The following is a 72089-nucleotide window of genomic DNA, read 5'->3' on the forward strand; positions in this document are numbered from 1 at the left end:
ACTACCATCTCACTACAGTTAGCAGATAGGTCTATTAAATTTCCAATTGGGGTAATTGAGAATGTTCCTCTGAAAGTTGGAAAATTTTTCATACCAAAGTGGATTTTGTGGAATTGGAGATGGAGGAGGATGTACACATTCCTATTATTCTTAGTAGACCTTTCCTTGCTACTGCTGGAGCTGTGATTGATGTAAAAAATGGGAGGCTTACATTAGAAGTTGGGGAAGAGAAAGTTGAATTTAATTTGTTTCAAGCAATGAAAAAGAAAGATGATTCAAATTCATGCTTGAGAATTGATGTGATAGATGAAGAGGTCAGAGAAGTGCTTAAAAAGCAACATCCTAAAGATCCCTTAGAAGCTTGTTTGGTTCATAACATCAAAAAAGGGGATGAGATCGAAGAAGCTGCAAAATATGCTACAATTTTGGAAGGAAATCCACCTTTGCCTATGGCTGATATTGAAAAGATTGGGGACTTGAAGCAAGATACAACTTCATCATCAAAGCTTGAAAAAAGTGGAGCACCTAAGGTAGAGTTGAAACCTCTTCCAACAAATCTCAGGTATGCTTTTCTAGGTCAAAATTCTACATATCCTGTGATTGTTAGTGCTAAATTGACTGATTGTGAGGTTGAAAAATTATTAAGAGTTCTTAGAACGCATAGAAGGATAATTGGTTATACCATTGATGATATTAAAGGAATACATCCTTCTGTGTGCATGCATAGAATTTTGTTGGAAAATAATCATAAAGCCTCTCGAGAATCACAGAGGAGATTGAATCCAAATATGAAAGAGGTTGTGAAAAAGGAAATATTGAAATTGCTTGATGCAGGTATCATTTACCCTGTTTCTGACAGCAATTGGGTAAGTCCAGTTCATGTTGTACCCAAGAAAGGGGGCATCACAAGAGTGAAAATGAAAATGATGAACTAATACCTACAAGGATCAGAATCGATGGAGTATGTGTATAGACTATAGAAAATTTAATTATGCAACTTGAAAGGACCATTTTTGATTACCATTTATAGATCAAATGATTGAGAGACTAGCTCATCATTCTTATTTTTGCTATTTGGATGGCTATTCAGGGTTCTTTAGATCCCTATTCACCCAAATGATCAGGATAAAACTACCTTCACATGTCCTTATGGTACTTTTGCATATCGAAGGATGCCATTTGGACTATGTAATGCCCCTGCTACATTTCAAAGATGTATGATGTCCATATTTTCTGACATGATTGAGGGTATTATGGAAGTGTTCATGGATGATTTTTCTGTGTATGGTAAATCTTTCGATGAATACTTATCTAACTTGTCTAAGGTCTTGCAGAGATGTGAAGAGTTCAATTTAGTTTTGAATTGGGAAAAGTGCCATTTTATGGTACAAGAAGGAATTGTTTTGGGACATCTTGTGTCAAATAAGGGTATTGAAGTGGATAAAGCAAAGGTAGAAATTATTGAGAAAATGCCACCCCCAACATCCGTGAAGGGAGTGAGGAGTTTCTTGGGGCATGCTGGATTTTACAGGAGATTCATCAAGGATTTCTCTAAGATTTCTAAGCCTCTTACTAATTTATTGAGTAAAGATGTGGAATTCCATTTTGATACTAATTGTATGAATGCTTTTTGCAGGATAAAGGAAGCTTTGATATCTGCTCCTATTATGCAGCCTCCCGATTGGTCATTACCTTTTGAGTTAATGTGCGATGCTAGTGATTATGCCATTGGGGCTGTTTTGGGACAAAGGAGAGATAAGAAGGTGTATGCAATATACTATACAAGTAGAACCTTAGATGATGCTCAAATAAACTACTCTACTACAGAGAAAGAGTTTTTGGCAGTGGTATTTGCAAAGAGACAAATTCAGGTCCTATCTTGTGGGGTCAAAGGTAATAGTGTACACGGATCACGCAGCTATCAAGTATCTCCTTCAGAAAAAAGAGGCTAAACCTAGATTGATAAGGTGGGTGCTACTCCTTCAAGAGTTTGACTTGGAAATTAAAGATAAGAAAGGAGTAGAAAATGTGGTAGCAAATCATCTGTCTAGATTGAGGCAAGAACAAGGAGATAATTTGGGAAAAGAGCCCCTAATAGATGATTATTTTCCTGATGAGCAACTGTTAGTAATCATGAATGCACAAGCCCCTTGGTATGCAGATTTTGTGAACTATCTAGTGTGTGGAATCCTTCCACCTGACCTAACATGGCAAAGAAAAGAAGAGATTTCTTTTGTTGTAAAGGATTATGATTGGGAAGAGCCATTTTTGTTTAAGAGATGTGGAGATGGGTTGATTAGAAGATGTTTAGCTGATGAGGAGATAGGGAATGTTATTAAAGATTGCCATTCTTCACTTTTTGGGGGTCATATGAGTGTGACAAAGACTGCAGAAAAAGTTCTTCAAGCAGAGTTCTTTTGGCCACATATGTTTAAAGATGTGAGAAAATTTGTAAATGCACGTGATAGGTGTCAAAGGATGGGTAATATCTCAAAGAGAGATGAAATGCCCCTCCAAAATATATTGGAAGTGGAACTATTTGATGTGTGGGGCATTGATTTCATGGGACCTTTTCAATCGTCCTTGGACACAAATACATTTTAGTTGGAGTAGATTATGTCAGCAAATGGGTTGAAGCTATACCATCTCCAACTAATGATGTTAGAGTTGTGATTAAATTCCTTAAAAAGTTCATTTTTACAAGATTTGGAACTCCACGTGCCATTATAAGTGATGGAGGTTCTCATTTTTGCAACCATCAATTTGAAAGATTATTACAAAAATATAGAGTGAAGCATAAGGTTGCAACACCCTACCATCCACAAACTAGTGGTCAAGTGGAGATCTCAAATAGAGAGTTGAAAAGAATTCTTGGGAAAACAAAGGAATAGTTCAAGAAAAGATTGGTCAGTAAAGTTAGATGATGCTCTTTGGGCCTATAGAAAAGCTGTTAAAACTCCTATTGGAAACACCCCATTTAGATTGGTTTATGGGAAATCTTGTTATTTACCTTTGGAGTTGGAGCATAGAGCATAATTGGCCATAAAGACACCGAATTTTGACTTAAAACCGCAGGAGAAAAAGAATGTCGCAACTAAATGAACTTGAGGAACTTAGATTGATGCTTATGAAAATGCCAAGCTTTACAAGGAAAGAACTAAGAGATGGCATGATAAGCATATTAGGAGAAAAGAATTTCAGGAAGGGGATGTTGTTCTTCTATACAACTCTACTTTAAGGTTATTTCCCGGAAAATTAAAGTCAAGATGGTCTGGGCCCTACGCTATTATAAAGGTATACCCCTATGGAGCTGTTGAGATAGGCAATGAAACCTCAGGGACTTTCAAAGTTAATGGGCAGAGATTAAAGCATTATATTGTGGGAGAACCCACACAAAAGGTTGTAGAGGTTTCATGGCTTGGTTCTCAAATCAGGGATATTTAGGTGATTTGGAGTGGAAGGTCAAGCTTAAGACCTTAAACAAACGCTTCTTGGGAGGCAACCCAAGCGTATCCTTTTATAGATTATTAATTTTCCATTTCATTTTATTTTCAGTTTTTACCCTCACTAAACTCAAAAGTGACATTTGTTTATCTTTTGTAGGTCATTCATGAAGATTGGGCAAATTTACACTTGTGGCAAAAACAAAGAATTGAAAGGGAGCAAGTATAAGCAAAATTCTACACTTTATCCAGTACCTGTGAACAGTAACACCTTTAAACTTATGCTAAATTACTGATATTGCAATCTACTTGATAGCACATATTTGATTTTATGTCTTGTGTAAATTCTGTGAAATGCAACTTGAATGAGGATCAATTTTGATATTTGGGACTGATATGAGCTTTATTGAAGTGCAAAGATAGTGTTTGTTATAGTGTATATATAATTTTGTAGTCTGTTAGGAATTTACATTTTTTGTTTGAATTGCTGCTAGTTTTTGCAGTCTGCAGATTTTTGTTACTGTTCATGCTACTGTTCATGCTGCTTAAGAAGTCAATTTTTATGTCTTTTCTGCAATTTTTGAATGTTTGGAACTTGTCTCAAATGCTGCTCAAAATGTGCTTTTGGTATAAGTTTAGAAAGGAGACCATTTCATTAAGTGTGTAAAAAGGTAGTCACAATTGGTGCCTAAATTGAACCATGATTGCAAAAAGCTAAATGAACATGTACAATGCTTACTAAGTTTATGAGAGATGATGAGCTTAAATTTTTCAATTTGGTGGTATTAATGTGAATTTGGTAATTGCTGAGGGTCATGATAGCATTCCATAGCATTTGGACTTTTTTTGGTAAGTAAAATCACAATTTTTCCCAAAACCTGCCAAAACTTGCTGATGATGTTGCTTACTAAGCAGCATCCTATGCAAATTCTGTTGAACCCTATGCTTAACCCCAAGCACAGCCCAAATTACCAATTGTCTGCCCCACATTTTAAAAAGCCCAAAACTTTCGCCATTTCTATGAAACCCTCACCCAAACTCCCGATAAGCCACAACTCTCATTCTGCCGACTCCCTTCCCGCACCATTTTTTCCGGCAAATTTTAAGGGAAGCTGAAAAGTCTCTTTCTCTTCATTAAATGGTGAGAACCAAAATGTGGTCCACCCACAAACCCAAACCTGTAAGATTTCGACACATCAAATCGAAAATGGGTATTCCATCCTCTCTACCCACAAACCCTAATCCCAGCCCCACCACGCTCCTCGCCACCACCACCGCAAACGCCACCGCTACCTCAATCACCACCGCCTCAATCACCACTACCCACAAAGTGCCAAACACCAACCCCGATTCCGCCGACTTCTTTCGCCACAACCGAGCCGCAAAATGAGACACCCATTTTCTACACTCGCCTCGTAACCAATGCCCGAACTCGCGCCTACTCAAATGAAGTCTAAAGGTAAAACTAAAAAGGCTTCGTGTAGACCCAAGAAAGCCCCTATCTGAAAATGAAAAAGAGCACCCTCTGCTCCTTTCAACCTAAACTCTCCACCTCAACCTTCCTCCGAACTACCAAAGAAAAGGACTAGGTCCTCCTCGCAAATTCCACCACCGCGGTCCAAGCCCCGTAATCTCACCACCCTTAAACTCTCCAAAGAAGACTGGCTATCCGCCAATGATATAGAGGAGGTACTTTCTCCATTACCCTGGGCTTTTAGAGACATGGATATGAAAAATGCTTATGACAGTTTAGTTTCTAAACCTATTTTGGCAAACAAATATATGGATGAGCAGATTTTAAAAGAATTAGACATTTATGACTCTGTATTTGCCTATTTAGATGCTGTCAACTGGACAAAATTTGCTAGGATTAGGGAACCAGTGTACAAGGATTTGACCTTGGAATTTTTGAGTTCCTTAAGGCTGAATTTCAAACCAACAGCACCTGAGCATAAGGATGTGATATATTTTCGATGTGCTGGAATTAATAGGGAGTTAGACATGGATGCTATGAATGCAATCTTTGGTTTTCAGGATTCGGGCTATAAAAATATTGAGTGGCAACAAACTATCTATGACCCTATTCAATTTTGGAAAGATATTGCACCTTTTGGGGGTTATTATAGACAGAGGACTGCAAAAGCCTCTAGGATAATTGATCATGTGTTGAAATACCTCCATAGGTTCATTTCTTACACTGTTTTAGGAAGGGGACACAGTAACAGTATTGTGGGTGCTGGAGACTTATTTTTCTTGTGGTGCATGAAGGAGAGAAAAAAAGTAAGCACAGCCCATTTCATAGCTACTCATTGGCACCAAATTGTCACAAAGCATACCAGAGGTAGTATAGTTTTTGGAGGATATATAACTGCTATAGCAAACTCATTTAGCTTTGATGTTAGTCTATATAAGTCACGCAGCTCGTGAATCATATATAGACAAAGACAATGTTGCTACACTTGGATATTTGTGAGAAAGTAGGCCATACCTATGCTTTGTTACAAAGAAAGATCTCGAAGCTGCTGGTACCGCAGACCCCACTACCTTTCCACCAAAGTAACCCCAACCAACCACCGCCTACGCTTTCAAAGCAGACATTTTGTCCTCTTAAGATCCTTGGAATCCAAAATAGCAAGTTTCACTGTCCAACCATCTATTCCCTCACCTGACACCACAGATATCCTTGCTACCTTGAAGAACTTAGAAGTCAAAATTGATACCATGGGTCAGTAGTAGGTCAACCAAAAGAAGAAGCTAGAAAAGAAACTTAAAAAGAGATTTTCATCTCTTAAAAAAAAACAGAAGCAGCAACAAATTCAAATGCTGGAGTTCTACAACAAATTGGCCCAATCTTACAACAATTTATATCATTAGGGCCAAGATATGCTTCAAGAAATGAAAGACCTCACAGAAAATTTGGAAATCGCTCAAGCTTCAGATCACAATGAACCTATCGCAAAACCTCAAGGCACTCGATGCAAAGAACAAAGCCTTGACAAGCAGAGCTTGAACAAGAGCAAAGAATTTAGTATTAGTTTTAGTACAAGAGTAGTAGCAAAGAATAGCACTAGTTTTTCAATTCATTGCTTTAGGTTTATTTTGTAACTGCTTATTTTAATCTTCAAACTTTAGTAATAGTTGTAATACTTTGGTAATTAGTTTTTATGATTATACTTGCACTTCTTTCCTTTAGTTTACTTTATTTTATTTTATCTTCTGCTATGGACATAGTTATTTTGTGAATGCTTTTTGATTTAATTCTTGATTTAACTGTTAGATCTTATTTCTTTACACTTTTTCATCTTCTTGCACATTATTTTTGCACTTTAGCTTTTCTTCAATCCTAATTTTGCTGACATTGATGAGTTGCACAATTTTCTTTGAGCCGCATATGTTTCACATCATTTGGAGGTAACAGCTTACCCTTTTACTATTTATGCTTATGGTATGTTGCCAATGCTTATGCTTTCGCTTTACCCTACGCAATGTGTTACAACATCTTACAAAGTTGTAAATTCATACATTTGGGATACTTTTTCACATTTTTCTCTCTAAAGCTTCATTGTTAATATCATTTTGAGCTAATTTTGAAATACTTGAGCTTACATTGATTTAATCCCCAATTGTATATATTTCATTAATTGATTACTTCACACAATTTTGCCTATCTTTGCATTCATTTTAAACATTGAGGACAATGTTTCATTTGAGTTTGGGGGTGAGGGCAAAATTTTTGCAAAATTTTTAAAAAATTTTCTTTCATTCATTTATTGCATTTCATTCATCCATATATAGATAATCCGTACACTTATACATATACCACACACATGTCTATACTTATATACATACATTTGCATATAGTTTTCATATAGATTACACTTAGTTTTAATTTGATTTATGCATTCATTTTAGGATCATGCATATCATAAAAATAATTTTTTACCTTGTCCTTAGAGGATTGAGAATTGCTTTGAAGAGCAATTGAGCTTACTTTTAGAAAGGTTTGATGGATTGAAAGTTTTAGATAGGTGCAAAGTTATTAGATTCTTGCTTTAGTTTATATCTTCTTAGCCAAGGGCCACCCAATCAATTGCATTGATTTTGAGTACTTAGAGAAAACTCTAGAGTGAGAAGTAGCTAATTGATGTCTCACCAATCCTAGAACAATCTTTCTAAACCTTTCAAGGCGAAATCATAGCATACACTTGAAAAAGAAATGATCTAGGCATTCTTTGAATTTTAAACCCATATTTTAGCCTTAGCCAACCTCACTTCAAAATTTCCCTTTGGAACCAATTTGAGCCTACATTTATCCCTCTTATTTCTTTGGAACCCACATTAATGCCTAGCCATAAACCCAAACACTTACCTACCCTCCATGAGAATAATTCTTTGAGTGATAGATACACATAAAAAAAAAAAAAAGAGAAAAAAATATATATATAACAACTAGTTGGGAGAAGTGACTAAAATAAAAAGGCTAGCAAATTCAATTATGGTATGTAAAGTAATTCACCACCCAAGTACACAAAGAAATGAGTTTGGGGGTGAATTGAAAGGGACAATTATAATTCAAAGTCAATGTTAATTATGTAGTCCCTCTAAAAGCTTCAAAATTATATGCTAGCATTGGTGAATAGTTGTAAAGCTCCTTCCCCCATTAGATTAAAAAAAAAAAAAAATTGTGTGTCTTGATCTTTTAATAATTTGATTATTCTCATATTTTGTTACCTTTATCTTTTCCTTGTTAGCCACATTATCACCCCCTTGGCCCCATTACAACCCTTGAAAGTCCTTTTGATCTTTTGATGGTGTTTGCTACATTAGTGGAGATTGGAATAGGAGATTTGCTGCTGGGATGGTGATATCACTAAGCCATTCATCGACTTCCATCATTATTTGAGACACTTTAGTTTACGGATTACCCTATAGTCTATTTAGGCATGATTATTCTTTGTGATTGATTAGTTTGGGCTTGATGATATGGATAATTGACCCAAGGCTAAGCGGTGATAACTTTGGTAAGGATTGAATTCTTTGTACCTTGAAAGTGGGTATATGGTGTGTTGGTGGCTAAAAGTAAGTTTGAAAGTTTGGATGAGTAATTTTCATAAATTTAAGGTAAGGTACCCCAAATTGCATTAATTGTTTTAAATTTGTTTGAGGACAAGCAAAGGTTTGAGTTTGGGGGAATTTGTTACACTCATTTCATATAGGCATTTTAGGGTAGTTTTACATCCATTTTGCCCTCATATTTTAGTGTATTTTATGTTTTTATGTTTATTTTATCTTATTTGTTAATTTTAGATACTTTATATTTGATTTTCGTAATTTTGTTATTTTTGATAGGATTTTGTGGCAAATCGAAGATCAATGAGTGCAATAGGAAGTGATTTGAAGAAATTTGGAGTTCTTTAAGCATAGATGAAAGTTGAAGAAATCAAGTCTTGAAAGAGCAAGTTAGCTGAAATTTGTTTGAGACTATGCTTAAGATCCTGCTTAGGGTAAAACGGCAATGCTTAAGGTGCAGCACAAGTCAAGCATGAGCAGAAAAGTCTATTTTACTCTAAGTCTGCTGAGATTTGCTGAGGGTCTGCTTAACCTTAGCGTAAAGTGCACTGTAAGCTGAAATTTGTTAAGAAGTCGCTAGGGTTGCCGAACCCTAAGCAGATCGCCTAACGTGAAAAATGTCACGACTTGGATAATTTTACACCTCATTTCCTATCCACTCCTTGGCTCTTATTTACTTTTAGGGCAACTTTTAGGGACCATATAAATTCATCATTTCCTAATTTTTGCCACAAGAGGAAAGGAAGAAAAGAAAAAAAGGAAAGAAAATTTAATAGAGAGAGAGAGGAGACGCCATTTTTCTCTTGGGGAGGAGTTGCTGCACCAGTTTTGGAGCTCCAGAAACCAGAAATTTTGGTTCTTCTACCTGGGTTTTTCTATTATTTTTCATTATATTTTTTCATTATATATATATATATATATAATCTAATGACTTTTCATTAAACTCAAAATTATTATAATTCAAATTTAATATATGAGCAATTTAATTTATGGGAATAAGTGAATAATATAAAGTAAGAAAATAATTATTAAAGCACATATTTAAATTTAAAGGTAAATATATACCTTTAAAAGTGGGCCAAACTCAAATTATTATATACAATTTTTTAAATATATATTTAAATCAATTTTTAATATTCTTTAATTAAAATATTTAAGGAATGTATTCTAACAATTCTCCTTGCCCTATTATTTAAGACAAGTGCTCTTTGTTTCTTATCATATGTCCGTTTAGTGGCTTCAATGAACTTCAGTGAATTTTATCTTTGATTTTTAAATAAATAAAAAAAAATTCCAACATTAATGACAAGCAAAGCCTCATTAAATTTTGTTGAAAATTTTAAATCGGATATGAACTATTTCAATTTTTATTTGGTTTTTTCACGTTAGTTTCTTAACCAATTGGAATAATTAGTTAGCGACTTTAGGAAGCATTTCTCGGCAATTAACATCCTTTTTGGGGCAGGCATGTTAAGTCACACCAATGCGTTGGAGATGGAGACTGAAGCTTTTTCTTTGCAACTTCTACCTCTAAATTATGTTGAATGGATCTGATTTGGTCGTCCAAACATAAATTTCGTGGAAATGTCTTTCATTAATTTTACATCCAATGTGCGGAACCCACTTTCGTTGACAGATTTTGGCCAACAAATTAAGTCAATACACTATCATTTATTGAACATTAAGTAAATATCATTGTTTTCATCAAAGAATTTTAATTTAATAAGGCTATAAAATTTTAAATTTAAACTCCAACAAAAATTTAATAAATTTAAAAAATAATAATACTTTAGGATTTTATCCTATTTACTTAGGGTAATGATTCCATCTTGATCAACACCTATCTCCATATATAACTAGTAGGAGCCAACACATGCCTATATACCCATACACAAGATAAGTATGAAAGCAGTATCAAACTAAAACCACCTATATACAAGATAATTGTGTTATCTCAGGTCTAAAGATTATATACACTGATATGTTATATGACAATGCATTGATAAGAGTAAACTTCATGTGCTTGTCATAAGCATCACTGGTTCGGCCTACTTATTATGTGTAAGTGTCTATCATGTTTGTTATGTGGCATGAGACTCATCACTCCATCTTATTTATATCTCATATAAATACCTTAGGAACAAACATGATTATAATCTTTCTGGATAAGTCATGTCCTTTGTGAAGTATCCTCGATTGTGAACTAATTTATGATACTTTATGCTAGAAATACTGTCACTCATATTCTTAACAACTTAAGAATAGAATTTCTAACAAAATATCAATGGACCTTTTCTATTACGCATAAATATATTATGTAAACAGAAAAGTGAAATTGCCTTTATTAATAAAATATATACTAGATACATACAAAATGATATTCTCTATGGCATACTACAAAATAATTAATTAATTAGGTTTAATTAAAAAATAAAACATATATAAATATTTATTTTATTTGGCCCGTGTTTCTCATTTGATTAGAGCATGACGATTTTGAGCTTAAAGAAATGTTTCTCTACACCTTCTAAGTTAAGTTGAAAGGACTCTATCGTTGCTAAACAAAAAATTTAATAATAAAAATAAATTTTATGTAAATGTGTTGATGAATTAATTATTTAATGTGCGAATCCCACTTCTGTTGAAAAGCAAAGTTGAGAGAGAATATTCAAACGGTTGCAAGAAGTTTTGGCAGAGTGAGCTTTATGTGCATTTGCTGAAAGATACAAAATACAAGACTTCCTAGCATGCAGTGAAGAATATTGATTGCACTGTTATTTTGGGAAGAAAATCTCAAACTTGCGTTCTACAATTTTGAAGAGAAAAAAAATTAGAAATATAAAATTTAATCATTAATTGTAACAGTACGTCAGCTCCAATTGATTCAAATAAATCAATAACCTAAATTATTTTAGTAATAGGATTTGGGCTATATATAAATTCTTTAGCTCATTTTTGGTATAGTCTTTGAGATACTACTCTCATGTTTGTTGGTTAAATTACAATAAATTAAATAATAATTAAAATATAAAGAAGGAGATTAATGAGAAAGTTTGACATCAAAATATAAAGTTTGACATCTAATTGTGAAAGCTTGAGTGCTTTGGTTTAGTCCACTGGATTAACAATTATTTTTGCAAGAAAAATCACATCCTCGCACTCCACAATTTTTAGAGAAAGGAAAATAAAGCATTTAATTTCTTCTTTTAAATGCATGATATGTGTTATAGCTAATCAATCAGTTAACGAAACTAGAAGTTCCTCAAAACTAATTTCTCTGCCAATTAGTTGATCAATTGGGAAATTTTATACTTAAGGACATATGGAATCTACATAATATATTTTATTTTTATAATTTAATTTATTGTTTAGCTTGGAGTTTTTATCCTCATGAAAAAAAATATTGATTATTTTTTTTAATTTAGATCAATTGATATTATGAATTAATTTGTTAATATCATAAGAAATAATATTCAATCTGATTGAAATAGAGATATTACGTTGAAATTTCTAATAACACTAAAGTCTAGTAGTAAAAGTGTACCTTCAATGAGAAAAAAGAAGAAAAAAACACAAATGTAGTTGTTAGAAATAGAAGAGATTGCAAGAGAAGTCGTTATTTCTTAGTAAGGTTCATGCAGTCAAATTTTGTTAGAAATTTCAACTCTCGGAATCTTTTCATTTCAAAAACGCGTGATCACTATAATTATTTTAGCAATCACGACCCTTTCAGTCTCTTTAGTATTTTGTGGAACATTCAACTTATTACTTGATGATGCATCTACTGTAAATATAATATAATTATACCAAATAAGTTATTCAATATGGTTCTTCAATATTTTAGAGTAGGTTATTAAAAGTTTACACATTATTTTTAGTGATTTATATATTAATCAACATTGAAATTTATAATTTTATTTGATATAATTGGCTCTAATTGGGATTTGAATTTAATAAAATAAAAAATAAAGAACAGGACAAGCAAACCTATTTCTTCGTTCCTCCCAGCTTACCGGTCAAACTAGCAAAAAGTAGAAATGAACCTCTCCAATCAAATCTTGATTTTTAGCGCAGATATGTGGTTGATAATAATAAAATTATTTAAATATTTAATGTTAAAATTATTGGTGAAAAGACATGTGACCTATCTTAAAAAAGTGACCGAATCTAACAAACCTAAAAGCTAATTAAAAAGAATGAAGTTTTATCATCTTGCTTTGCAAAATTGGTCTGCCATGTAATTTTCTTCCATAATTTTCCAGGTCTATTGTTGATTTTTGAAACCCAAGACAATACAAATTTTAGATCACTTTCGACGATCGATTTCCTTCTACCATTCAAATAAGAATTTGGAAAAATCTCTTGTGTTTTTTTAATTGCAAGGAGATTCAATATTTAATAATGAAAATGATAATAATAAATATATATCCACATTCTTTAAGAGAAGAATAAAAAGTCAATTATAATTTTTTAATATAATTTAATATAATTAATGAGTTATTTCATATATTTCTTTTTTCGAGCGAAGTTCCATATATCTCGAGAAGTCTTTATAATTTGAATTCATTAACGAGTTGGTCTTTTCATAAAAAAAAATATCATTTCCGTTAAATATATATGAAATGATATTCTTATACTTAATTAAATAAAATATTTTTAATCCTTGAAATTTTATAGAATTAATGTTTCAACCCTGACATTTTTTATTCAAGAATTGTTCGAAAAAAACATTTCTCATAGAAAATTATTTTTGAAAACTTTATTTCCAAGAAAAATTTTCAAGAAAATAATTTTTTACAAGAAAATTGAGAAGTTCGTGACAGAACTTGTAGTAGTTCCTTCCATTGAGTCAGCAGTTCCACTCCACTGTGACAACAATGAAGCAGTCATACAGGCTAAGGAACCCCGGTCTCACCAGAAATTCAAACACATAGAAAGGCGCTACCACATTATTAGAGAAATAGTTGGGCGAGGCGATGTAGCCATGCAGAAAATAGCATCAGCTGAAAATCCAGCTGATCCATTCACTAAGCCTATGTCACAAACTCAACTAGATCGACATCTTGAGAAGATGGGTCTAAGATATTGTAATGAATGGCTCTAGTGCTAGTGGGAGATTGTTAGTAGTATGCTCTAGAGCATATCATTTAGTATGTATGTATCTTGTACATGTTTTATTAATAAAAGGCATTTTCACTTTTCCGTTTACATAATATATTTATGTGTAATAGAAAAGGTCCATTGATATTTTGTTAGAAATTCTATTATTAAGTTGTTAAGAATATGAGTGATAATATTTCTAGTACAAAGTATCATAAATTAGTTCACAATCGAGGATACTTCACACAGAACATGACTTATCCGTAAAAGATTGTATTCATGTTTATTCCCAATGTATTTATATGAGATATAAATAAGATGGAATGGTGAGTCTCATGCCATATAACAAACATAATAGGCATTTATGCATGATAAGTAGGCCGAACCAGTGACATTTATGACAAGCACATGGAGTTTACTCTTGTCTATGCATTGTCATAAATCATATCAGTGCATATAATCTTTAGATTTGAGATAGCACAGTTATCTTGTATATAGGTGGTTTGAGTTTGATACTGCTTTCATACTTGTACTGTGTATGGGTATATAGGCATGTGTTGGCTCCTACTAGTTATATATGGAGGTAGGTGTTGATCAAGATGGAATCTATTGCCCTAAGTAAATAGGGATAAAATCCCATGTTCATTTAATTATTCTTAATGTTTCAAGTTCCTGGCCAGGACAGATAGATTTAATTAGAAAAGAGTTTCTGATGAGAAAATCTTTTTAATCAAGAACTGGAATTAAAAGAGAACATAGTATTCATAGCATATGGGTTTTGACATAAACCATGACTCCAGCTCGAATTGGGATTTTGTAATAGAGAGGTAACATATGATTATAGGTTCATTAAAGATAAACCTTATTACTGATTGGGTGGCCATGACATACTATGCTGGGTGTTAACCATGGTCTATGAGGTGCATGAAATGATTTAGAGAAATCATTTATGGTAAGAAGGACTTCTGATGATATTAAGAGTTGATATCATATCTCATTGCCAATTAGTGATGAGCCTACTAAGTCACACACATACACAAGTAATCACCAAATTAAATGTGATTTAATTAATTAGTTAAAGAGTTTAATTGATTAATTAAATAGGTTTGGTTTGCAATTAGATTGCAAAGTCCCTAGCATGGCTTGAAACCAAATATAGGTTATTGGATGTATAATATAAGTTAAATTTATATTTAAAGTGTTTAAATATGAATTTAATTATGAAAAATTAATTAATAGAGATTAATTAATTAATTTATATTTGATATAAATTGATTAGAAGAGGAAAAATAATTATTTTGGGTTGAGAACTCAAAATTAAGACACAAGGGTATTTTGGTCATTTCACAGGGTGACACGTGGCACCATGAGATGGTGACACATGGCACTACACATAAGCTTGTCATTTGTCTTTTAATCATGTAAGATAATAAAAGTTAAGATTAAATCTAAGTTTGACACTTGGCACAATGTGATTGGATCAATTAAACTAAGAGCCAATCAGAAGATGACATGTGGCAAGGGTTTTTAAGTGATGACCTAGCTATATAAGGGAAAGGATGAAAGAACAAAATGCAATATGCTATTCTCTCTTTTGTGCCACCACCTCTTATTATCTCTTCCTCTCTTCTTCTTCATCTCTCATCAATTCAAAGAGAATTGCCAACATTCTCTTGAATTAAAATTGCTAGAAATCGTTTCTAGTGTCCTATATACATCTGTAATCTCTCTAAAGGCAAAACCTGAATTTCTAATTGATTGGAAATGCTTGAGAAACTGTTTAAGGGGCTGCCATTGGTGATCTTGATGTGGACAAGCTAGAGGGACAACATTTGGTGTCCTAAGTGCATCCCAGAGGTATCAAACACAACTACAGTGTATCAAAAGGTTAGTGCACAAGTTCTTGAATTAATCTAGGGTTCTAATGAATTAATCTGTTAATTATAAAATCTTAAATGGTAAATGCAGATCCAAAAATATATTAAAAGTGTTTTAATATGCTATTTAACATTGAAATCAATTAGGTAAATAATAAATCTTGCATGATGCATGAGACCCTAGAAGAAAATTTTTGAATTCAATGTTCTAAACTTATATTTTTCATGCTTCTGCTCCTTCGGGTAAATGGGGGACAGGAGGATGAAGAGCAGCAACAATCACAAGGTATAGGACAACCAACTGATGCTGGTCCTTTTGGCTCTCACCAACCTACTATTGGGCAATCAGACTTATTTGCTTTTCTTAAAAATTTGGAAGCCAAAATTGACAGAATGAGTGATGCACAGCCATCTATTTCTGATGATAGTTCTGATCTTGTGGTTTTTCTGAAAGCTTTAGAAGCTAAGGTTGATGCACTTGGACAAAAGCAAGCCAAGCTTGAGAAAAAGATTAAAAAGAAGTTTTCTTCATTTAGGAAAAAGTAGAAAATTCATGACAGAGAAATGATTGACATTTATAACAAGCTAGCAACCTCTTTTAACTAACTGTACAAATGGGGCCAAGATATTTTTGAAGAGATGAAAGCTATGGTAGAAAACCTGGATACTGCTTCTGAGAAATCCAATGAGCAAGCACCTACAGCAGCAAATGAGCCAGTGCAATCCACAAATGAAGAAGACCAACCAGCTGTCTAGTTTTAGAACTTTGTTTTTGTTAGTTTCAGTTACCCTATGAAACTTTAGTTTTTAATTGTGTAATTTGGTCAGTCTGTTTATGTTTGAACTATTCATTTCCTGGTTATTTGAACTTCTACATATTTTATCTATTTGTGAATGGTTTAAATTTTTGTTTTTCTTTATTTTTGTTTGTTTCATGCATCTTAAGTTGGCTTGTTCATTGTTGCTGGCTGCATTGGTTTCTTTTGCTGTGCTGCATGCATTGTCTTTGTAATCCAGATTTCTATTGCATTGATCATTTTCTTTAATCTTAGTCTCTATGGGCTATTGTAATAGCATTATTGATATTGCTCTTTGATAGTCATATAACTGGATTATTGAAAGTACAGTAGCTGCTCTTCTGTTAGCTATGACAATTCAGCATCTAAGGTAACTCCCGACATTCACATGCCACATGTTGACATCGCTTTCCTTTACCATGCCTCATGCTAAGGGTTATGCTGCCATGTGAACTATTTGAATTGCTTCAAATTTGCAAAATTTTGAAACCCATCGAAATTTTCATGAAGCATGACATGCCCCATGTTGGTACCAAAGGTCGCTTGATTAGCATTCAAAGACAGGCATGCCAATTTACTTTTACTTTAACACGCCTCATGCTTTTTAATTAACATGCCTCATGCTCCAAATACTTATAACTCACATGCCTCATGTACATATTCTGCTCATTCAGCACTAGGCATGTATGTTCTACATGGTAACTCTTTTCCACTCTTTCTTAGTTTATATCTCTCGAGCTATCATTTATTGATTTAATTGACATTTTTGCCACTTTGATTAAGCCAATGAGGAGATTGTCTCATTTGAGTTTGGGGGAGGGCAAAAGTGTTAATATCATAAGAAATAATATTCAATCTGATTGAAATAGAGATATTACATTGAAATTTCTAATAATACTAAAGTCCAGTAGTAAAAGTGTACCTTCGATGAGAAAAAAGAAGAAAAAAACACAAATGTAGTTGTTAGAAACAGAAGAGATTGCAAGAGAAGTCATTATTTCTTAGTAAGGTTCATGCACTCAAGTTTTGTTAGAAATTTCAACTCTCAGAATCTTTTCATTTCAAAAATATGTGGTCACTATTATTATTTTAGCAGTCACAACCCTTTCAGTCTCTTTAGTATTTTGTCGAACATTCAACTTATTACTTGATGATGCATCTACTGTAAATATAATATAATTATACCAAATAAGTTATTCAATATAGTTCTTCAATATTTTAGAGTAGGTTATTAAAAGTTTACACAAATTGTTTTTAGTGATTAATATATCAATCAACATTGAAATTTATAATTTTATTTGATATAATTGGCTCTAATTGGGATTTGAATTTGAAATCTCCAATACCACTAGTTAAAGGTCATTGGTAATTTTATAATTTTTTTTAGTGATAATGATTATTGTATAATTACATTATTATTACTTGATAATTTAATCTCTTTTTTAATAAAAAAAATAAAAGATTAAAAATATTTATTTATAGTCTGACTTTATTATTTAAATTCAAGTAAGGAGTAGCATTAATAATGCAAAAGGTTAGAATTTAAATTTTAAAATTTATAAAATAAAATAAAAAATAAAGAACAGGACAAGCAAACCTACTTGCTCCTCCCAACTTACCGGTCAAACTAGCTAAGAGTAGAAAGGAAACTCTTCAATCAAATCTTGATTTGTAGTGCAGATATATGGTTGATAATAATAAAATTATTTAAATATTTAATGTTAAAATTATTGGTGAAAAGACATGTGACCTATCTTAAAAAAGTGACCGAATCAAACAAACCTAAAAGCTAATTAAAAAGAATGAAGTTTTATCATCTTGCTTTGCAAAATTGGTCTGCCATGTAATTTTCTTCCATAATTTTCCAGGTCTATTGTTGATTTTTGAAACCCAAGACAATACAAATTTTAGATCACTTTGGACAATCGATTTCCTTCTGCCATTCAAATAAGAATTTGGAAAAATCTCTTGTGCTTTTCCAATTGCAAGGAGATTCAATAAAAAGTGAATTACATTTTAATCCCTACTATCTTCGATATTTAATAATGACAATGACAATAATAAATAGATATTCACATTCTTTAAGAGAGGAATAAAGAGTCAATAACAATTTTTTAATATAATTTGATATAATTAATGAGTTGTTCTATATATTTCTTTTTTTTGAGCGAAGTTCCATATATTTCAAGAAATCTTTATAATTTGAATTCATTAACGAGTTGGTCTTTCATCCAAAAAAAAAATTTCATTTCCGTTAAATATATATGCAATGATATTCTTATACTTAATTAAATAAAATATTTTTTAAACCTTGAAATTTTATAGAATTAATGTTTCAACCCTGATATTTTTTATTCAAGAATTGTTCGAAAAAACAATTCTCATAGAAAATTATTTTTGAAAACTTTATTTCCAAGAAAAATTTTCAAGAAAATAATTTTTTACAAGAAAATTGAGAAAATTTTATTTCTTATAAAAACTTATTTTGAAGAATAATTGTTTTCCAATAAATTTAAAAAAGAAAAAAAAATTAGCATGTGATTGATGTGCTGCGTTTCACCAGTGGACGTTGTCGTTGCTCCTTGATTGCGTTGTGTGCTATGGGCCTAGCGTTGCTGGATCTAGTGGGTATTTGGCCCAGCTTGATGCTAAAGAGGAACATTTCAAGAAGGGAGATATGTTTTATTGAAAAAGAAAAAAAAAAAAATCATTTTTGCAAGAAAAGTCACATCCTCGCACTCCATAATTTTGGACAGAGAAAAATAGAGGATTAGATTTCTTCTTTTCCATTCTTGATAAGTTATAGCTAGTCAATCAATCAATCAATGAAACGAGAAGTTCCTCAAAACTAATTTTTGTGCTGATTGATTGATGAATTGAGAAATCATATCCCTAAAGACCTCCTACACTTTTATATTTATTATAATTTCATTTATTGTTTAGCTTGCAGAGTTTATTCTCATATGAAAAAAATAATATTATTTTTTTTATTTAGATTGATTGATATTGTGAATTAATATTTTATTATCATAAAAAGTAATATTCAATCTTATTAAATTGAAATTTCTAATAATATTAATATCAGTAGTAAAAGTCTCCATACCTCCGATGAGGAAAAAAAAACAAATGTAGACTTAGAAACGGAAGAAATTGCGAGAGGTCATTATCTCTTAGTTAGGTTTATGCACTCTAAGTTTTGTTGAAATTTCAATTCTTGGAATCTTTTGCTTAACTTGGCTTGATCCAACGATTAAAAGTATATTACTCACTTTGTAGATAATAAGTTCGAGTCTCTAATCCCCTACTAAAAAAAAAATCTCTTGAAATCTTTTCTTTTTAAAACAATGTTATCATTATATCGTAAATAAAGGAAAAGAACAACTTATTTATTATGTATTAAATATACAAATGTGTAGTAAAAGTCTCCATAACTCCGATGAGGAAAAAAAAACAAATGTAGACTTAGAAACGGAAGAAATTAAGTAGAGGTCATTATCTCTTAGTTAGGTTTATGCACTCTAAGTTTTGTTGAAATTTCAATTCTTGGAATCTTTTGCTTAACTTGGCTTGATCCAACGATTAAAAGTATATTACTCACTTTGTAGATAATAAGTTCGAGTCTCTAATCCCCTACTAAAAAAAAATTCTCTTGAAATCTTTTCTTTTTAAAACAATGTTATCATTATGTCGTAAATAAAGGAAAAGAACAACTTATTTATTATTTATTAAATATACAAATGTGTGCTTAGTCTGGTTTGATTTCGTGATTGAAGATATATATTATTTACTTAATAACTCTAAGTTTGAGTCTCTACTTTTTCAATCCCCTACTAAAAAAGAAATACACAAATATGCGAGTTTTATCTTTTTTACATGTAGATCCTACTATATATTTTGTATTTTGAATATACAATGGTAAGGGTAGAGAGGCTAAAATTTACAGTCATATAATTATTATAATTAATAAGAATTAATTATAAATTATTCTTTGCAAATCAAGGGATAACTTGATTTATCTTTCTTCACTTTTAGGGTCTAAGAAATAGAGAGGTCTCGAGTTTGAATTTCTCCATCTACCTATTCTAATATTATTTACCTTTATGATGAGAAATAGAAAAGGGTACCTCCTGCTATGTAGCTCCATATTTGGCCTATTGTGCCTCCAGTGAATCCAAAAAATAAGTTAAACTTTTATTAAACAAAAATCAATCTTCAATTTTTTTTATAAGTCATATATTTTTATTATTTTAAATAATTAAAAAAATTTTAATAAAAAAATCCACACTACACGATTAGCACATATCCATCCAATATACTAAACAAAAAGACTAAAATATTAAGTAAAAAAATCTGATAAAAAGATATCAGAATATGGGGACCAAAATTAAATTCATCTTTGAGAGTACAAAAAATAAATATTAAAGAGGAACAAAATAAAATCTAATTAAATATAGAGATCAAGATTAAATAATATAAAAAAATGAATAAAATATACATAAAGTACATAGATCGAATAAAAATGAAAATATTGGAAGAGTAAATAATTTTTTTATAGGTAAATTTTTAATTTTACAAATGGAGGGGAGGACAACAGCATAATATACTAAATTTTATGGACAAAATTTTAATTTTAAAAACTTGAGTGGCTCCCTGCCCTATAACCTAGGTTTGCCCCAATACAGCGGACTAAATATAAGTAAAAATTTCCCATAAAGGAATACGTATTTTTTAGATTCTTTAGTTAGTTTCTTCAACAACTTTAATATAGAAGAGGAAATAAAAGGCAATAATAAAGGACCAGTGTAAGAAAAAAATGAAACATATATGCTTTGATTGAATACACACATAGCCTTCTTGATAATCAGGTTCTGTAAGTAATTAATATTATTAAATGTTCTACAAAGCAAGAATTAATATTATTACATGTTATGAAAGTGGAGAAAAAAAAAAAGCAGTATTAAAAGCTTAAACCGGTCTAAAAAAAAAAAAACTAAAACATACCTTCCAATAGAAGTTTAATCTTCTTGATCATCAAGCTCCGTTAGAAAGCAATGGTTTGAGATCTAGTGCTATAGCTTCAACACTACTAAAATCACAAGTAATTGAAGTAGGAACATCATCCAATTCCAACATAATTACTTCAACAGCCTCTTCAGTATTTTCAGTCTTTTCAGTGTTTTGTTCAACATTCAACTTGTTACTTGGGGATGCTCGAATCCTTTCTAACTCTGTGTTTCTCATCTAAGAGTATATTTGTGGACTTAATGTCACGATGATAAACAGGAATAGAAGCTGCTGAGTGTAAATATGCAAGTGCCCCAGCAATTTCACTAGCAATTCTTACTCTCATTTCCCATGGTAGTGAAGCCTCCTCACTTTGGTCATGGAGATATTGGAAAAGATATCCATTAGGTATGAATTCATAGACCAGCAAAGGAACTTCTGGTCTCCAAGCAACATCCCAACAACCTAACAACATTCCTGTGATTTATCTGAGAAAGAATCACAAGTTCATTAATAAATTCTTGTAAGTTTTCCTCATCAACTAATTTGGACATTTTGACGGCAACAATTCTTCCATCTGCTAGCATTCCCTTGTACACTGTGCCCTGACCTCCCTGACCAAGTATTCTGTTATCATTGAAACGATCAGTGGCTTTTTCCAACTCCTCTGATGTAAATATTTGTGTTTTCTTAACACTACCATCACTTGAAGTTAATTGTTGTTGTAACAGCAAGCCACCATTCCTTTCAAAGAACTTTTTTTTGAGTTGGATGTTCCTTCCTTTCTTCATAAGCTTGCACAACATCTGAATACCAAAGACTATTACCAATACTCCAATAATCCCGCCTGTGCACTAAATAACTCGCACCATAAAAAAAATTGAATACATATTAAAATGATTACTTACTAACTTAACAAAGTCAATATAAGTAAGAAAAAAAAAAAAAACTTAGTTATTAGTCAATGTAACTTGGAGAAATCATTAGGCAAACTCATTTAATTTATAGATTAATCAATAGAAATTAAGAAATAATAAATCTCATAATTATATTATCTCATATTATTTATAATTTAAAATTTTTAAAAATATTTAAATCATATATTTATTTATAATTATATTAATTAAAAATAATTTCATTAAGGATAACATGATGCAGACTAATTAATTAAATTTACTTAAAATTTTTTTAGATGATAAAAATGGTAGAAAATATTATAGATCTGTACGTGATTTAATGATATTATTGGGCAAAAGAAGACTTACCAACAGTATAATCCATTTTGCGTCAGGTACACATTTAAATGATCCAGAAGTATTCACACATCTTGTTATTCCCTTGCAATGACCGCCATACTCGGGATCTTTGCATTCATCAACATCTAATTTAAGAAAGTCAAAATGAAAAGAAAAAGTGAATAAAAAAGAATAGTACTATTTGTAGATGGATAGTAACACAATAATGCCTACTAATTAAAAGATTCTAACTAAATTATGTGTCCATTTAATTAATTAAGCAGTTGATTCTCAAGGTCCACGTATATGAGATTTCAAACAGCTCTAAAATAATACTCCATTGCCTAAATCAGAAAATGATTAATATTGCCGTTGTTTATATCTCTCCATTTTGTGGCCTGTAAATTTTTAAATTTTAAATTCTGTTCTAATAGGCTAAAATTTGTTGAAAAGATTATGTATTCAATGAATATATTTATTTTTCATAATTACTGCTCAACAATGCCACTATCAAAATTTACTTTAACTTCAAACTTCATTATCCACAGTGCCCTACACAAGCTAAAAATTCAAACAGCCATAGTTTTTTAAAAGGATAACATGTTTATTAATCCCTAACATGTTTTAGCATAACAAGTTACTACTTAAAATTTAATTTTTGTCAATAAATTAATACCTACAATCTAAATTAAATGTTAACTCAATCAAATACTTTCAATTTAAAATAATTTAGTACTTAAAATTTTATTTTATTAGGAAATTCAAAGTGGAGAATGACAAATTGAGGCTTGAGAGTCAAAGTAGTCAAAACACTATCTCCCTTTTCCCGCGATAAAAGTTCCTTCAATCGTTTGCATTTTGTAGCTTAGGACATAGTGAGTTCCCTAATGAGGAGGTACTCTAGGTGACAAGCTAAACAATCAAAATAACGAGAGAACTCTTTATTTATTTATTTTTTGTGTTTGCTGATGAGCCTGATCCCAAGGTTTAAAGGGTTTTATATGCGAAAAAGTTGTTCAATGGAATGATGGTCAAATTCTAGTGTCATAAGATGGAGAAAGTTCGCGGCTGCAACAAGTGAACTAACTCTTAAATTAATTTAAATTTGTAATTAAATTAGATGAAGAAGTGATTTGGTATGACTCGATTGATTCAGTTGTCAAACCAGTGTAACGTAATTGACTCAGTTAATTTAATTATTATTTTTTTTAGTATTTATATAGAGAATTAAACTTAAAACCTCATAAAAAAAAGTTCTTAAAATCAAAATTAATTGAACTAAATTAGTAGTTATGTATTTTTTAATTTATTTCAATAAATTTATTTTTTAACATATATTTAATATTTCATAAATATTAAAAAAAATTATACATTTATAGAAATTTTTTTATGCATTATATTATTAGAATACTTTTATATAAAATTTAAAAATACTATTAAAATTTATATAACTTAATAAATATGAAAATTTTATTTTAATTAATTAATTTTATTTATTTATATTAACAAATGTTATATTTAATTTTTCTAAAAAAACAAGTGTTATACTTAATTAATTTTAAATTAATTTATATATATTTAATTAATTTTTTTAATGACTTACTGATTTAATCATTAGTCTACTTATTGAACTATTTACCCTTTTACTTGGGATTTTTGCTGGATCATCAGAATTTAATAGAAAATAAGCTCAAATTGCTCCCCATACTTTTTAGAAATATCTTATTTAGTATATTTTTAATTTTTATCCAATTTAACTCTTCTATTTTTTGTTTTAGTTCAAATTAGCCCAATTTATATATACGCATGATTTTTTAATATTTTATTATTTTTTAATATTAAAATGTTATTTTTATTTTTTTATAATTAATTAAATTAAATAATAAAAATAATATTATTTAACATTATTAATTAAAATGAAAGTATTAAAAAATATTATTTTTATATTTTCATTAATTAAATAAAAATAAATTAATTAAATTGAAAAATAATAAAAAATATTTTTATTTTCATATAATTTATTAAAATTAAAAATTATGATTATAATTAATTTTAATTATTTAAAATAAAAAATATTATTTTAAATTTTCATTTTCTTAATTAAAATTAAAAAATTATGATCAAATAAAATTAAAAATATAAAATATTATTTTTTTTCCATATTATTAATTAATATCAAAAAGTTAAATATAAAAATTAACTAATTATAATTATTTAATTAACATTAAAAAATATTAATTAAGTAATTAACATTAAAAATATTTTTAAAAAAAGGTAACACCAAGTGGTGGTGAGTGAGTTACATATTGAGTTAATTTAAATTTAAATAAAAATAAAAAAATTAAAGTAAATAAAAATTAAAAGTAAATTAAATTATACATTCTTAAAATGTACAAGGCCAAATTTGGCTTATTTCCGAATTTAATAACACACAGGGCGACGGTGGATCAATCCCCGTGTGGGAGGATGACACATGGGACACGTCATTCTTGCATTGGCCTTGGGATGCCACGCATGTGAGTGATGTGCTGCGTTTCACCAGTGGACGTTGTCGTTTGCTCCTTAATTGCGTTGTGTGCTATGGGCCTAGCGTTGCTGGATCTAGTGGGTATTTGGCCCAGCTTGATGCTAAAGAGGAACATTCCCAGAAGGGAGGTATGTTTTATTGAAAAAGAAAAAAAAAAAAAAAAGATTTTTGTAGAAAAGTCACATCCTCGCACTCCATAATTTTGGACAGAGAATAATAGAGCATTAGATTTCTTCTTTTCCATTCATGATAAGTTATAGCTAGTCAATCAATCAATCAATGAAACGAGAAGTTCCTCAAAACTAATTTTTGTGCTGGTTGATTGATGAATTGAGAAATCATATCCTTAAGGACCTCCTATAGGATATTAATGTACATAATATTTTATATTTATTATAATTTCATTTATTGTGAGTTAATATTTTATTATCATAAAAAGTAATGCTTAATCTTATTAAATTGAAATTTCTAATAATATTAAAATCAGCAGTAAAAGTGTCCATACCTCCGATAGGAAAACAAAAACAAATGTAAACTTGGAAACGGAAGAAATTGCAAGAGGTCATTATCTTTTCGTTAGGTTCATGCACTCAAGTTTTGTTGAAATTTCAATTCTTGGAATCTTTTGCTTAACTTGGCTTGTTCCAACGATTAAAAGTATATTATTCATTTCGTAGATAGTAAGTTTGAGTCTCCAATCTCCTACTAAAAAAAAATCTCTTGAAATCTTTTCTATTCAAAACAATATTATCATTATATCGTAAATAAAGGAAAATAACAACTTATTCATTATGTATTAAATATACAAATGTGTGCTTAGTCTGGTTTAATTCCGTGACTAAAAGTGTATATTATTTACTTGGTAAATCTAAATTTGAGTCTCTATATCTTAAATCGGACCGGCCGAATTGAATCGGACCGGATCGGACCGATCGAATCTGACCGGTCCTTTTCTTTTTCTTCTTCTTTCTCCCTCACGCGCCTGACGTCCCTCCTTCCCCTCTCGTTTTATCTCTCCTCTCACCTCCTCACCACCTACCGCCACCCCCTTCCCACCTCGCCTGAACGCCGGAAAATGCGCTGGCCACGCGACGCAGCGCGATGCCTCGCCTGTGCCGAAATCTGCCGATCCGGCCACCAATTGGGCAGTCTTGTGTCAAACACAATCTACACCTCGAGAGCTTTCCACGACACCAAGAACACCAAAATCTATCGAGCTTTGCCCAATTTTTGTCCGAGAAGTTTTAGCCCATTTCGATTTTTGGACTAGATTTCGCAAACCGTGAACCCTACGAAAATCGAGAGTACCAGAGCGCTCCACTGCCGAGAGCTTCACGACAATATAAATTTCAAAATTTTTCGACACCGTTTTTTGGTAGGTCCCACAAAACTTCGTATTGTTTTTCCGAGCATTAAATGAGGTTAGAAAATTCCGTAAAAATTATATACTAACTCCTGTGTTGTGGGCTTCCTGTAGGTACCTTCAATTCCCGGAAATTCGGTTGCTGTTCAAATCATGAATTTCCGCCATGCACTCCGGCCACAAAAAAGTATTGGAATTGGATCGAGATTTTGACTACCCCACCATTGTCAGATGTCCCGAGCACGTTCCCGAAATCGGAATCGGCATAGGTAAACCCGAACCTTACTTTTTCTTAATTTTCTAGTGCTTGAATGGGATTAAAAATCCATAAAATATTCGTGGTAGCTCAGAAAATTATGATTCTTTTTGCATTAGCTTAGTAATATTGCTAAGGACCGCGGCGCAAAGTTTTAGAATTTTTAGAGCTTATTTGGGTAGTTTTTGCAAAAAGGGTCAATTATAAGGACTAAACTGTAAGTTTACATATTGTGATTGATGACTGTTTGGATGGGTCCAGGAGGGGCTGTGTGATGTGATTGAGTTGTGGGTGTATGGTTTGTGGATATAAAAGTGTGTTTTAAGCCCTTTTGTAGGTTGGATAGGTCCTAGGTATAGGGGAGACTCTGCCGGATTTTCGGCATGACTTAGGAAATCTTTGATCTTTTTCTTAGTTTGTATTGAGTCAAATTTATTAAATAATTGTAATAAAATTGTCAGGTAAGCCTGGACAGCCTTCCTCCTCCGCCCAGCCACCACAGTGACTTCAGTTAAGTCTGTGAGTAAAATATTAATTTTAATTGCAATTTCGATATTATTATATGTTCAAGCATACCCATGCATCACTTATAAATATGTATCTATGTAGTTAAACACTAGGCACGTTTTATGTTGCATTCATAATTGTTAAAGTGCCATAGATGCTGTTGTGGTAATTTGGAGCAGTGTGCGTGTGGTATGGTGTTGGCTATGGACAGGACGGGTAGACACGGCTTGAGTTCTTCGCTGGGACCCTGATTTGGTTTATTAAGCGAAAGTCTGGCTTGAGTTCTTCGCTGGCATAGGTTGGATTAAGAGGGCTGTATAGGGGATCATATCACATATATGTATTATTTGACATTATCGGGTGTGTGAGTGCTCCAAATTGCCTTTTTGATGTGATTTGTATGAAAATTATGACGATGTTGCATTTCATTTCACAGGGTGCATTAGCTTTAGATAGCTATAGAGATTATGGTTAAAATTGATATTTTACTTTCTGAGTCGAACGCTCACTCCTGTTCATTATTTTTTCCAGGCTACAGGAGGATTATTATTGTGATTAACCTGCTTTTCTTCTTCGCAGGTCATTCATTTATGTTTGTGTAATTTTGTTAACTCCTAGAATTTCCGCATGTGTTAAAAATATTTATTTGATTTGGGTCTGTAATATAATTACCATATTGGACCTGTAAACTTAGTATATGCATGTATATTGGACTGGATGAGGAAGCTGAGCTCCCATTTATTTTTATGACATTTGAGTATGTGGAGGGTGAGCTGAGCTCCCCAATTGATTATATATTGTATTTACAGGTTGGGTGAGTCAAAAACTCCCCGTTGAAAGGTCCATATTATGGCCGGACTCTGTCCAGTTGAATTCTTGAAATTGAGAGCAAATGGGCCTTAAAGTTGGGTTGAGGAATAATTAGGCTTACTACGGGCCTCGGAGGCTTTAGACTGGCCCAGGTCCTAATGCTGGTCTGACCCATAGGTTGGGTCGTGACACTAATTAAAATATATATTCATATATATGCTTAATATCATATCTAACCTAAAACCTTATAGCAATTAATTTATAAAATTTTCTGCTTTCTTACTCATCCTATATATTTTCCAATAAAAAATTTAACATTACATCTTCCCAACACCTTAATTACTCTTGTATATTTTCATCTCTTTTCAATTCAATAAATTTATTTATTAACATATTTTAATATTTCATAAATATTAAAAAAAGAATTATACATTTATAAAAAAAATTTTTATGCATTATATTATTAAAATACTTTTATATAAAATTTAAAAATACTATTAAAATTTATACAACTTAATAAATATGAAAATTTTATTTTAATTAATTAATTTTATTTTAGCTTGGCTTGTTCCAACGAGTAAAAGTATATTACTTATTTTATAGATAGTAAGTTTGAGTCTCCAATCTCCTAGTAAAAAAAAATCTCTTGAAATCTTTTCTATTCAAAACAATATTATCATTATATGGTAAATAAAGGAAAAGAACAACTTATTCATTATGTATTAAATATACAAATGTGTGCTTAGTCTGGTTTGATTCCGTGACTAAAGGTATATATTATTCACTTGATAAATCTAAGTTTGAGTCTCTACCTTTCCAATCCCCTACTAAAAAAAGAAATACACAAATATGTGAGTTTCATTTTTTTTACATGTAGATCCTACCACACACACACACACACACACACACACACACACACACACACACACACACATATATATATATATATATATATATATATATATATATATTATATTTGGAATATACGATGGCAAGGGCAGAAAGGCTAAAATTTACAGTCATATAATTATTATAATTAATAAAAATTAATTGTAAATTATACTTTACAAATCAAGGGGTAGCTTGATTGATCTTCCTTCACTTTTAAGTTATAAAAAGTAGAGATGTCTCGAGTTCAAGTCTCTCCATTTACCTATTCTAAAATTATTCACCTTTATAGTGAGAAATAGAAAGGAGTACCTCCCACTATGTAGCTCATCAATTACATTTGGCCTATTGTGCCTCTAATCAATTATTCACCTAGGTTCGCCGCTATACAATGGACAGTATACATAAGAATTTCCCACGAAGCAATGTATATTATTTCGATTCTTTAGTTAGTTTCTTCAACAACTTTAATGTAAAAGAGGAAATAAAAGGCAATAATAAAAAAAGGAAATAAAAGGCAATAATAAAGGACCAGTGTAAGAAAAAAATGAAACATATATGCTTTGATTGAAATACACACATAGCCTTCTTGATAATCAGGTTCTGTAAGTAATTAATATTATTAAATGTTCTACAAAGCAAGAATTAATATTATTACATGTTATGAAAGAGGAGAAAAAAAAAAAAGCAGTAGTAAAAGCTTAAACCGGTCTAAAAAAAAAAAAAAAACTAAAACATACCTTCCAATAGAAGTTTAATCTTCTTGATCATCAAGCTCCGTTAGAAATCAATGGTTTGAGATCTAGTGCTATAGCTTCAACACTACTAAAATCACAAGTAATTGAAGTAGGAACATCATCCAATTCCAACATAATTACTTCAGCAGCCTCTTCAGTATTTTCAGTCTTTTCAGTGTTTTGTTCAACATTCAACTTGTAACTTGGGGATGCTAGAATCCTTTCTAACTCTATTGTAACTTCTTTCATTGTAGGTCGTTTCTTTCCATTCAAATTTAAGCATCTTAGTGCCAAATTAGCTACTGCAACAATTTCTTCATCATGGCAATCCTCTGTAATGCGAGCATCAATAATGTCAAAAAGTCTACTCTCTTCCATCAAAAGAATAAAATTTGTTGCTAAGCTCATAGTTTCTTGTGAGCTACTTAAATAAATTGGCTTTTGTCCACTTAAAAGCTCCACCAGAACCACTCCAAAGCTATAAACATCGCTTTTATCTGTAAATTGGCTAGATTGGAAGTACTCTGGATCCAAATAACCAAAAGTGCCATGCACGTGAGTTGTCAAATGAGTTTGATCAATGGCAATTGATCTTGAAGTTCCAAAATCTGATACTTTTGCTCTGTGTTTCTCATCTAAGAGTATATTTGTGGACTTAATGTCACGATGATAAACTGGAATAGAAGCTGCTGAGTGTAAATATGCAAGTGCCCCAGCAATTTCACTAGCAATTCTTACTCTCATTTCCCATGGTAGTGAAGCCTCCTCACTTTGGTCATGGAGATATTGGAAAAGAGATCCATTAGGTATGAATTCATAGACTAGCAAAGGAACTTCCGTCTCCAAGCAACATCCCAACAACCTAACAACATTCCTGTGATTTATCTGAGAAAGAATCACAAGTTCATTAATAAATTCTTGTAAGTTTTCCTCGTCAACTAATTTGGACATTTTGACAGCAACAATTCTTCCATCTGCTAGCATTCCCTTGTACACTGTGCCCTGACCTCCCTGACCAAGTATTCTGTTATCATTGAAACGATCAGTGGCTTTTTCCAACTCCTTTGATGTAAATATTTGTGTTTTCTTAACACTACCATCACTTGAAGTTAATTGTTGTCGTAACAGCAAGCCACCATTCCTTTCAAAGAACTTTTTTTTGAGTTGGATGTTCCTTCTTTTCTTCATAAGCTTGCACAACATCTGAATACCAAAGACTATTACCAATACTCCAATAATCCCGCCTGTGCACTAAATAACTCGCACCATAAAAAAAATTGAATACATATTAAAATGATTACTTACTAACTTAACAAAGTCAATATAAGTAAGAAAAAAAAAAAAAAAAACATACTTAGTCATTAGTCAAAGTACCCATGAAACTTAGAGAAATCATTAAGCAAACTCATTTGATTTATAGATTAATCAATAGAAATTAAGAAATAATACATTTCATAATTATATTATCTCATATTATTTATAATTCAAAACTTTTTAAAATAATTAAATCATATATTTATTTATAATTGTATTAATAAAAAATAATTCCATTAAGGATAACATGATATAGACTAATTAAATTTGCTTAAAATTTTTTTAGATCATAAAAATGGTAGAAAATATTATAGCTCTTTACATGATTTAATGATATTATCGGGCAAAAAAAGACTTACTAACAATATAATCCATTTTGCGTCAGGTACACATTTAAATGATCCGGAAGTATTCACACATCTTGTTATTCCCTTGCAATGACTACGAAACTTTGGATCTTCGCATTCATCAAGATCTAATATAACAAAGTCAAAATGGAAAAGAATAAGTGAATGAAAAAGAATAGTACCATTGGTAGATGGATAATAACATATTAATACCTTCTAATTAAATTATGTGTGCATTTAATTAAGCAGTTGAATTCTCAAATAAGTCCACTTTTAGTATATGAATTTCAAACTCTAAAATAATACATGCACATTTTTTGTAATAATAAATTTTTATTTATCATCATAATTTTATATTTGTTTATAAATTTACTATAATAATTACTATAATTTACTATTAAGAAGAATCAAATAAAATTTTTCAAAATATAGGTAACAACTAATTAGTTTCATTAAAATAGAGAAAGTGAATTGTAATTTGATTAGTATTAAAATTTAGTGACTAAAGAAAAAATTTACGAAGATACTAAATATTTTTTTTTTTAATTTAAATACATGATATTTTCACATTTGCCGAAGTAGTATTCAAGTAAAACTCTCCGAATAAGAAGATTTGAACTTACTATAAACATAATAATAATTTTTAAAATATGTATGAATATAATCTCTACGCAACGTTTTAGTTTATTGAAAAAATTGACATAATTTCTTTTTATCTTTAAACAATAATAATTAACAGCATTAATTATTTAATTATATTTTCATTAAAACAAAATTAATAACATTAATGATATAAAAAAACATATTTTAATTTAATTAAATACAATATATTCAACATATAAAATGTACTCTTCTATACAAGAATATCAGCCCGCTCAATACTCCATGCGCGACTCCACTATGCTTTAGTTTAATAATAGCTCAATACTCGGCCCCTCTTAAATATCTCTTTTCTTTTTCTCATTTTCAATTTTTTTTAGTTTAATAATAAATTATAGTAACACATATATAATATATTACGCAATCAATCTTCCTTTTACATATATATATATATATATAAACTCAATTTTGAGTTTGTATTCAATAAAGATCTTATTATTTTTTTTTCCTTTTTATTTTAATTGATTGAAATCTCTCAATTTTTAACTTTAGAATTTTTTTTATAATATCTAATTTTAAAATATTTTATGTCATTTTAATATTTTTAAATTATTAAATGATTACATTTATCCTAATTATTATATATTATTTTTAAAGGAAAAAAAATAAAAATACACCATGAATATATTGAATATGAGAATTGAGACGAATTTTTTTTTTATCAAAAATTATCTCTAACTGGTCACTTTAGCATATTAATTTATAAAATCATTTTTTTTACAAAACTATATATGAATGTATTTATATGTGTGAGAAATGAAAAATAATTAATTAACTTTTATAATAAAAAAAAAATAATTTAGTTTATAATATATACATAAAAGAGAATTTTATTTATTGATAATATTGTAAAAACTTTGATAATAAAAGATTATAACCGCCGTATCTCGCGGGTGTTATAGCTTGTATTATGTAAATAGATAGCGAATAGATGTCCTGAGTTTATTAATTAGTAGCACTGTAGCCAAAAAAAAAAAAAAAAAGGTAAAAACAACACCACGTTAAATTTACCTGTGCATCGAATGTAAGGATTGCCCTCATACCCACGTCTGCAATAACACCAGAATACTGCTGCCTCATTAATAGAAGAAGAACCGTCGGGGAAGCAAGCCAGAGATTCCGACTCCGAGTTATTGCCACTCCATAGGCTGGAATTGATAATCCAATTATAACTTTCAGTTCGGTTCGAATAGAGCATCCAATCTAGCACCATCGGAAACTGGACATTTGGATCCTTTTTCCTCCAGGAGTTCCGCCCATATGTTCCTGCTAGAAATGCCAGCTTGCAACCATCTGTGCTTTGATTACTTACGGCCTGGAATTTTGGATCGAAAACCTGAAGGGATGAAGGTATTGTAACATGACAGCAATCGGTGCCGTTACAATAATCGTTCACTATCCAGTAATTACCACTGGAACCCTCTTCTATGAAATTAGGAAGCATTTGTCTCCAATCAACATTCTTCTTGTGGCCAAGGCATGTTGACTCACACCCAAGGCGTTGGAGAGATTGATCGATCATTAAAGCACGGGTGTTGCAACCTACTGCAATGAATACGTTGTAGTCGGAAATGAAGAAAGGACTTCCTGCCAAATTGAAAGGCAAATCGGACTCCCTGTCGGAACAATCGGAGGATATTATTGGACTTTTGACGTTAGCCCAGCCTTCTACAGAAATATTGAGGAGCTCCATTTTGATTTTACTTATAAAAGCTCTACTTTCTTTGCACTCAATCTCAAACCATTCATTGAAATAACAATCCTTCTCACCCATTCCGAATGGGTATGGAATATCTATATTTCCGCAATGGTCTGTACAGCTAGGCTTTGCAATAGGTCCCTTTGCTATTGCCAACTGAATAGTTAACAATAGTGCCAAACTTAAACTGACTTGAGACACTAATTTCACACTCATTTTTGCTTCCCTTTTTTTGGTCTTTGTCTTGAGAGCCTTTTTGAGTTCAAGAAGCTAAACAATATCTGCCTTTATAGAAATTGGAGATTGGAGAATAGAGATGTTTCTTCGCACCTTCTCAATTAAGTCGGAAATAAAGGAGTTCTATAGCTTAGCTTTTGGGGCCATGTGTTTGTTGTTTTGCCTGTGTGGGGTTAGCCTCCTATTTTTCTCTGTTAGTGCATGTCTGTTTCAATTCTCCTCTTATCTCTTTTCTTTTCCTTAATAAAATCTTTGTTTGTTTACAAAAAGAAGTGAAAGGACTCGGTCGTCTCTAAATAATAAAATAAAATTTGTGGAAATACCTTGGTGAGAATCACACTTTTGTTGGGAAACAAAGTTAGAGAGAATTTTCAAAAGGTGGTAGGCAGAGTGAATGGAAATTGATGTGCATTTGCTGAAAGAGACAAAATACAAGACTTCCAAGCATCCATGCGGAGAATATTTTTCAAGGTTGGTTTGTAATCTAAAAGGTTAAATATATTTTTAGACACTTGAATAGTTTAAATTTTGCCTTTTACATACCTGAACAAATTTTGTGATATATTAAACACCTAAACTCCTTAAATCCATCACCCTTAATCTCAAATTTGTATAACCTAATTAAAGAATGAGTTACACGCGTCATTCTATGCCAAATTCGGATTTTCAATCCGTTTAAACTTTTGGAAAGCTAATTTGATAAATTTTTCAATGAAAACACTTTAAAAGAATTAAATTTACATTTTTCAAAAATGTAATTAATTAAAACTAAGTTAAACAAGATTTTCTTAGTATTACCTAGATTTGAGCCAATATAATTAATTAAATGAGATTCACAAGATATAAAAATAAATAAATTCACATGTTGTTTTTATACAAAAATAAATATTATAATTTTTTTAAATGGTTATGCTTGAATAATATAGAAGATTTTTGTTTCCCTAGAATTTCTTAATCGTAATTAATATGAGCAGTTTACCATTAATCAAAATGAACTTTATATATTAATGAATAAAAAGTATTTATTAATAAACAGTATGTACAGTGGTGGATTTAGAATTTTTTTTGGGGTCAATATATAATATTTAAATAATAAAATATTATTGAAAAATTTAATTAAAAGTCACTCATTAACTTATTACACACGTAATCATATCATGTCTGTCTTGATAAAATTCATTAATGAAAAATTTACAATAGAATTAGAAAAAAAAAACTTTTGAATTCATAATATGCTTATTTATCTTAAGTAATTTGAAATTTTATTTAAAAGAGGCTTTAATAATTAAATTTATGCCGATCAAAGCATATAAATATATATAAATATAAAGAGTATTTAATAAAAACAAAGGATTTTTCATATATTAGATCCGTCACTGAGTATGTATAATGTTTTTAATTTTTAATTATTTTGACTAATGAAGATACTAAACTATTAAACAATTAAATATTAAACACTAATAATTCAATTTTAAGAATATAAAGACAAAAATGTGAGCTTTTCCCTTTTATTTTCTGCATTCAAGGATATTAAAAACATTCTAAAAAAATATCATAATATTTAAATGTAGTATTATGTCATGGATAGTGAAATTAATATAAAAAATACTAATTTTAAAATATAAAAATTTAATTATTAATTACTATAAATACTCAAATGATAGGAAAAAAAAATTATAATTCACTAGAAGATAAGTGTAGAAGGTTTTTTTTTTTTTTTTTTTTTTTTACCTCAGACAAGTGTAGAAGTTAGAAAATAAGAAAATTTTCTTTATAATAAAAAGAAAATTATTATTTTATAATTAATAAGATTCATGCACTCAATTAAATTGTGTAGAAATTTCTGCAAACATTTTCAATCAAAATCCTGGTGGCATATATTATCGGTCATCAAAGCACAGGCGTTGAAGCTACTGACCTAAAGCAGTGCAATCGGAGACTCAAGATTTTTATTTGATTCAAAGGATTTGGAAAAGTCTTGAATTAATTTTCATATTCAAGGTGCGGAACCCACTTTTATTTGACAGATTTTGACCAATAAATTAAGTCAATTCACTATTATTTATTAACTATTTTTTTTACATATAAATTATTATATTTGTTATAAAAAATTATAATTTATTTTTTTATATAATTTACTATTAATTTTATATATATTATATAATATTATCATACTATTATAAATATTATATTTAATTATTTAAATTAAATATTAATTTTAATGCCATTTTAATTATATATATATAAATAAAAATATCTATCAATTTAAATTTTTTATTTTATCATATTTTTATAAAAATTATGTGTAATATTAACTTAATTATAAAATTAAGTGTAATATAGTGAAAAAGATATAATAATAAGTTTTAAAAATATAAATAGGTGAAAATATTATCTCATTGAATTTAATTTATTTAAACTCTATTATTTTATTTTTTAAAAAATATTTAATTTGCATCTATTTTATTTTAATTTTTTATAATTTAAAATAATTTTAACTTCCATAATAAAATTGTATATCTAGATTAATTTGAAAGAAAATTATTTGTAAAATTAAAAAATGGAATAATTTTTGAAATAAATTTTTATTACTCTAGTGGATTATTAATATAAAATTTTTATTTTTATTATATTGATATCTTGAAATTTTATATTGTCATATTGTCTAATATAAAATATTTTAAAATCTATTTAATATATTTAATTAGTATTTTTATTTTTTAAATTATAAATATTATATATTTTATAAATACATTATATCTTAAAATATAAATATAAATTTAATCTTGCATGTTCTAATTAAATTTGAATATATATATATATGTATTTCTAATTCTAAAATAAAATTTGTAAAAAAATTCTGTAAAATAATTTAAAAAAAATAAAATCTAAGAAAGAAAAATATAAATTTATATTATTACTATTAATAAGAATATTTTTTACAGTCCAAAAAGTTGGTCCTTCAATTCATTCATAGTTGTTTATATATTATAGTGCATATAATTTATTATTATAAATATAACATATGTATTGCGTGTTTAAATTTTAATCATATTAAAATTATATTATATTTCTAAAAAGATTGTAAATAATAATTTTATAAAATTGATTTTATTTTATTTATTTTTTTATTTGGTATTCAATATAATTGAGTATAATATGATTCTTAATTCAATTATCAATAGAAAATTAGAATTATATCATTACAATAAAATAAATTTAGTCCAATCATGTTTAATTTTTATGATATTTTTTTTATTTCAATTCTTATTATTTTTTTTTTGTTTCATTCAAAAGAATAAGAATCATGAACACTATTATTTTCAGTGCTAAAAAAAATAAAAATAAAAAACATTAATAACTAAATAATATAAATAGAAATTTAATTAATTAATATATTATTAATATTCTCCTTTATTTATTATTAACGCAAGAGTAATATTTTATAAGTGGTATAATGTGAGCTTATAATAACAATTTTTTATGTGCATATGCTGAAAGATACAAAATACAAGACTTCCTAGCATGCAGGGAAGAATATTGATTGCACTGTTATTTTGGAAAGAAAATCTCACACTTGCGTTCTACAATTTTGGAGAGAAAAAAATTAGAAATATAAAATTTAATCATTAATTGTAACAGTACGTCAGCTCCAATTGATTCAAATAAATCAATAACCTAAATTATTTTAGTAATTGGATTTGGGCTATATATAAATTCTTTAGCTCATTTTTGGTATAATCTTTGCGATACTACTCTCATGTTTGTTGATTAAATTACAATAAATTAAATAATAATTAAAATATAAAGAAGGAGATTAATGAGAAAGTTTGACATCAGAATAGGTTAACAGAACCCCATTGCCCTATCTAATTGTGAAAGCTTGAGTGCTTTGGTTTAGTCCACCGGATTACTCTTCTTTGCAAGAAAATCACATCCTCGCACTCCACAATTTTTAGAGAAAGGAAAATAAAGCATTTAATTTCTCTGCCAATTAGTTGATCAATTGGGAAATCTTATACTTAAGGACATATGGAATCTGCATAATATATTTTATTTTTATAATTTAATTTATTGTTTAGCTTGGAGTTTTTATCCTCATGAAAAAAAATATTGATTATTTTTTTTTAATTTAGATCAATTGATATTATGAATTAATTTGTTAATATCATAAGAAATAATATTCAATCTGATTGAAATAATACCTTCAATGAGAAAAAAGAAGAGAAAAACACAAATGTAGTTGTTAGAAACAAAAGAGATTGCAAGACAAGTCATTATTTCTTAGTAAGGTTCATGCACTCAAGTTTTGTTAGAAATTTCAACTCTCGGAATCTTTTCATTTCAAAAACATGTGGTCACTATTATTATTTTAGCAGTCACAACCCTTTCAATCTTTTTAGTATTTTGTCGAACATTCAACTTATTACTTGATGATGCATCTACTGTAAATATAATATAATTATATCAAATAAGTTATTCAATATAGTTCTTCAATATTTTAGAGTAGGTTATTAAAAGTTTACACAAATTGTTTTTAGTGATTTATATATTAATCAACATTAAAATTTATAATTTTATTTTTTAAGTGATAATGATTATTGTATAATTACATTATTATTACTTGATAATTTAATCTCTTTTTAATAAAAAAAATAAAAGATTAAAAATATTTATTTATAATCTGACTTTATTATTTAAATTCAAGTAAGGAGTAGCATTAATAATGCAAAAGGTTAGAATTTAAATTTTGACAGCATCTATTCATTTTAAAATTTATAAAATAAAATAAAAAATCAAGAACAGGACAAGCAAATCTACTTCGTTCCTCCCAACTTACCGGTCAAACCAGCTAAGAGTAGAAAGGAACCTCTTCAATCAAATCTTGATTTGTGGTGCAGATATATGGTTGATAATAATAAAATTATTTAAATATTTAATGTTAAAATTATTGGTGAAAAGACATGTGACGGAATCTAACAAACCTAAAAGCTAATTAAAAAGAATGAAGTTTTATCATCTTGCTTTGCAAAATTTGTCTGCCATGTAATTTTCTTCCATAATTTTCCAGGTCTATGTTGATTTTTGAAACCCAAGACAATACAAATTTTAGATCACTTTGGACGATCGATTTCCTTCTACCATTCAAATAAGAATTTGGAAAAATCTCTTGTGCTTTTTCAATTGCAAGGAGATTCAATAAAAGGTGAATTACATTTTAATCCCTACTATGTTCGATATCTAATAATGACAATGACAATAATAAATAGATATCCACATTCTTTAAGAGAAAAATAAAGAGTCAATTACAATTTTTTAATATAATTTGATATAATTAATGAGTTGTTCTATATATTTCTTTTTTCGAGCGAAGTTCCATGTATCTCGAGAAGTTTTTATAATTTGAATTCATTAACGAGTTGGTCTTTTCATCCAAAAAAAAATATCATTTCTGTTAAATATATATGAAATGAAATTCTTACACTTAATTAAATAAAATATTTTTTAATCCTTGAAATTTTATAGAATTAATGTTTTAACCTTGACATTTTTTATTCAAGAATTGTTCGAAAAAACATTTCTCATAGAAAATTATTTTTGAAAACTTTATTTTCAAGAAAAATTTTCAAGAAAATAATTTTTTACAAGAAAATTGAGAAAATTTTATTTCTTATAAAAACTTATTTTGAAGAATAATTGTTTTCCAATAAATTTAAAAAAGAAAAAAAAATAGTATTCAAATTTCACCATATGCATATATAGGTAGGTCTCAAAATTTCATGACTACCAAGGGGAACAGATCTAGTAATACTTAATTTCATCAAAGAATTTTAATTTCATCAAAGAATTTTAATTTAATAATTAATTGTTAAAAGTCATTCATAAGGCTATAAAATTTTAAATTTAAACTCCAATAAAAATTTAATAAATTTAAAAAATAGTAATACTTAAGTTATTTTTTTATATTTATAAGAAAATAAATAATATATTTCGGTTTACTTAGTTCTTCAATTAATTATCACAGGCTTTGAATGAAAAATATATATTATATTTGATAAATTTTTTTATATTTTTTAAATCTATGGAATTTATATTTGTCAATATAAAAATCTATTTTTATATATTCGAACCATTCATTTAAAACTTATATCACCGTGTAAACGTTGGTTCAACCGTTCGAACCACAAGCTAGACTGTGATTGAATCGAGTCAATGTTCCGGTTCATGAGCTGGCCCTGAGCCGAGTTACAGGGGTCAGTTTCAGTCCCCTTCCTTGAACCTAAAATTGACCCGATTACACAATTTTTTTGTTCAAATATTGAATTCCTTTAATTTTTCACATTAAAATCAGGACAAACAATGAAACCGAATCAAAAACCATATCGAACCATTTCAAACTAGGATAATATTGAACTGAAACTGTTTCTGATTAGAGCCATTATGAACAAAAATCAATTCGAACTGTGAAGCTGACTGAACCGTCGATTTTGATCCAAATCGAATAGAAATTGATCCATAAACTAAGATCATGTTGTTTTTATGTCAGGATTATGTGAAATATGTAGCTCAAAATGGATTAGAGGCCCTATTAATTATAAGAAAATACTCAATTAAGTTTCGTAGAAATTTCTAAGTAGGATATGAACATTTTTCATTGTAGTTCCTTAACTCATCGAAATGACTAAGCCTTGTTTGGTTAGGTAAGTAGACTAAGAAAATATAAAACTTTTTGACAAGTATAGAAAATATATATTTTTTTTGATAAAAGGAAATTTTATTAATAATAAAATCAAGAAAAATTTAGCATGGATGTCAATAACTAACTCTAACTAGTAGGCTGCCCCAATATATTCAACCTAATCGATATTATGCTAAGTGAAGAAAACTTAGTGCCAAAGATAAAAGAAAAAAAAAATTGAAAACTGAAACGACAAACCAACAAATCACAGCCAAAACAGGGTGAACAGCAAATAGGCCAAGGCCATGAACCTAACAGGGATAAAGGGAAGCATAACAACGAGCCTAACAAGGAACACAGCACACAAACCAAACAGACAGGCTATAATGGCCATATCATCAAAACAGGACAAATAAGCAAGCTAAAAGATTCACATCACCAACAAAGAAGCAAACGCAACAAATAAAAATAGCGGCTGGTCATCAAAAAGAAGCAATAAAATCTGTTGCCCGGTAGAGTTCTTACTTAGTCAATGAGTAAGCGACTGAACTGGCCTCTCGGAAGATGTGGATGATCTTGAAATGAGGGAGAACCTTTAAGAAGCCGCAAATCTTATTCGCGATATAGAAAACAATCTTATTTGGTTTGTTTTATCAAATCAGCTTCTCGAGAAGCAGGGTATATTCTATTTTTGTCCACTTTCAAATCTCATTTTTCCTGTTTTCTTGACGGTAATTACACTGCATGGCTATAAAGTGAAGCTCTTTGCGGCCTCAGTTTTAGGATTTGACAGCATCTATTCATTTTAAAATTTACAAAATTTTAAAAAAAAATCAAGAACAGGACGAGAAAACCTTTTTTAAAACTAGCTAAGAGTAGAAAGGAACCTCTCCAATCAAATCTTGATTAGTGTAGTGTAGGTGAGAAATTCCTATAGTTGATAATAATAAAATTATTTAAATATTTAATGCTAAAATTACACGTGCAAAGACATGTGACATAGGACATTTATTAAATTATTTTGACTTTCATAATTATATATTTACATTAAAAAAAATATATGTAAATATAATCTACATGCAGCATTGCTCAGATCTAAAATTTCGACCAACCATATATAGAGAAAACTAAAGAAAAAAAATTGCAACATCATAATTACACATTAACTTTCTTTGCAAAATTGGTCTGCCATGTAATTTTCTTGCATAATTTTCCAAATCTATTGTTGATTTTTGAAACCCAAAATAATATATACAAATTTTGGATCACTTTCCACGATCGATTTCCTTTTGCCATTCAAATAAGAATCTGGAAAAATCTCTTGTGCTTTTTCAATTGCAAGGAGATTCAACAAAAGGTGAATTACATTTTAATCCCTACAATCTTCAATATTTAATAATGACAATGACAATAAATCTTAGAAGGTGCAGTAAAACTTGAGTCTTCAAAACTTGTAGAACCCAATGTTCAATTAAGACAGATCACCCAGTATGAAGATGGAAGAGTCGGTCTTAGCTTTGATAGAGGCCTTAGACTTTCTAATGATTCTTCAACATCTAGTACTATAAATATAGGTAGAGTTTCAAACTTATCCTCTGTCATAAATTTATCTTTTACAAAACCCATTGAAGAAGGACCAAGTATTAGTTTTCCTCCAGTAGTTTGACTTAGGTTTTCTACTTCAGACTTATCTAGCTCTACTTTATAAAATGTGAATTATTCTACAAATGTTTCACATCCAATCTATACAAACCCCTAGATAGAATATGTGGAAAGACAGAATTCACCTGCAACTTCTCCAACTTTTTTTGCAGTCACTAAAAACATTGCAAATGAGTTGAATGTGTTAGAAAAAGAATTTGAAGTTGACAAAGAGTTCTTGCATGATGAGTTTTATGCTCCTCATAAAGCAGAGAAGAAAATGTGGTTTTTCAAAAATTTCCTGAATCAGAGGAAAGAAATACAAAATCATTTTTATGAGTTTGTGTCTTAGCATAAAGTCAACATTCCATTTTTTGATTAGTTTGAGATGTACACCCCTGAGAATTGCATTTCATATCCATTTTCAAAAACCTTGAACCCTGTTACAGCCAGAAATAAAACTTCAGAATGGGAAATTGCAAATGGTAGAAAGGTAGAGTCAGAGCACCCTCCTCTTAGACAAATTAAGAAAACCCATTCGGGCCAGACTGTAGAAGTAACTCCTTACAAAATCCCAAATGAAAGTGGTTCTGTGAATATTAGAAATATTATTTGTTAGCATAATTACAGCAATTAGCATGATTATAGGAGATTTGTGTAGCATAATTACAGCAATTATTATTCTTATCTAAATTAGCTCATATTCTTATGTATAAATAGATGTAACATCTCTGTAAATCAGACACAGACAAATACACAATCATTTTCTTCATTACTTGTATTCTTTCTTCTAACATGGTATTAGAGCCGTAAAGCTTTTATTTCTAGTTTCTGGGGTCTCTCTTCTCTCTCTACAACCTGTTTTGGTTCATTCTTTCGTTCCTGTTATTATACCATTTTTTTTTCTCCTCATCTTGTTATCAATGGAGAAATTTGATATTTCAAAACCTATTGCAACAGTTCTGACTGATTCCAACTATAATCTTTGGGTTCAAGGAATGAAAAGTTTTTTGATAGGTCGCAAGCTTTGGCGTATTATTACCGGAGATATCACTACGCCGACAAGAGAGAACGATGAAACTGATGCAAAATTTGCTGACCGTCTTGAGAATTGGGATAGTAAAAATCATAAGATCATCACCTAGTTTCGCAATACCTCTGTCTCGTCCATCCACATCCAATTTGCTAATTATGACTCTGCAAAAGAAATCTAGGATTTTTTGGCTAATCGACATCAGACCACTGGACTTGCCCACTATTATCAGTTGTGGACTACTCTTTATAATCTGAAACAAGAAGCAGGTCAATCTGTGAATGATTTTCTTGGGCAGGTCCAACCCATTTGGAATCAAATATCTCAAGCCAAAATCAGTGAAGATCATCTTCATCTCATTCAAGTTCTAATGGCTCTTCGATCAGAATATGAGACCGTTCGAGCGTCCTTGCTACATTGAAATCCACTCCCATCATTGGATACTGCTATTCAGGAGATTATTTTTGAAGAGACTCGTCTCAGTTTGGATAAAACTCTTCAATTTGAAACTGCTATTGCAACTACTCGATCCTCACATTAGAAATCTGGCAATCAACTCTGTAAGAATTGTAATCAAATTGGTCATGCTTTTGCATATTGTCCTACTATAGAATTCAAATATTGTCATGGTTACGGTCATATTTTTGAACATTGTCCCATATGCCCTCCAAGACCAAAAGGAGGGCATTCTAAATTCAAGAATGTCTCAAAGCCTGGATCTTCCTCTGTCACTGCTGTTGCTGCTACTAAGGGTTCTACTGCCATCACCATGAGTGATCTTGAGGCACTATTCAAACAGGTTATCTTTTCTAATTCTCCTGCTGCCATGTCTGCCACTCCGGGTAATTCTTATTGGCTTTTTGACTCTGCATGTTGTAATCATATGACCACAAATCTTAAATTCTTGTCTTCTGCAAAACCTGTATCTTCCTTACCATCAATCCATACTGCAAATGGTACTAAAATGAACATCACACATAATGGTCATGTGTCTACCTCAAATCTTTATCTCCCTGACACCTATTATATCCCTAATTTGGCACTCAATCTTATTTCTGTTGGTCAGTTGTGTGAAAAAGGACTAAATGTTATTTTTTCTCCCCATGGTGTTCAGGTACAGGATCCACAAACGGGACAGATTCTTGGGGAGGGTCGCAGAGTGGGTCGATTATTTGAGCTTGCATCTTTACATCTTCCTCAGAGATTTGCGTCTGCAGCTACAATCCCTAATTCCTCCATTCACCAATGGCATCTTCGTCTTGGTCATGTTTCTGCCAGTAAAATTCAACCTTTAATTTCTCGTGGATTATTAAGATCTACTAAGTTTGAATCATTTAATTGTTTAAATTGTCAGCTTACAAAACAACCTGCATTATCTTTTTCTCATAATAATACTACTTTAGACACTCCTTTTGATTTAATTCATTCTGATATTTAGGGTCCTTCTCCTATTTCTTCAATAAATAGTTTTCGTTATTTTGTGATATTTATTGATGATTATTCTCGGTTTACTTGGATATATTTTTTGAAACATCGATATGAGTTATCACAAATTTACATCACATTTGTAAAAATGATTAAAACTCAGTTCTCTTGTGATATTAAAATTCTCCAAACAGACAATGCCATGGAATATCAGAATTCTTCTTTACTTCAGTTTCTTAGTCAATAAGGCACCGTTGTTCAACGTTCTTGTCCTTACACCTCTCAACAGAATGGGCGAGCCGAACGCAAGCATCGCCATATTCTTGATTCTGTACGTACTCTTCTTCTTTCTGCCTCATGTCCAGAAAAATTTTGGGGAGAAGTAGCTCTTCATGCTGTTTATATTATTAACCGTCTTCCTACCTTGGTTCTTCATAATTTATCTCCTTTTAAAAAGTTGTTTGGACAACCTCCTGACTATTCCATCCTTAAACCTTTTGGATGTGTTTCTTTTGTTCTTTTACAACCTCATGAACATACCAAATTAGAACCCTGTGCTCGTCTATGTTGTTTTCTTGGTTATGGCATTGAACACAAAGGGAATCATTGTTGGGATCCTGTTTCTAATAAGTTACGCATCTCTCGTCATGTTACCTTTTGGGACAATACTATGTTATCTTTTCTTTCCAAATTTCATCACTCTGTCAATACTGACTCTCTATTTTTCACTGACTCCTCCAAAGAGCTGTTTCCAAGTCCTGATCTAGGTGATTGTGATGTGCTCAATATTAGCCCAACTACACCTACCCCTGTTGAATCTGTACCAATTGTTGATCCAGTACCTGCGCCTACATCTCCTCCTAGTACTACTCTTCGTCGTTCTACCCGTGTAAGAGAAACTCCTCATTATCTTTCTAATTTTCACTGTTACTCTACTATTGCAACCCTTCATGAGCCTCGTTCTTATCGTGAGGCAAGTACTGACCCTCTTTGGCAGCAAGCTATGACTGACGAACTTCAAGCTTTAGAGAAAACTCATACTTGGGATTTAGTTAATCTTCCACCAAACAAGACCCCTATTTGTTGCAAATGGATTTACAAAATCAAAACCCGTTCTGATGGAACTATTGAACGCTACAAAACTCGCTTAGTAGCCAAAGGGTACACTTAAGAGTATGGTATCGACTATGAAGAAACTTTTGCTCCAGTGGCCCGATTAACATCTATTCGCAGTCTCTTAGCTATTGCTGCAGTTCGTAAATGGAAACTTTTCCAGATGGATGTCAAAAATGCTTTTCTTCATGGTGATTTAACAGAAGAGGTTTATATGCATCCTCCTCTTGGTTATCATTCTCCTCATAAGGTTTGCAAACTTTGGTGAGCCTTATATGGATTAAAATAAGCTCCCAGGGCCTGGTTTGCCAAATTTAGTTCCACTCTTGCTCAACTTGGTTTTCTCTTTAGGCCACATGATTCTGCATTATTCACTCGTCGAACTGACAGTGGTATTGTTCTTCTGTTGCTTTATGTTAATGATATGATAATAACAGGAGATGATTCATCTAGTATTTCAGAGTTACAACATTATCTTAATCAGCATTTTGAAATGAAAGACCTGGGTTCTCTCAGCTATTTTTTGGGTCTTGAAGTTTCTTAAAATTCTGATGGCTATTATCTATCTCAAGCCAAGTATGCATCCGACTTACTTTCTCGAGCAGGCATCACTGATAGTAAAATAGTATCAACCCCGATGGAGCTCAATTGCAAACTTACACCTCTTGATGGCACTCCTCTTGATGATCCTACTTTATATCGACAGCTTGTCGGGAGTCTTGTTTATCTCACAGTTACTCGACCTGATATTTCATATGCTGTTCATCTGGTCAGCCAGTTTATGCCTGCTCCTCGCTCAACTCATTTCTCTGCAGTACTTCGAATCCTTCGTTATATCAAAGGCACTCTTTTTCATGGTTTGCACTTTTCTGCTACCTCCTCCCTAGTATTATCTAGCTACTCTGATGCTGATTGGGCTGGTGATTTGACAGATCGTCGCTCTAAAACTGGTTATTATTTCTTCTTGGGTAATTCTCTTATCTCTTGGCGTAGCAAAAAGCAAACTGTTATTGCACGTTCTAGTACAGAATCTGAATATCGTGCTCTTGTTGATGCTACATCTAAATTACTTTGGTTATGGTGGTTATTAACTGATTTAGGTGTCACTCATTCTTTTGCCACAATGCTTCATTGCGATAATAGAAGTTCCATACAGATTTCTCATAATGATGTATTTCATGAGCGTACCAAACACATCGAAATTGATTGTCATTTTGTACGTCATCATGTTGCTCATGGCACCATATGTTTGATTCCTGTCTCCTCTGTCAGCCAAACTGCTGATATATTCACCAAAACGCATCCTCCCACTCACTTTCAGGATCTTTTAAGCAAACTCAAGTTGGCACCTGTGCTACCACCTTGAGTTTGAGGGGAGGGGGGGGAGTGTTAGCATAATTACAGCAATTAGCATGATTATAGGAGATTTGTGTAGCATAATTACAGCAATTAGCATGATTATAGGAGATTTGTGTAGCATAATTATAGCAATTATTATTCTTGTCTAAATTAGCTCATATTCTCATGTATAAATAGATGTAATATCTCTATAAATCAGACACAGACAAATACACAATCATTTTCTTCATTACTTATATTCTTTCTTCTAACATTATTCAATAGAAAAATTTTACAAATGCACATCTCCACACAATAGGGAACCAACTTCTTAGGATAGAATAGGCCCAGAAGACTGTGGTTTCCCCTGTTGAAACTACATTAAAAAATATTAATTAAGTAATTAACATTAAAAATATTAAAAAAAGGTGACTCATGTATTAAATGGTGAGTGAGTTGCATATAATGTGACGCCCCTTACCCCTCTACAGTGTAACCGAGCAAAGTGTGCCACATTCGGTGTCGGAGCACCCTATCTTGTCTTATCATGTACATTATTAATTTAAACTCCTTTATTCATATTATCCATGCATGGAAAAATTTTTTTTTATCACGCTTTATTTTTGTGGAAACCCGAATAGTCTTCTCTATTTATTTAGCATATGGCAGATTCCACAATTCACCTGTTAAAATCATTTAAATCTATTTCACATTTTCATGTGTCAATTCATATCACCTTTACTCATACAATCTCAAGAAAATCGTGAATATTTCATTCATATAAAAAAAAATCATATACACAATAATTACAACTTATTTACACTGTCCAAAATGAATTAAACTCTATCTACTTATGTATAATGGGCAAAATGCAAAATCTAAATACATGGGCCCTATCAAAATAAATACTGCTGAGGTGACTCTCGTACTAGCAGATTTGATCAACCTTTATGTGAGCACTACTACTGCTGCTGCTGTGGCTACTGGGACTAGTCTCCAGTACCTACGCGATGGAAAAACCAACGCATTAAATGAATCGCTTAGTGGTGCATAAATTAAAATAAAAATAACTAAATAACCAAGAATAATTAATCTATGTATATTTGCATAAAATTTGGTCCTTTACATATTTATTAAACTTTAAAAATAATTATATTTATCGGGATCTTTTCTATTCATTTCTCTCAGATTCTGCCTAATTAATTTCATATTAGTACCCAAGTAACCTATAACAAATTATAAAAACTGAATACCCGGGAGTATACTAGTTAAACATTCATATGTCTATCAAGTATACATCGATCATGTCAAGCACAAGGCCAGCGGTTAGGCATAAAGCCAGAAATAATAATAGGCACTATGGTCAACGGACAGACATAAAGCTAGTAGAACAATCATCTCAGACATTTATTGTCTGTCAATGATCATTCATGTGAGCAGTACTGCAATCTATAGTCCCTAATTGGTATCCAAGCTATATACATAAGTCTAGGTATGCTTTGGGCAAATTAGTATTATTAATTATTTTATATAATTTTTATGTCAATTTGTAGTGAGAAGTAGGTCCCACATATATTTTCATGTAATTTATGCATTTGGTAATTCAAGTAGATAGTTTCTATAATTTCTTGAACCTTTCTTTAGGTCCAGATTTGGTGTACTGTCTTTACCTAGCAAATTGGTCAAGATGTGGCCACTATTTGGCCACACTTCCTTCATGGAAGTTGACCCTCTATGTCTTGTCTTGTTTTCCTTGTTGAATCATGTTATTTGGAGTTTTAAAACTCAAGTTATGGTCAAATAACCACAACTGGTTCATTATCACTTTCTGGGTACAGAAGTAGGCAAATTATGAAGTCAATCTTTATCTAATTAATTGGATAGGTGACAGCCACTTTTAGGCCTAATGTTCTTCATAGAAATTGTTACCCTATATCTTAGGATTACTCAGATTTTTGAATTACAATTTTTCAAGTTTTGTAGAATTAATTATAATAAACTAACTAGCCTAGACTTAGGTACCCTGTGTCTACAGGATTCCAGGTTCAGGTTAGTAACTTTGACTCAAATTTTAGGGTCCTTACACTCACAATTTGAGGAAGGTTTCTAAATCAAAGTTGGAGCCCTTTTTCTTAGGTTTCTAGAATAGTATGGCTCATCCCAATTGGAGTTTCCTAGGGAGAGATATAAAGTAAATACTATTTTGGAGTCAAGTGGCCACTGAGGCAATTTTCAGAATTTACATGCTGACTTGACCTAGTCAATTGACCTAGTTTCCTTGGTTTTTGGATTTTGGTCAAAACACAAATATTGTAGATTTATGTCTTATAAAAATTTTTCCACTGATTTCATTGCATTTTGATTTTTGTAGGCCAAGTTATGGTCTTTTAGCCAAAACTAGTCATGTAGGTTTATGTCCAAAAAATTCTGGACAGTTTGGTTCTGGATAGTTTTATGACCTAAATTATGCTACCAAATAAGTTTGATGATTAGAGACAATTCTGGATTCTGTGTTCTTCATTAAAGTTGTACTTCTATGCCTAACCTTTCCAATGCCACAAAAATCAGGTCATTTGGACCTTTCTAGAGGAAGTTATGACCAAATGAACATATACTGTTCATTTGGTCATTTTTCTAGATTCAGGATTTGGTAAGCCGGGTTCAAGCAGTAATTATGTCAATTTGTGGATAGAATTTGGGTATGATTTCTTCATAAAAAAATAGAGTATTTTGGCCCTAGTTTCATCTCTAATTGGCCTTATACCAATTGGAGCAACACAAATCTAGTTATAAGTAAAAAACAACACTGGACTCAAAGAGTCCCACAACCTGCATAGAAAGTGCACTCCCAATTCAATTTCCTCCAATCTCCCAAACTACAATTTGGCATACATGGCACTTCTATTAATCAGCAATTCATCTCAACAAGGTCAATTTCAAGCATAGCACAAAATTCCCAATTTATGATCAAAACCCTAATGCAACATATCTCAATTCAAATAAATTCCTCACATACAACTTCTAATACACTTTTAGTCATCAATCATCATCATTAAGCAAGTTTATATTCAAGAATTCATCAAACCCTTATGGTCACCAAGGCTGTCGAATTCTTCCTCTCTCATATACATGTCAATTTCTTATAATTTCATACAATTCCCACTCATTTGAACTTCAATTCAATGTTTAATAAAAGAAATGAGAAGAATTAGGCACTAACCTCTTTGATCAACCTCTTGGACTTGTGAAAACTCTAAAATTTCTACTCCTTGTGGCTGCCTAGAGCTTCCTTATGGTGGGGGGATGATTTTTAATGAAGGTGACTTAGGGTTTTAAGGCGAGAAAATGGAGAGATTCAAGCTTAAAAAGCTTGAAAATGGTGGGAGTAAAATTGGTTATGGTGGACGGCAAGGGGAGGAAGAAGAAGAAGAAAATAATTCCTTTTGGTCAAACTTGTCTTATGCAAGAGTATTATCCATAAAAATTCATGTGTTAATTTTAATTAATAAAAAAATTTTAATGACATCATCCCCATGTCATGCTTATATAATAATTTAATTTCTTTTTTTTCTTTCCCTTCTTTTCTCATTTCTATACTTAAATTCACAATTTAATTTATTTTATGTATTTTAATCTCTTTCATTTTAATTGACATTTAGGTCAAAATTTAACTCTGGGGTTGAAATGACTAAATGCTCTTCATTATACTTGTCGGGTTACAATCGTCTGTACCGATTAACTAAATTTTCTTGAATTTTGTTTTGCATTTTTAATGTCATTCATATCTCAGTAAACCTTCAATTAAATCCCAAAAATTTATTTCATAGGGTTTCTCACGAGTCTGGGGTCGGCAACTGTCTTCACAGTCACTTCTCGGTACGGTCACCCATCGCCGGAGTCCCGGCTCCTTTAACCTATTGTATTTCATTTCTTATATATTTTTTTAATTTTTCTTAGCCTTTATTCCATCATTTTATGACTCATCACCCTAGTTTAATTGTAGTTCCAGACATTTTGCTGTCCGAACAGACACTAATCGTCTGAACAGTAGAATGTACGGACTAGCTAAAGTGAAGAGAAATGGCCATGGGATGCCATGCATGTGAGCTGATGTGCTGCGTTTCACCAGTGGACGTTGTCGTTGCTCCTTGATTGCGTTGTGTGCTATGAGCCTAGCGTTGCTGGATCTAGTGGGTATTTGGCCCAGCTTGATGCTAAAGAGGAACAAAGGTATGTTTTATTGAAAAAGAAAAAAAAAACTCATTTTTGCAAGAAAAGTCACATCCTCGCACTCCATAATTTTGGACAGAGAAAAATAGATGATTAGATTTCTTCTTTTCCATTCTTGATAAGTTATAGCTAGTCAATCAATCAATGAAACTAGGAGTTCCTCAAAACTAATTTTTGTGCTGATTGATTGATGAATTTAGAAATCATATCCCTAAGGACCTCCTACACTTTTAAATTTATTATAATTTCATTTATTGTTTAGCTTGCAGAGTTTATTCTCATATGAAAAAAATAATATTATTTTTTTTATTTAGATAGATTGATATTGTGAATTAATATTTTATTATCATAAAAAGTAATATTCAATCTTATTAAATTGAAATTTCTAATAATATTAATATCAGTAGTAAAAGTCTCCATACCTCCGATGAGGAAAAAAAAATAAATGTAGACTTAGAAACGGAAGAAATTGCGAGAGGTCATTATCTCTTAGTTGGGTTCATGCACTCTAAGTTTTGTTGAAATTTCAATTCTTGGAGTCTTTTGCTTAATTTGGCTTGATCCAACGATTAAAAGTATATTACTCATTTCGTAGATAATAAGTTCAAGTCTCTAATCCCCTACTAAAAAAAAAATCTCTTGAAATCTTTTCTTTTTAAAACAATGTTATCATTATATCGTAAATAAAGGAAAAGAACAACTTATTTATTATGTATTAAATATACAAATGTGTGCTTAATATGATTTGATTCCATGATTGAAGATATATATTATTTACTTAATAACTCTAAGTTTGAGTCTCTACTTTTTCAATCCCCTACTAAAAAACAAATACACAAATATGCGAGTTTTATCTTTTTTACATATAGATCCTACTATATATATTGTGTTTTGAATATACGATGGTAAGGGTAGAGCGGCTAAAATTTACAGTCATATAATTATTATAATTAATAAAAATTAATTATAAATTATACTTTGCAAATCAAGGGATAACTTGATTTATCTTTCTTCACTTTTAGGGTCTAAGAAATAGAGAGATCTCGAGTTTGAATTTCTCCATCTACCTATTCTAATATTATTTACCTTTATGATGAGAATTAGAAAAGGGTACCTCCCGCTATGTAGCTCCATATTTGGCCTATTGTGCCTCCAGTGAATCCAAAAAATAAGTTAAACTTTTATTAAACAAAAATCAATCTTCAATTTTTTTTAAATAATTAGAAAAATTTTAATAAAAAAATCCACACTACACGTTAGCACATATCCATCCAATATACCAAACAAAAAGACTAAAATATTAAGTAAAAAAATCTGATAAAAAGATATCAGAATATAGAGACCAAAATTAAATTCATCTTTGAGAGTACAAAAAATAAATATTAAAGAGGAACTAAATAAAATCTAATTAAATATAGAGATCAAGATTAAATAATATAAAAAAATGAATAAAATATACATAAAGTACATAGATCGAATAAAAATGAAAATATTGGAAGAGTAAATAATTTTTTTATAGGTAAATTTTTAATTTTACAAATGGAGGGGAGGACAACAGCATAATATACTAAATTTTATGGACAAAATTTTAATTTTAAAAACTTGAGTGGCTCCCTGCCCTATAACCTAGGTTTGCCCCAATACAGCGGACTAAATATAAGTAAAAATTTCCCATAAAGGAATACGTATTTTTTAGATTCTTTAGTTAGTTTCTTCAACAACTTTAATATAGAAGAGGAAATAAAAGGCAATAATAAAGTATCAGTGTAAGTAAAAAAATGAAACATATATGCTTTGATTGAAATACACACATAGCTTTCTTGATCATCAGGTTCTGTAAGTAATTAATATTATTAAATGTTCTACAAAGCAAGAACTAATATTATTACATGTTATAAGAGAAGGAAAAAAAGGCAGTAGTAAAGGCTTAAATCAGTCTAAAAAAAAAAAAAAAACTAAAACATATCTTCCAATAGAAGTTTAATCTTCTTAATCTTCTTGATCTTCAAGCCCCGTTAGAAATCAATGGTTTGAGATCTAATGCTACAGCTTCAACACTACTAAAATCACAAGTAATTGAAGTAGGAACATCATCCAACTCCAACACAATTACTTCAGCAGTCTCTTCAGTATTTTCAGTCTCTTCAGTGTTTTGTTGAACATTCAACTTGTTACTTGGTGATGCTCGAATCCTTTCTAACTCTATTGCAACTTCTTTCATTGTAGGCCGTTTCTTTCCATTCAAATTTAGGCATCTTAGTGCCACATTAGCTACTGCAACAATTTCTTCTTCATGGCAATCCTTCGTAATGCGAGCATCAACAATTTCAAAAAGTCTATTCTCTTCCATCAAAAGAATAAAATTTGTGGCTAAACTCATAGTTTCTTGTGAGCTACTTGAATAAATTGGCTTTTGTCCACTTAAAAGCTCCACCAGAACCACTCCAAAGCTATAAACATCACTCTTATCTGTAAATTGGCTAGACTGGAAGTACTCTGGATCCAAATAACCAAAAGTGCCATGCACGTGAGTTGTCAAATGAGTTTGATCAATGGCAATTGATCTTGAAGTTCCAAAATCTGATACTTTTGCTCTGTGTTTCTCATCTAAGAGTATATTTGTGGACTTAATGTCACGATGATAAACTGGAATAGAAGCTGCTGAGTGCAAATATGCGAGTGCCCCAGCAATTTCACTAGCAATTCGTGTTCTCATTTCCCATGGTAGTGAACCCTCCTCACTTTGGTCATGGAGATATTGGAAAAGAGATCCATTAGGTATGAATTCATAGACTAGCAAAGGAACTTCGGTCTCCAAGCAACATCCCAACAACTTAACAACATTCCTGTGATTTATTTGAGAAAGAATCACAAGTTCATTAATAAATTCTTGTAAGTTTTCCTCATCAACTAATTTGGACATTTTGACAGCAACAATTCTTCCATCTGCTAGCATTCCCTTGTACACTGTGCCCTGACCTCCCTGACCAAGTATTCTGTTATCATTGAAACGATCAGTGGCTTTTTCCAACTCCTTTGATGTAAATATTTGTGTTTTCTTAACACTGCCATCACTTGAAGTTAATTGTTGTTGTAACAGCAAGCCACCATTCCTCTTAAAGAACTTTTTTTTGAGTTGGATGTTCGTTCTTTTCTTCATAAGTGTTAGCATAATTACAGCAATCAGCATGATTATAGGAGATTTGTGTAACATAATTACAGCAATCAGCATGATTATAGGAGATTTGTGTAGCATAATTATAGCAATTATTATTCTTGTCCAAATTAGTTCATATTCTCATGTATAAATAGATGTAATATCTCTGTAAATGAGACACAGACAAATACACAATCCTTTTCTTCATTACTTGTATTCTTTCTTCTAACATGGTGACCAATTTGATTACAATTCTTACAGAGTTGATTGCCAGATTTCTGATGTGAGGATCGAGTAGTTGCAAGAGCAGCTTCAAATTGAGGAGTTTTATCCAAACCGAGACGAGTCTCTTCAAAAATAATCTCTTGAATAGCAGTTTCCAATGATGGGAGTGGATTTCGATGTAGCAGGGACGCTCGAACGGCCTCATATTCTGATCGAAAAGCCATTAGAACTTGAATGAGATGAAGATGATCTTCACTGATTTTGGCCTGAGATATTTGATTCCAAATAGGTTGGACCTGGGCAAGAAAATCATTCACAGATTGACCTGCTTCTTGTTTCAGATTATGAAGAGTAGTCCACAACTGATAATAGTGGGCAAGTCCAGTGGTCTGATATCGATTAGCCAAAAATCCCGATTTCTTTTGCGAGTCATAATTAGCAAGCTGGATGTGGATGGGCGAGACGGAGGTATTGCGAAACGGTGATGATCGATGATTTTTACTATCCCAATCCTCAAGACGGTCGACAAATTTTGCATCGGTTTCATCGTTCTCTCTTGTCGGCGTAGTGATATCTCCGTAACAATACGCCAAAGCTTGCGACCTATCAAAAACTTTTCATTCCTTGAACCCAAAGATTATAGTTGGAACCGATCGGAAAGCTTGCAATAGGTTTTGAAATATCAGATTTCTCCATTGATAACAAGATGAGGAGAAAAAAAAATGGTATAATAATAGGTATGAAAGAATGAACCAGAACAGGTTGTAGAGAGAGCAGAGAGACCCCAAAAAACTAGAAATAAAAGTTTTATGGCTCTGATACCATGTTAGAAGAAAGAATACAAGTAATGAAGAAAAGGATTGTGTATTTGTCTGTGTCTCATTTACAGAGATATTACATCTATTTATACATGAGAATATGAACTAATTTGGACAAGAATAATAATTGCTATAATTATGCTACACAAATCTCCTATAATCATGCTGATTGCTGTAATTATGTTACACAAATCTCCTATAATCATGCTGATTGCTGTAATTATGCTAACAATAAGGTTGCACAACCTCCGAATACCAAAGACTATTACCAATACTCCAATAATCCCACCTACGCACTAAATAAGTCCAAAAAAAAAAGAATACATATTAAAATGATTACTTACTAACTTAACAAAGTCAATATAAGTAAGAAAAAAAAAAAAAAAGAACTTAGTTATTAGTCAAAGTACCCATGTAACTTGGAGAAATCATTAGGCAAACTCATTTAATTTATAGATTAATCAATAGAAATTAAGAAATAATAAATCTCATAATTATATTATCTCATATTATTTATAATTCAAAATTTTTAAAAATATTTAAATCATATATTTATTTATAATTATATTAATAAAAAATAATTTCATTAAGGATAACATGATGCAGACTAATTAATTAAATTTACTTAAAACTTTTTTAGATGATAAAAATGGTAGAAAATATTATAGCTCTTTATGTGATTTAATGATATTATTGGGCAAAAGAAGACTTACCAACAGTATAATCCATTTTGCGTCAGGCACACATTTAAATGATCCAGAAGTATTCACACATCTTGTTATTCCCTTGCAATGACCGCCATACTTGGGATCTTTGCATTCATCAACATCTAATTTAAGAAAGTCAAAATGAAAAGAAAAAGTGAATAAAAGAATAGTACTATTTGTAGATGGATAGTAACACATTAATGCCTACTAATTAAAAGATTCTAATTAAATTATGTGTCCATTTAATTAATTAAGCAGTTGATTCTCAAGGTCCACGTATATGAGATTTCAAACAGCTCTAAAATAATACTCCATTCCTCCCGTAAAGATTTTTATATAGTTTTAAAGATATATAGTTAATATAGGTAAATTAATAAATTTTATAATTTTTTTAAATATATCTTCTATTCATATTGTTTCATTAAAAATTAAATTACTCATATTAATGAAAAATATTTAAAATTAATAAATTTTATTTTTAATGCATATTAAATAAGAACATATTAATAAATTACTATTTTAAAATAGTCTGTGCTCTATAATTTGATACAGATGAAAAGGAAAAGTGAATCTCTTGTTGTGAGATGGAGGGAGTAGATACAAATATTTTTTATATAATAATATTTAATTTATCAATGCAATTTTATATATTTTTTTAAATTCACTTTAATAATTGTATTAATTAACTTTTACGGATAATTAAATAGAATTTTTATTGATTTTATAATAATTAATTTTATATTTTATAAATTCTTTATAGTAATTATTTTTGCTTATTTTATTGAAAAAAATTTATTTGTCAATGACACATGATATTTGATAAATAATTTTTCTTAATAAACGAGATATAGTATGTCTAAAGAATCCTTAGCTACAAATATATTCTAAATGGCCAAAATCATATTTTAACCTTGACTTTTATTTGAGAAATTTAGTGGCATATCGACTTTGAAAACGTTTAGTCTCACACTTTTTTAGTGGCCAAAATCAATTCTTAAAATGTGAAATTAAGTGGACTTTTAAAAAGTGAGACAAGATATCTTCAAAGTTAACAGTACTGCTAGACCTTTTGACAAAAAGGTTTTGAGAAGACTTATCCATCTAGTTGCATCCAATTCACTAGAGGTTTGAATCTAAACCGACCCATAAAAACTCCTAAGGTTCTGCTTTTGATTTAATTTAGTTTGATTCGATTTAAATGATTTTTTTTTTCAAAATTTTTAATAAAAATTTGATTTTAATTCAGAATTGAAATCATCCAATTCTGATTTGATTCTAACATATTGTTAGCATAATTATGCTAATTGCTATAATTATATTAATTACTGTAATTATGCTAATTGCTATAATTATGCTAATTGCTATAATTATGCTAACACATATATTTCAATCATGGATTATTTAATCAGTTTCAATTTGATTTAAATCAATGCAATTCTAATTATAATCCAGCCTTAGCCAAATCTAGTTAAGAGTTAATTTATATATTCAGCCCATATAAAGAGATAGCGAATAAATGTCGTGAGAACCTATTCTAATATATTAGTAGCACTGTAGCATTAATAAGTAAAAATCAACAAGATAAAGTAAATTTACCTGTGCATCGAAGGAAAGGATTGCCTTGATACCCATGGCTGCAAAAACAACGGAGTTCTACTTCATTAAAAGAAGAAGAATAAGAAATGTTGTAGCAATCCAAGGTTTTTGAGTCAACACCTCTCCAATCTTCCCTTAGACTCGAATTAACCATCCAATGTAGCAGCATCGGAAAGTCGATATTGGGATTCTTCTTTTTCCAGGAGTTCATTCCATATGTTCCTTCTAGAAATGCCAGCTTGCAACCATCTGCGCTTTGATTACCTGAATCTATGTCCTGAAAACTTGGATTGAAAACTTGAAGGGATGAAGGAATATTTGTAATCTGACAGCAACCGGTACCATTACAAGTGCCCTCTATCCTATAATCTCTAGGGGAAACCTCATTTATGAGATTATGAAGCATTTCTCGCCAATCAACATCGTTCTGGCCGCCATGGCATGTTGACTCACACCCAAGGCGTTGGAGGGGATTATCGGTCATTAAAGCACGGGTGTTGCAACCTATTGCAGTGAATATGTTACGCGGGGAAATAGAAAAAGGACTTCCTGTCAAATTGACAGGCGGATCGGCCTTACTGCCGGAACAATTGAAGGATATTATTGGACCTTTGACAATAGCCCAGCCACGAACAGAAATATTGAGGAGCTCCATTTTGATTTTACTTATAAAAGCTCTAGGAGGCCCGTAGACACTATTGTTGCACTCAATCTCAAACCATTCGTCCAGATAACAACCCTTACTCATTCCGAATGGGTATGGGATGTTTATATCTCCGCAATGGTCTGTACAATTAGGCTTTGCAATAGGTTCCTTTGCTATTGCCAACTGAATGGCTAGCAATAGTGCCAAACTGAAACTGACTCCATACGCTAATTTCACACTCATTTTTGCTCTTTTTCAATTTGGTCTTTCTCTTGAGAGCCTTTTGAGTTCAAGCAGCTAATTAAAACCTGCCTTTATAGAAATTGAAGACTGAAGAATAAAGATCTTTCTTCGGGCCTTCTTAAGGACTCGGTCGTCTCTAAACAAAAGTTTATTAATAATAAAATGTGGAAATGTCTTGATGAATTATTTAATGTATGAATCCTAAGTCTATTTATTATTGAAATTAAATTTACTTTCTCAAAAAGAAGTCCTTTTAAAATATTGTTGATAAAAACAATTTAACTGTTTTCGAGTTTTTACGATTAAATTATGTTAAATTTAATAAAAAAATAACTTTTATTATAGCTATTAATTTTAGTGGGTCTCATATATGTATTCATCATAATCAACTGTTGTATTGAATAATTAATTCCTCTTTTAAGAGTTTCTGTAAAATTCACGCTCTTTTGGTCTTTCTCTGTGAATATTCGAGATCTGGTTTTAAAGAAATCTCTACTGAAGCTTTTTCTTTGTACCTTCTGCCCTAAATTATGTTGAAAGGAAAGGATTTGGTCGTCCAAACAGAAATTTCGTGGAAATGTCTTGAATTGATTTTACAGTCGCTGCGGAACCCACTCATGTTGACAGATTTGGGTCAACAAATTAAGTCAATGTACTATCATTTATTGAACATTAAGTATCAGTATTTAATCATTGAATTTAATTTAATAGTTAATTGTCAAAGTCATTTGTAAGACTATAAAATTTTAAATTTAATCTCCAATTAAAATTTAATAAAATAGTGATATTTATGTTAATTTTTTATATTTATAAAAAAAATAAATAATATGAATCCGTCTACATAGTTCTTCAATTAAATTTAGTTTTCATATGTTTCGAATGAAAAAATAATTATATTTGACAAATTTTTATATTTAAACCATTCTTATAAAACTTATATTATTAGCAAAAAAATAAATTACAAAAAGTCTATTGGAATTACTATTTGCCAATATAAACTATGTTCATGTTGTTTTTATACAAAAAAAAACATTATAATTTTTTTAAATGGTTATGCTTAAATATTGAATAATATAGAAGATTTTTGTTTCCCTAGAATTTCTTAATCGTAATTAATATGAGCGGTTTACCATTGACTAATAAAATATTATTGAAAAATTTAATTAAAAGTCACTCATTAACTTATTACACACGTAATCATATCATGTTTGTGTTGATAAAATTCATTAATGAAAAATTTACAATATAATTAAAAAAAAAAACTTTTGAATTCATAATATGCTTATTTATCTTGAGTAATTTTAAATTTTATTTAAAAGAGGTTTTAATAATTAAATTTATGCGGATCAAAGCATATAAATATATATAAATATAAAGAGTATTTAACAAAAAAAAAAGGATTTTTCATATATTAGACCTGTCAATGAATATGTATAATGTTTTAAATTTTTAATTATTTTGACTAATGGAGGTACTAAACTATTAAACAATTAAGTATTAAACACTAATAATTCAATTTTAAGAATATATTATTAATATTCTCCTTTATTTATTATTAACGCAAGGGTAATATTTTATAAGTGGTATAATGACAAGCAAAGCCTCATTAAATTTTATTGAAAATTTTAAATCGGATATGAACTATTTCAATTTTTATTTGGTTTTTTCACTTTAGTTTCTTAACCAATTGGAATAATTAGTTAGCGACTTTAGGAAGCATTTCTCGGCAATTAACATCCTTTTTGGGGCTGGCCTGTTAAGTCACACCAATGCGTTGGAGATGGAGACTGAAGCTTTTTCTTTGCAACTTCTACCTCTAAATTATGTTGAAAGGATCTGATTTGGTCGTCCAAACATAAATTTCGTGGAAATGTCTTTCATTAATTTTACATTCAATGTGCGGAACCCACTTTCGTTGACAGATTTTGGCCAACAAATTAAGTCAATACACTATCATTTATTGAACATTTAAGTAAATATCATTGTTTTCATCAAAGAATTTTAATTTAATAATTCATTGTTAAAGTCATTCATAAGGCTATAATTAAAATTTTAAATTTAAACTCCAACAAAAATTTAATAAATTTAAAAAATAGTAATACTTTAGTTATTTTTTTATATTTATAAGAAAATAAATAATATGTTTCGGTTTACTTAGTTCTTCAATTAATTATCACAGGTTTTGAATGAAAAATATATATTATATTTGATAAATTTTTTTATATTTTTTAAATCTATGAAATTTATATTTGTCAATATAAAAATCTATTTTTATATATTCGAACCATTCATTTAAAACTTATATCACCATGTAAACGTTGGTTCGAACCACAAGCTAGACTATGATTGAATCGAGTCAATGTTCCGGTTCATGAGCTGGCCCAGAGCCGAGTTACAGGGGTCAGTTTCAGTCCCCTTCCTTGAACCTAAAATTGGCCCGATTACACAATTTTTTTGTTCAAATATTGATTTCCTTCAATTTTTCACATTAAAATCAGGACAAACGATGAAACCTAATAAACCTAATTAATATGAACAGTTTACTTTTAATCAAAATGAACCTAATATATATTAATCAATAAAAATATTTATTAATAAACAGTACTTATAAAATTATACTCAACTCAACTCAACTCAACTAAGCTTTTATCCCAAAAATTTGGGATCGGCTATATGAATTCGCTTTCTCCACTCTAAACGATTTTGGGTTAAATCCTCATAAATGTGTAATGCTTCTAGGTCATGTTGTACTACTCTCCTCCAAGTCAATTTAGGTCTACCCCTTTTTTTCTTTCTATCCTCTAACCTAATGTGCTCTACTTGTCTAACTGGAGCCTCCGTATTTCTACGCTTCACATGACCAAACCACCTCAATCTCCCTTCTCTCAACTTATCTTCAATTGGCACCACTCCTACCTTTTCTCTAATACTCTCATTACGGACTTTATCTAGTCTAGTATGGCCACTCATCCACCTTAATATTCTCATCTCTGCAACTCTTATCTTAGACGTACATGACTCTTTCAGTGCCCAACACTTATTACCATATAACATAGTCGGTCGTATGGCTGTACGGTAAAATTTTTCTTTCAACTTATTGGGAATCTTGCGATCACATAAAACTCCCATGGCACGTCTCCACTTCAACAAAATTATAACGTTTTAAATATTTAATTATTTTGACTAATGAAAAAGAACAAAAAGTAAATAGAGGGGCTAAACTATTGAACAATAAAAATATTGAAATATTTATTTTATTTGGCAAGTGTTTCTCTCTTGATTAGAGCATGATGGTTTTGAACTTAAATTGAATGTTTTGTGTAATTGAGCTCAAAATTAAAAAAAAAAAAGATTAAATTGGACATTGCTCAATAAATATAAGGGTTAATTGAGTATTATTGTATTAAATAATTAAATATTAAAAGTTCTCTAATTCAATTTTATATTTAAAATATAGGGAGAAAAATGTGAACTTTTTCCATTTAAAAAGTATTATTATGTCAGGATTAGTGAAATATGTAACTCAAAATGGATCAGATGCCCTATTAATTATAAGAAAGTACTCAATTAAGTTTCGTAGAAATTTCTAAGTAGGATATGAACATTTTTCATTGTAGTTTCTTAACCCATCGAAATGACTAAGCTTGTTGGTTAGGTAAGTAGACTAAGAAAATATAAAACTTTTTGACAAGTATAGAAAAAAATTTTTTTTTTTTGATAAAAGGAAATTTTATTAATAATAAAATCAAGAAAAATTTAGCATGGATGTCAATAACTAACTCTAACTAGTAGGCTGCCCCAATATATTCAACCTAATCGATATTATGCTAAGTGAAAAAAACTTAGTGCCAAAGATAAAAGAAAAAAAAAATTGAAAACTGAAACGACAAACCAACAAATCACAGCCAAAACAGGGTGAACAGCAAATAGGCCAAGGCCATGAACCTAACAGGGATAAAGGGAAGCATAACAACGAGCCTAACAAGGAACACAGCACACAAACCAAACAGATAGGCTATAATGGCCATATCATCAAAACAGGACAAATAAGCAAGCTAAAAGATTCACATCACCAACAAAGAAGCAAACGCAACAAATAAAAATAGCGGCTGGTCATCAAAAAGAAGCAATAAAATCTGTTGCCCGGTCGAGTTCTTACTTAGTCAATGAGTAAGCGACTGAACTGGCCTCTCGGAAGATGTGGATGATCTTGAAATGAGGGAGAACCTTTAAGAAGCCGCAAATCTTATTCGCGATATAGAAAACAATCTTCTTTGGTTTGTTTTATCAAATCAGCTTCTCGAGAAGTAGGGTATATTCTATTTTTGTCCACTTTCAAATCTCATTTTTCCTGTTTTCTTGACGTTAATTACACTGCATGGCTATAAAGTGAAGCTCTTTGCGGCCTCAGTTTTAGGATTTGACAGCATCTATTCATTTTAAAATTTATAAAATTAAAAAAAAAAAAATCAAGAACAGGACGAGAAAACCTTTTTTAAAACTAGCTAAGAGTAGAAAGGAACCTCTCCAATCAAATCTTGACTAGTGTAGTGTACGTGAGAAATTCTCATAGTTGACAATAATAAAATTATTTAAATATTTAATGCTAAAATTACACGTGCAAAGACATGTGACATAGGACATTTATTAAATTATTTTGACTTTCATAATTATATATTTACATTAAAAATATATATGTAAATATAATCTACATGCAGCATTGCTCAGATCTAAAATTTCGACCAACCATATATAAAGAAAACTAAAGAAAAAAAATTGCAACATCATAGTTACACATTAACTTTCTTGGCAAAATTGGTCTGCCATGTAATTTTCTTGCATAATTTTCCAAGTCTATTGTTGATTTTTGAAACCCAAAATAATATATACAAATTTTGGATCACTTTCCACGATCGATTTCCTTTTGCCATTCAAATAAGAATCTGGAAAAATCTCTTGTGCTTTTTCAATTGCAAGGAGATTCAACAAAAGGTGAATTACATTTTAATCCCTACAATCTTCAATATTTAATAATGATAATGACAATAAATCTTAGAAGGTACAGTAAAACTTGAGTCTTCAAAACTTGTAGAACCCAATGTCCAATTAAGATAGATCACCCATTATGAAGATGCAAGAGTCGGTCTTAGCTTTGATAGAGGCCTTAGACTTTCTAATGATTCTTCAACATCTAGTACTATAAATATAGGTAGAGTTTCAAACTTATCCTCTGTCATAAATTTATCTTTTACAAAACCAATTGAAGAAGGACCAAGTATTAGTTTTCCTCCAGTAGTTCGACTTAGGTTTTCTACTTCAGACTTATCTAGCTCTACTTTATAAAATGTGAATTATTCTACAAATGTTTCACATCCAATCTATACAAACCCCCTAGATAGAATATGTGGAAAGATAGACTTCACCTACAACTTCTCCAACTTTTTCTGCAATCACTAAAAACATTGCAAATGAGTTGAATGTGTTAGAAAAAGAATTTAAAGTTGACAAAGAGTTCTTGCATGATGAGTTTTATGCTCCTTATAATGCAGAGAAGAAAATGCGGTTTTTCAAAAATTTCCTAAATCAGAGGAAAGAAATACAAAATCATTTTTATGAGTTTGTGTCTCAGCATAAAGTCAACATTCCATTTTTTGATTAGTTTGAGATGTACACCTCTGAGAATTGCATTTCATATCCATTTTCAAAAACCTTGAACCCTGTTACAGCCAGAAATAAAACTTCAGAATGGGAAATTGCAAATGGTAGAAAGGTAGAGTCAGAGCACCCTCCTCTTAGACAAATTAAGAAAACCCATTCGGGCCAGATTGTAGAAGTAACTCCTTACAAAATCCCAAATGAAAGTGATTCTGTGAATATTAGAAATATTATTCAACAGAAAAATTTTACAAATGCACATCTCCACACAATAGGGAACCAATTTCTTAGGATAGAATAGGCCCAGAAGACTGTGGTTTCCCCTATTGAAACTACAAAAGCTGTAGATACAAAATTGAAAAATCCAATTTTCAAACCCTTCCAGGTTTCCCAAACCAGTCAGCAACAGTTACAAAATAACCAAACTGAGTTCTTAAGAGCTGTTAGGACCTAGCTTAGTAGGTTAGAAGCCTCCACTTCTACACTCATAGTTCCTAATACTCCTCAAGCTAGTGTTAACACATTAAAGCAGGATTCAAACCTACAAAACTCTTAAGAAAGTCTAAAATTAAACAAACTTTATTAGCAGAGGACAGGACCTCTTCCAACAACAGTACCAGACGTAAGTATAGAAAATAAACCCAGTATTTTGACACATTCTAGGTTCAATGCCTCTACAGTCTATGAATGAAATATAGATAGTATGTCTAAATACAATATCTTGAATTTGCTCCAGCAAATGACAATGGCTGTAAATGCTTACAAAATCCAAACAGGAACCCTAGAGAGAGCTATTGTTGAGCTCCTAATTGCAGGATTTTCAGGACAACTAAAATGATGGTGGGATTCCTAATAGCAGTGAGAAATTCTAGGGTCAATCCCCTTTCTTTTTACATTTATATTTTATCTATAATAAAGATTATAGATAATAATTATAGATATATAGATTATAGATTATTGTAGATATAGATCATGGTAGTGTAAATGAATTCCACAAAATTTTGTGAAATTCATTTATTAATATAAAATTTTAGTGTTTGGTTTAAATGAAAATTTATTTAAAATTCTTAAAAATTAATTCCATGGAATTTATTATAACTATGCCAAATTCCATCAAAATTGATAAAATTTGCAAATGAATTCCCAACTTAAAATTATACATATTTCAAGTGACAAAATTATCATCTTATTATATATCATTTTATTTTATTTTATTTATTTCAAACATAATTTATTTCATTTGAAATGAATTTCACATTGAATATAAAATATACCAAATAAAGAAATTCATTTGTAAATGAATTTTATCGTGAAATTTATTTGCAAATAAAATGAATTTTACCATAAAATTGAACCAAATAAGGTCTATATATTAATTATATTTTTTATTTTTTACTACTTATTAGTTTCTTATTTTAGTTAATTACTTCTTATAAAATTTAATATTTAATTGAATTTAAATATAGTAGGATTAAGAATTTAAAATTTATATGAACTGTAAAATTAAAAATTTTAAATTTATACAAAAATTCAAATTAGTTTAAATAAAAAAATATAATTATAATTAATTTGTAGAGTGAAGGGCATTTTTAGTAAAGCTAATATTCTTCCTTTCCACATTTATATATAGTATAGAAGTATAGATAAATTAAGTTGATATTCGATTTGATCAGTCGATTCGGTCCGATTTAATCGAAGTATTGACCATTTAAAAACTTGGGAGAGGACTGAGGTATTGCAACCTACTGTAGTGAAATAGTTCCTGACGGAAATGTATGTGAAATTCACACTCATTCTTGCTCTCTTTTGGTCTTTCTCTTGAAAGCCTTCTAGATCTGGTTTTAAAGAAATCTCCACTGAAACTTTTTCCCTTTAACTTCTACTTCTAAATTATGTTGACAGGATTGGATTTGGTCGTCCAAACTTACATTGCCTGGAAATGTCTTGAATTGATTTTATATTCAATGTCCAGAATCCACTTTTGTTGACAGATTTTGGCCAACAAATTAAGTCAATATTGACCATTAAGTATCAGAAATTTAATAAATGAATTTTAATATAGTACTTAATTATTAAAATCATTTATAAGACTTTAAAATTTTAAATTTAAACTTCAATTAATATTTAATAAATTTAAAAAATATGTAGTAATATTTATACTGATTTTATATTAATAAAAATAAATAATATAATAGGCTTACATGGTTCTTCAATTAAATTCTTTATCACATATATGTCGAATGAAGAATATTTATTATATTTGATAAATTTTTTTGTTTAAACCATTCATCTAAAACTTATATTGCCACATTAACCAAAAACATGAATTACTAAAAATCTATTGGGATTACTATTTGTCTAATATTGTAATTATTATTTAAATCATGTTATTTTTATACAAAAAAATATTATACTTACTTTTTTGGATGATTATTCTTAAATATATTGTATAATAGAAGATATATTTTTTTTCTTTAGAATTTCTTAATCATAATTGATATGAACAGTTCTTTTTGTCGGAGATAATTAAATATATATATACATGAATTAGTGATGAGAATAGATCACATGATATCAACAGTGTATGAACTTAATATATTAATGAATAAAAAGTGTTTATTAATTATTTATAAAATTTTATAATATTTTAAATGTTTAATTATTTAAACTAATGAAAAAAAAACAAAAAGTAAATGGAGGAACTAAACTATTAACAATAAACATATTTAAATATTTATTTTATTTAGCACGTGTTTCTCCCTTGATTAGAGCATATGACCATTTTAAGCTCTCTGTTTGAGAAGGAGTTTTTTTGAAGTAATTGAAGGTTTTTTAAGGTTTTAAAACCTTAAACTTTTGTTTGGGAGGGTGGAAAGTTTTTTAAAGTATGGTTTTTGGAGGTTTTTAAAAACATTCAAAAACTTTCATTTTTTAACCTACCAAATTGGTGGGTTAACGAGGTTTTCTCTTTTAAACGTTTAAATATTTTAAAAAACCTTCATTTTCTCTCAAACACTAAAAAATTATGAATATTTGAAAACCACAAAAAAATCTTACTTTGAAAAAATTTATTTTATAAAATCGTACTTTACCTCCTCTCAAACGGAGGGTAAATAGATGTTTCTCTGCAACTTCTAATTTGAAAGTACTCTATTGTCCCTAAACAAAAAATTTATTAATAAAAATAAGTTTTATGTAAATGTAACGATGAATTAAGTATTTAATGTACGGATCCCACTTTTGCTGAGAAGCAAAGTTGAGAGAGAATAATTTGCAGATTATTTTGTATTGGATTTGGCACCAATCTGGGACAAGGGTCATACAAGACTCTGCCAATTGGTTGATCAGGTGGGAAATCTTATACTTAAGGACATATGGAATCTACATAATATAATGTACGTAGTATTTTATTTTTATAATTTAATTTATTGTTTGCTTGGAGTTTTTATCCTCATGGAAAAAAAATAATATTGATTATTATCATAAGAAATAATATTCAATTTGATTAAAATAGAGAAATGACATTGAAATTTCTAATAATACTAAAGTCCAATCATAAAAGTGTACCTTCGATGAGAAGTCATTATTTCTTAGTAAGGTTCATGCACTCAAATTTTGTTGAAATTTCAACTCTCAGAATCTTTTCTTTTCAAAAACATGCCATCACTAACATATGTAAAAGAAGATTAGATTTATCATTGATTTAAAATACAAATATGAGAGTCACACTTATTTTATAGGTGGATTCTATTATATATATATTATGTCTTGAATTCATCGAATATCGAATTTAGGCAAAGATTTTTTTATAAAGCAAGGCATTATTTAGGTTCTTTAATTGGATTTTTTCTTTAATTAGATTCTTCAACAACTTTCATATAAAGAGGAAATAGAAGACGATAGTAATGGACCAGTCTAAGAAACAAAATGAGACATCTGCTTTAACAGAAATGCACATAGCCTTCTTGATCTTCAGGTTCTACTAATCAATATTATTACACGTTCTATATAAAAAGAACTAATATTATTATTGCATGTTCTAGAGTTTCTCTAACAACTTTCTTATAAAACAATTGATAGTTTGAAGATCTATTGTTACAGCTTCAACACTGTTAAAATCACAAGTAACTGATGTAGGAACATCATCCATCTCCAACATAATTACTTCAACAGCCACGACCTTTTCGGTCTCTTCAATATTTTGTTGAACATTCAACTTATTACTTGGTGATGCTCGAATCCTTACCAACTCTAATGCAACTTATTTCATTGTACGTCGTTTCTTTCCATTCAATTTTTTTTTAATTCACTAGAGGATAAGTGTAGAAGCTAGAAAGTGGGGAAATTTTGTTAGTAATAAAAGGAAACTTCTTGTTTTATAATTAATAAGATTCTTGCACTCAATAAAATTAATCCCTATATAGGGAAGTCATTGTAATAAAAAGGAAGTCATTGTTTTTTATGTATTAGATACGCCACTGAGCTTGTTTAAAATTTTATGATGTTTTGAATTTTTAATTATTTTAACTAATGAAAAAGGAAGAATAATAAAAGGGAACAAAAAGTATTTTTAATTCACTAGAAGACAAGTGTAGAAGATAGAAGTGGGGAAATTTTCTTTGAAATAAAAGGAAAGTCGTTGTTTTTTATATATTAGATATGCCACTAAGTATGCATAAAATTTTGTAATGTTTTAAATTTTTAATTATTTTGACTAATGAAAAAGGTACTAAACTGTTAAACAATCAAATATTAAAAACTAATAATTCAATTTCAAGAACATAAAGACAAAAATGTGAGCTTTTGCCTTTTATTTTCTGCATTTAAGGATATTAAAAAATGTTAAAAAATATCATAATATTTAAATGTAGTATTATGTCGTAAATAGTGAAATTACTATAAAAAATATACTAATTTTTAAAATATAAGAATTTAATTATTAATTGCAACAAGTACATAAATGATACAATTTTTTTTTAAATTCACTAGAAGACAAGTGTAGAAGATAGAAGTGGGGAAATTTTCTTTGTAATAAAAGGGAAGTCGTTGTTTTATGATTTGTAAGATTCATGCACTCAATTAAATTAATCTCTCTATAGGGAAGTCGTTGTAATAAAAGGGAATTCGTTGTTTTTTATACATTAGATATGCCACTTGTAAAGTTTAGGGTTTGAGAGGAATAGAAGATGAGAGAAATTGGTTGTAATTATTCATCTTATGAAAGGTAAATATACAGGTATTTATATCAAGGATTACAAGCTAAATAAGGTAAATAACTAATAAAGGAATACAAAGATATGACTAAATATACACCTAATATACAGCTAATGTACACTGTATATATTAAATAATAACAACAGAATTTGACATTCCCTTACATGCCCCCTCAAGCTAAAGCCGGAGTAGGATGAAGGCGAAGCTTGTCTCGAAAACGATGAAATAACCGAGTGCCCAGTGGTTTTGTAAGACCATCAGCTAGTTGATCCGCACTAGAGATGAATTTGAAGGTGAGACGACCCTGCTTGACTTGTTCACGTACAAAATGATAATCCAACTCCACATGTTTCGTTCGTCCATGAAAAACAGGATTCGCTGTCAAATAGACAGCACCAATGTTGTCGCACCAGAGTTTCGTAGGTAGAGCATTAGGAAATCCAATTTCATGAAGCAGGGAACCCAACCACATAACTTCAGCTGTGACATTACCAATAGCCTTGTATTCAGATTCAGTGGATGAGCGGGCAACTGTGGGTTGCTTCTTAGAGGACCAGGAAATGAGATTATCACCCATGTAGACCAGATAACCACCAGTGGACCGGCGATAATCCGGACAGCCTGCCCAATCACTGTCAGAAAAGGCCTGAAGTAGAATACTGGTCCGTTTGGTGAAAGTGAGACCAAAAGAAGTAGTTCCACGAAGATAGCGAAGGAGACGTTTGACTGCTTATCAGTGAATATCAGTAGGACTGTGCATGAATTGAGCTAACTTGTTGACAGAAAAGGCAATGTCAGGCCTGGTGAGAGTAAGTTATTGAAGAGAGCCAAGAACTTGACGATAGTGCTCAGGATGCGGATGAGGAGAACCCATTGCTTTACTCAAAGTAGGAGCCGTAGGCATTGGTGTAGCACACTGTTTGGAAGTGAGCATATTGGTCTCACGAAGAAGATCCTCCAAATATTTTTGCTGACTGAGAACTAAGCTTGTGGGCTGGCGAAGAACTTGAATGCCTAAGAAATAATGCAGAGGGCCCATATCCTTGACAGGAAACACCTGTTTGATAGACTGAAGAAACCAATCAAGCTTAGTAACATCAGAACAAGTTAATAAGATATCATCCACATATACTAGGACATAAAATTTCAACGTTCCAATACAAAGATAAAAGAGAGACGTGTCAGCCTTGGAAGGTGTGAAGCCAAGCTGAAGCAGGTAGTCAGTGAGCCGTTTGAACCAGGCCCTGGGTGCCTGCTTAAGGCCATATAGGGATCTCTGAAGTCGGCAGACATGATGAGGAAACTGTGAATGGTGGAAGCCTACCGGTTGCTCCATGTATATTTCATCCTCCAAGTGACCATGAAGGAAAGCATTGGAGATATCAATTTGTCGAATAGGCCACCCATGAAGAGTAGCTAATGATAAAATAGTGCGGACAGTAGTAAACTTAATGACGGGAGAAAAAGTTTCTTGATAGTCCACACCTTCTTGTTGAGCATAACCTTTGGCCACTAACCGAGCCTTATACCTTTGAATACGACCATCAGGATGCCGTTTGATTCGAAACACCCACTTGTTGCCAATAATGTTTTTGTTAGAAGGTCGGGGAACTAGTCTCCATGTTTGGTTCTCAAGCAGTGCATTGAGTTCATCCTGCATAGCCCGGCGCCATTCTAAAACTGTTTTGGCTTGGGTTACGGTTTTTGGTTCTTGGGAAAGGTAATTCGGTTTAGTGTGGGCGAGGTGAGCTTGCCTGTTGTTATAGGTGCGGGGCCGAAGTTCCATTGCATGAGTACGGATTGGAGTGGGTTTTGAGTTGACGAAGGGTTGGGAGTTTGATTGGGTTGGATTGTATTTGGTAAGGTCAACCAAAAGATTTAATCCAGGAGAAGATGGGGTAGGTATTTCGGGGGAGGTGGAATGATTAGGTGATGACGTAGATGAGTGAGCAGATGTGGGTGATTTGTTGGGAGGAGTTGGAGAAGGATTAGAACTCATACCAGATGTGTTGGCTGATGTAGGACCCGAATTGGAGTACACAGCAGTGGTAATGTTGAGCCAAGGAGCTGGTGTAGGCGTGGCACTTGATGAAGTAGTAACCGAATCGGCATATGGAAAAAGTTGTTCATGGAATTTGACATGACGGGCTTAATAAATTCGACCGGTTTTTTTGTCAAAACATCTATAAGCAGCATGATTGGGACTAAGGCCAAGATTAACGCACATAAGTGTTCGAAAAGAAAATTTATGAGCCTGATACGGTCTGAGCCATGGAAAAATTGCACAACCAAACGGTTTGAATTGTAAATAGTTCGGATTTTTCTTGTATAAAATTTGAAAAGGAGATTGGTTGGATGAAACATGACTCGGCAATATATTAATCAATAAAGCACTTTGTTCTAATTCAAAATTCCAAAATTTTAAAGGTAAAGATGCATGAGCGAGTAAAGTTAACGTAGTATCAATTAGATGACGAATTTTTCGCTCAGCTGTGCCA

General features: G+C 30.5%; 2 protein-coding genes across 2 annotated transcripts; both read right to left on the minus strand.

The window, feature by feature from the left end:
• Positions 1-29414: 29414 nt before the first annotated feature.
• On the minus strand, positions 29415-34038 carry LOC110645007 (wall-associated receptor kinase-like 8). Its single transcript, XM_058147898.1, has 3 exons — positions 32947-34038; positions 31288-31403; positions 29415-30865 (listed from the first exon to the last, which is right to left on the minus strand). Exons 1-3 carry the CDS (start codon positions 33848-33850, stop codon positions 29648-29650), a joined length of 2238 nt encoding a protein of 745 aa, XP_058003881.1. The 5' UTR covers positions 33851-34038; the 3' UTR covers positions 29415-29647.
• Positions 34039-53120: 19082 nt separating this feature from the next.
• LOC110642154 (wall-associated receptor kinase-like 8) lies at positions 53121-58810 on the minus strand. The gene is made up of 4 exons (XM_058147899.1): positions 57834-58810; positions 56244-56359; positions 55761-55826; positions 53121-54484 (listed from the first exon to the last, which is right to left on the minus strand). Exons 1-4 carry the CDS (start codon positions 58720-58722, stop codon positions 53336-53338), a joined length of 2220 nt encoding a protein of 739 aa, XP_058003882.1. The 5' UTR covers positions 58723-58810; the 3' UTR covers positions 53121-53335.
• Between the last annotated feature and the right edge of the window lie 13279 nt (positions 58811-72089).

Source organism: Hevea brasiliensis, chromosome 1 (assembly GCF_030052815.1).
Source record: "Hevea brasiliensis isolate MT/VB/25A 57/8 chromosome 1, ASM3005281v1, whole genome shotgun sequence".
Lineage (NCBI taxonomy): Eukaryota > Viridiplantae > Streptophyta > Magnoliopsida > Malpighiales > Euphorbiaceae > Hevea > Hevea brasiliensis.

Excerpts from the sequence above, each read along its gene's own strand:
- LOC110645007 (XM_058147898.1), bottom strand. The coding sequence starts at position 33,850 with ATGAGTGTGAAATTAGTGTCTCAAGTCAGTTTAAGTTTGGCACTATTG. Across the intron at positions 31,404-32,946 it reads TCCTTACATTCGATGCACAG|ATCTTGATGAATGCGAAGAT; the intron begins GTAAATTTAACG and ends TTGTTATATTAG. Across the intron at positions 30,866-31,287 it reads CAAAATGGATTATATTGTTA|TGCACAGGCGGGATTATTGG; the intron begins GTAAGTCTTTTT and ends CGAGTTATTTAG.
- LOC110642154 (XM_058147899.1), bottom strand. The coding sequence starts at position 58,722 with ATGAGTGTGAAATTAGCGTATGGAGTCAGTTTCAGTTTGGCACTATTG. Across the intron at positions 56,360-57,833 it reads TCCTTTCCTTCGATGCACAG|ATGTTGATGAATGCAAAGAT; the intron begins GTAAATTTACTT and ends TTCTTAAATTAG. Across the intron at positions 54,485-55,760 it reads GGAGGTTGTGCAACCTTATT|AAAAGAACGAACATCCAACT; the intron begins GTTAGCATAATT and ends ACACTTATGAAG.